The 72,089-nt window shown below is 47.6% G+C and overlaps 1 protein-coding gene and 3 pseudogenes across 2 annotated transcripts; 3 read left to right on the top strand and 1 right to left on the bottom strand.

Moving 5' to 3' along the window:
- Positions 1-26,633: 26,633 nt before the first annotated feature.
- On the top strand, positions 26,634-27,600 carry LOC125546581 (ubiquitin fusion degradation protein 1 B pseudogene; annotated as a pseudogene).
- A 17,277-nt stretch (positions 27,601-44,877) lies between these two features.
- Positions 44,878-45,792, bottom strand: LOC147978303 (uncharacterized; annotated as a pseudogene).
- A 441-nt stretch (positions 45,793-46,233) lies between these two features.
- LOC125547828 (uncharacterized) lies at positions 46,234-48,826 on the top strand (annotated as a pseudogene). The gene is made up of 2 exons (XR_015599570.1): positions 46,234-48,262; positions 48,377-48,826. The product of XR_015599570.1 is annotated as an uncharacterized LOC125547828 (transcript).
- Positions 48,827-51,368: 2,542 nt separating this feature from the next.
- Positions 51,369-57,739, top strand: ARP5 (actin-related protein 5). Its single transcript, XM_048705705.2, has 12 exons — positions 51,369-51,604; positions 51,696-51,766; positions 52,222-52,346; positions 52,712-52,753; positions 53,465-53,567; positions 53,697-53,806; positions 54,465-54,574; positions 54,674-54,764; positions 54,968-55,399; positions 55,566-55,684; positions 56,566-56,893; positions 57,017-57,739. Exons 1-12 carry the CDS (start codon positions 51,504-51,506, stop codon positions 57,512-57,514), a joined length of 2,130 nt encoding a protein of 709 aa, XP_048561662.2. The 5' UTR covers positions 51,369-51,503; the 3' UTR covers positions 57,515-57,739.
- The last annotated feature ends 14,350 nt before the right edge of the window (positions 57,740-72,089 follow it).

The following is a 72,089-nucleotide window of genomic DNA, read 5'->3' as shown; positions in this document are numbered from 1 at the left end:
ATTCTGACTGATTGTATTCCTCTTCAATACCATCCAACAGGCTGTCTAATTTACAGTCCTGCTGGGAATACTTTGCGGCCAATTCTACTTGGCCGTATACTAAGCTTACAGGGATCTCCTTCCCATCGGGCCCCACAGGACCGACCTCAGCCATGTGGTTGGGGTCAGCCTTTGTGTACCGCGTCTTCACCATGGCCCAGGCCTCCCTAGCGCCTTGACGGCAGGCCGATATCTTCCACAATCGGAAGCACCGCCGTGCTGTTGGGGAACGTTGCAGAAAACAAAAATTTTCCTACTCGTTTCACCAAGATCCATCTAGGAGTTCATCTAGCAACGAGTGATTAGATGCATCTACGTACCTTGTAGATCGCGGGCGGAAGCGTTCAAAGAACGGGGATGATGTAGTCGAACACGACGTGATTCAAATCACCGATGATCAAGCACCGAATGGACGGTGCCTCCGCGTTCAACACACGTACGGAACGGATGACGTCTCCTCCTTTCTTGATCCAGCAAGGGGGGAAGAGAGGTTGATGAAGATCCAGCAGCACGACGGCGTGGTGGTGGATGCAGGGCGTCACAGTAGCAGGGCTTTGCCTATACTACGAGAGAGAGACGTAACGGGGAGAGAGGAAGCACCAAAGGCTGAGGTATGAAATCCCTCCTCTCCCCCACTATATATATAGGAGGGCCAAGGGGGGGTGGTGCGCAGCCTAGGAGATCCAATCTCCTAGGTGCGGCGGCCAGGGGAGGGTTTCCCTCCCCCCCAAGGCATCTCGGGGTGCCTTCCACCACTTGGACTCCTCCGTGGTGGAAACCCTAGGCGCATGGGCCTAGTAGGGCTGGTGCCCTTGGCCCATGAAGGCCAAGGCGCACCCCCTACAGCCCATGTGGCCCCCCGGGACAGGTGGCCCCACCCGGTGGGCCCCCGGGACCCCTCCGGTGGTCCCGGTACAATACCGATAACCCCGAAACTTGTCCCGATGGCCGAAACAGCACTTCCTATATATAATTCTTTACCTCCGGACCATTCTCCTCGTGACGTCCGGGATCTCATCCGGGACTCCGAACAACATTCGGGTTACTGCATATTCATATCTTCATAACCCTAGCGTCACCGAACCTTAAGTGTGTAGACCCTACGGGTTCGGGAGACAAGCAGACATGACCGAGACGACTCTCCAGTCAATAACCAACAGCGGGATCTGGATACCCATGATGGCTCCCACATGCTCCACGATGATCTCATCGGATGAACCACGATGTCGAGGATTAATCAACCCCGTATACAATTCCCTTTGTCAATCGGTATGTTACTTGCCCGAGACTCGATCGTCGGTATCCCAATACCTTGTTCAATCTCGTTACCGGCAAGTCACTTTACTCGTACCGTAATGCATGATCCCGTGATCAACCACTTGGTCACCTTGAGCTCATAATGATGATGCATTACCGAGTGGGCCCAGTGATACCTCTCCGTTATCCAGAGTGACAAATCCCAGTCTCGATCCGTGTCAACCCAACAGACACTTTCGGAGATACCTGTAATGCACCTTTATAGTCACCCAGTTACGTTGTGACGTTTGATACACCCAAAGCACTCCTACGGTATCCGGGAGTTACACGATCTCATGGTCAAAGGAAAAGATACTTGACATTGGAAAAGCTCTAGCAAACGAACTACACGATCTTTGTACTATGCTTAGGATTGGGTCTTGTCCATCACATCATTCTCCTAATGATGTGATCCCGTTATCAATGACATCCAATGTCCATAGCCAGGAAACCATGACTATCTGTTGATCAACGAGCTAGTCAACTAGAGGCTTACTAGGGACATATTATGGTCTATGTATTCACACGTGTATTATGATTTCCGGATAATACAGTTATAGCATGAATAAAGACAATTATCATGAACAAAGAAATATAATAATAATGCTTTTATTATTGCCTCTAGGGCATATTTCCAACAGTCTCCCACTTGCACTAGAGTCAATAATCTAGTTACATTGTGATGAATCGAACACCCATGGAATTCTGGTGTTGATCATGTTTTGCCCTAGGGAGAGGTTTAGTCAACGGATCTGCTATATTCAGGTCCGTATGTACTTTACAAATCTCTATGTCTCCATCTTGAACATTTTCACGAATGGAGTTGAAGCGACGCTTGATGTGCCTTGTCTTCTTGTGAAACCTGGGCTCCTTGGCAAGTGCAATAGCTCCAGTGTTGTCACAAAAGAGTTTGATTGGCCCCGACGCATTGGGTATGACTCCTAGGTCGGTGATGAACTCCTTCACCCATATAGCTTCATGTGCTGCCTCCGAGGCTGCCATGTACTCCGCTTCACATGTAGATCCCGCCACGACGCTCTGTTTGCAGCTGCACCAGCTCACTGCTCCACCATTCAACATATACACGTATCCGGTTTGTGACTTAGAGTCATCCAGATCTGTGTCGAAGCTAGCGTCGACGTAACCCTTTACGACGAGCTCTTCGTCACCTCCATAAACGAGAAACATTTCCCTAGTCCTTTTCAGGTACTTCAGGATATTCTTGACCGCTGTCCAGTGTTCCTTGCCGGGATTACTTTGGTACCTTCCTACCAAACTTACGGCAAGGTTTACATCAGGTCTGGTACACAGCATGGCATACATAATAGAACATATGGCTGAGGCATAGGGGATGACACTCATCTCTTCTATCTCTTCTGCCGTGGTCGGACATTGAGCTGAGCTCAATTTCATACCTTGCAAAATAGGCAAGAACCCTTTCTTGGACTGATCCATTTTGAACTTCTTCAAAATCTTATCAAGGTATGTGCTTTGTGAAAGACCAATGAGGCGTCTTGATCTATCTCTGTAGATCTTGATGCCTAATATATAAGCAGCTTCTCCAAGGTCCTTCATTGAAAAACTTTTATTCAAGTAGGCCTTGATGCTGTCCAAGAGTTCTATATCATTTCCCATCAAAAGTATGTCATCTACATATAGTATGAGAAATGCTACAGAGCTCCCACTCACTTTCTTGTAAACGCAGGCTTCTCCATAAGTCTGCGTAAACCCAAACGCTTTGATCATCTCATCAAAGCGAATGTTCCAACTCCGAGATGCTTGCACCAGCCCATAAATCGAGCGTTGGAGCTTGCACACCTTGTTAGCATTCTTAGGATCGACAAAACCTTCCGGCTGCATCATATACAATTCTTCCTTAAGGAAACCATTAAGGAATGCCGTTTTGACGTCCATTTGCCATATTTCATAATCATAGAATGCGGCAATCGCTAACATGATTCGGACGGACTTCAGCTTCGCTACCGGTGAGAAAGTCTCATCGTAGTCAACCCCTTGAACTTGTCGATAACCCTTAGCGACAAGCCTAGCTTTATAGATGGTCACATTACCATCCGCGTCTGTCTTCTTCTTAAAGATCCATTTATTTTCTATGGCTCGCCGTTCAACGGGCAAGTCAGTCAATGTCCATACTTCGTTTTCATACATGGATCCTATCTCGGATTTCATGGCTTCTAGCCATTTGTCGGAATCCGGTCCCGCCATCGCTTCTTCATAGTTCGAAGGTTCACCGTTGTCTAACAACATGATTTCCAAGACAGGGTTGCCGTACCACTCTGGTGCGGAACGTGTCCTTGTGGACCTTCGAATTTCAGTAGGAGCTTGATCAGAAGTATCTCGATCATCATGAATAACTTCCTCTCTAGTCGGTGGAGGCACCTCAGGAACATTTTCTTGAGTTGCGCCATTTACCGGTTCAAGAGGTAATACTTCATCAAGCTCTACTTTCCTCCCACTTACTTCTTTCGAGAGAAACTCTTTCTCTAGAAAGAATCCATTCCTGGCAACAAAGATCTTGCCTTCGGATCTGAGGTAGAAGGTATACCCATAAGTTTCTTTAGGGTATCCTATGAAGATGCATTTTTCCGACTTGGGTTCGAGCTTTTCAGGTTGTAGTTTCTTGACATAAGCATCGCATCCCCAAACTTTTAGAAACGACAGCTTAGGTTTCTTCCCAAACCATAATTCATACGGTGTCGTCTCAACGGATTTCGACGGAGCCCTATTTAAAGTGAATGCGGCAGTCTCTAAAGCATAGCCCCAAAAAGATAACGGTAAATCGGCAAGAGACATCATAGATCGCACCATATCTAATAGAGTGCGATTACGACGTTCGGACACACCGTTACGCTGAGGTGTTCCAGGCGGCGTGAGTTGTGAAACTATTCCACATTTTCTTAAGTGTGTGCCAAATTCGTGACTCAAGTATTCTCCTCCACGATCTGATCGTAGAAACTTGATTTTCCTGTCACGTTGATTCTCAACTTCACTCTGAAATTCCTTGAACTTTTCGAAGGTTTCAGACTTGTGTTTCATTAAGTAGACATACCCATATCTACTTAAGTCATCAGTGAGGGTGAGAACATAACGATAGCCACCGCGAGCCTCAACACTCATTGGACCGCACACATCAGTATGTATGATTTCCAATAAGTTGGTTGCTCGCTCCATTGTTCCTGGGAACGGAGTCTTGGTCATTTTTCCCATGAGGCATGGTTCTCACGTGTCAAATGATTCATAATCAAGAGATTCTAAAAGTCCATCTGCATGGAGCTTCTTCATGCGTTTGACACCTATGTGACCAAGGCGGCAGTGCCACAAGTATGTGGGACTATCATTATCAACTTTACATCTTTTGGTATTCACACTATGAATATGTGTAGTAATACGCTCGAGATTCATTAAGAATAAACCATTGACTATCGGAGCATGACCATAAAACATATCTCTCATATAAATAGAACAACCATTATTCTCGGATTTAAATGAGTAGCCATCTCGTATTAAATGAGATCCTGATACAATGTTCATGCTCAGACATGGCACTAAATAACAATTATTGAGGTTTATAACTAATCCCGTAGGTAAATGTAGAGGTAGCATGCCGACGGCGATCACATCGACCTTGGAACCATTCCCGACGCGCATCGTCACCTCGTCCTTCTCCAGTTTCCGTTTATTCCGCAGCTCCTGTGGTGAGTTACAAATATGAGTAACGGCACCGGTATCAAATACCCAGGAGTTACTACGAGTACTGGTAAGGTACACATCAATCACATGTATATCAAATATACCTTTGGTGTTGCCGGCCTTCTTATCCGCTAAGTATTTAGGGCAGTTCCGCTTCCAGTGACCCTTCCCTTTGCAATAAAAGCACTCTGTCTCAGGCTTGAGTCCATTCTTTGACTTCTTCCCGACAGCTTGCTTGCCGGGCGCAACAACTTCCTTGCCGCCCTTCTTGAAGTTCTTTTTACCCTTGCCCTTCTTGAACTTAGTGGTTTTATTCATCATCAACACTTGATGTTCCTTCTTGACTTCTACCTCTGCTGATTTCAGCATAGCAAATACTTCAGGAATGGTCTTTACCATCCCCTGCATATTGAAGTTCATCACAAAGCTCTTGTAGCTTGGTGGAAGCGACTGGAGGATTCTGTCAATGACCGCGTCATCCGGGAGATTAACTCCCAGCTGAGTCAAGCGGTTATGTAACCCAGACATAGTGAGTATGTGCTCACTGACAGAACTATTTTCCTCCATCTTACAGCTAAAGAACTTATCGGAGACTTCATATCTCTCGATCCGGGCATGAGCTTGAAAAACCATTTTTAGCTCTTCGAACATCTCATATGCTCCATGTCTCTCAAAACGCTTTTGGAGCCCCGGCTCTAAGCTGTAAAGCATGCCGCACTGAACGAGGGAGTAGTCGTCAACACGTGTCTGCCAAGCGTTCATAACGTCTTGGTTCTGTGGGACGGGAGGATCACCTAGCGGTGCTTGTAGGACATAATCTTTCTTGGCAGCTATGAGGATGATCCTCAGGTTCCGGACCCAGTCCGTATAGTTGCTGTCATCGTCTTTCAGCTTGGTTTTCTCTAGGAACGCGTTGAAATTGAATACAACGTTGGCCATTTGATCTACAGGACATATTGTAAAGATTTTAGACTAAGTTCATGATAATCAAGTTCATCTAATCAAATTATTAATGAACTCCCACTCAGATTAGACATCCCTCTAGTCATCTAAGTGTTACACGATCCAAGTCAACTAATCCGTGTCCGATTAACACGTGAGACGGACTAGTCATCGTCGGTGAACATCTCCATGTTGATCGTATCTTCCATACGACTCGTGTTCGACCTTTCGGTCTCTGTGTTCCGAGGCCATGTCTTCACATGCTTAGGCTCGTCAAGTTAACCCTAAGTGTTTTTGCATGTGTAAAACTTCTTACACCCGTTGTATGTGAACGAAAGGATCTATCACACCCGATTAACACGTGGTGCTTCGAAGCGACGAACTGTAGCAACGGTGCACAGTTAGGGGAGAACACTTCTTGAAATTGTTGTAAGGGATCATCTTATTTACTACCGTCGTTTTAAGTAAACAAGATGCAAAACATGATAAACATCACATGCAATCAAATAATAAACGTGACATGATATGGCCAATATCACATAGCTCCTTTGATCTCCATCTTGGGGCTCCATGATCATCCTTGTAGATCGTCATACTCATCGACATATAAGTCGTGATTCCTTGTACAAGAACATGATCAATCTCATACATCACATATATCATTCATCACATCCTTTTGGCCATATCACATCACATAGCATACCCTGCAAAAACAAGTTAGACGTCCTCTAATTGTTGTTTGCATGTTTTACGTGGCTGCTATGGGTTTCTAGCAAGAACGTTTCTTACCTATGCAATGACCACAACGTGATATGCCAATTGCTATTTACCCTTCATAAGGACCCTTTTCATCGAATCCGATCTGACTAAAGTAGGAGAGACAGACACCCGCTAGCCACCTTATGCAACTAGTGCATGTCAGTCGGTGGAACCTGTCTCACGTAAAAGTACGTGTAAGGTCGGTCCGGGCCGCTTCATCCCACGATGCCGCCGAATCAAGATAAGACTAGTAACGGCAAGCATATTGAACAAAATCAACGCCCACAACTACTTTGTGTTCTACTCGTGCAAGAGAACTACGCATAGACCTAGCTCATGATGCCACTGTTGGGGAACGTTGCAGAAAACAAAAATTTTCCTACTCGTTTCACCAAGATCCATCTAGGAGTTCATCTAGCAACGAGTGATTAGATGCATCTACGTACCTTGTAGATCGCGAGCGGAAGCGTTCAAAGAACGGGGATGATGTAGTCGAACACGACGTGATTCAAATCACCGATGATCAAGCACCGAACGGACGGTGCCTCCGCGTTCAACACACGTACGGAACGGATGACGTCTCCTCCTTTCTTGATCCAGCAAGGGGGGAAGAGAGGTTGATGAAGATCCAGCAGCACGACGGCGTGGTGGTGGATGCAGGGCGTCACAGTAGCAGGGCTTTGCCTATACTACGAGAGAGAGACGTAACGGGGAGAGAGGAAGCACCAAAGGCTGAGGTATGAAATCCCTCCTCTCCCCCACTATATATATAGGAGGGCCAAGGGGGGGTGGTGCGCAGCCTAGGAGATCCAATCTCCTAGGTGCGGCGGCCAGGGGAGGGTTTCCCTCCCCCCCAAGGCACCTCGGGGTGCCTTCCACCACTTGGACTCCTCCGTGGTGGAAACCCTAGGCGCATGGGCCTAGTAGGGCTGGTGCCCTTGGCCCATGAAGGCCAAGGCGCACCCCCTACAGCCCATGTGGCCCCCCGGGACAGGTGGCCCCACCCGGTGGGCCCCCGGGACCCCTCCGGTGGTCCCGGTACAATACCGATAACCCCGAAACTTGTCCCGATGGCCGAAACAGCACTTCCTATATATAATTCTTTACCTCCGGACCATTCCGGAACTCCTCGTGACGTCCGGGATCTCATCCGGGACTCCGAACAACATTCGGGTTACTGCATATTCATATCTTCATAACCCTAGCGTCACCGAACCTTAAGTGTGTAGACCCTACGGGTTCGGGAGACAAGCAGACATGACCGAGACGACTCTCCAGTCAATAACCAACAGCGGGATCTGGATACCCATGATGGCTCCCACATGCTCCATGATGATCTCATCGGATGAACCACGATGTCGAGGATTAATCAACCCCGTATACAATTCCCTTTGTCAATCGGTATGTTACTTGCCCGAGACTCGATCGTCGGTATCCCAATACCTTGTTCAATCTCGTTACCGGCAAGTCACTTTACTCGTACCATAATGCATGATCCCGTGATCAACCACTTGGTCACCTTGAGCTCATAATGATGATGCATTACCGAGTGGGCCCAGTGATACCTCTCCGTTATCCATAGTGACAAATCCCAGTCTCGATCCGTGTCAACCCAACAGACACTTTCGGAGATACCTGTAATGCACCTTTATAGTCACCCAGTTACGTTGTGACGTTTGATACACCCAAAGCACTCCTACGGTATCCGGGAGTTACACGATCTCATGGTCAAAGGAAAAGATACTTGACATTGGAAAAGCTCTAGCAAACGAACTACACGATCTTTGTACTATGCTTAGGATTGGGTCTTGTCCATCACATCATTCTCCTAATGATGTGATCCCGTTATCAATGACATCCAATGTCCATAGCCAAGAAACCATGACTATCTGTTGATCAACGAGCTAGTCAACTAGAGGCTTACTAGGGACATATTATGGTCTATGTATTCACACGTGTATTACGATTTCCGGATAATACAGTTATAGCATGAATAAAGACAATTATCACGAACAAAGAAATATAATAATAATGCTTTTATTATTGCCTCTATGGCATATTTCCAACACGTGCTCCCTTTAGCTTCTCTGCAAGCTCTCCAAGACCTTCGGGCACGGAGATGGATGGCCACAGGGCCTGGGCGACGCCTCGCATCGCCTTCCGAAGTCGCTCGAGCAGTTGCGAGAGCTCGGGAAGAAGGTCACCCATAGAACCGGGCATCTCCTCTGCAGGACGACCTGTTAGCACACCTACAGACATTACTCTGTTAGTCGACTTCCCCGCCAAACTTTTTTTTCTCCAAAGGTTCGTTCAAGCACTTACTAAATATGCCACGCCGAAGCCGCTGATTCTCCTTAACGGAGTCTGACAGCTGGGTACGAACATCTTTCAGCTCGACGCCCAGCTTGGTGTTGGCATCTTGGAGATCGTTCTTCTCCCGCCTCACCTTTGTCAGCACCTTCTCACTAGCCTTCAGCTGGCGTAGGAGGTGTTGCCTTTCCGGAATCAATCCGGCGCCATCTGCAATTTCATTTGTCAGATTCGCACCCATTTCGTGCTTCACAAAATACTTATCTTTCGAAGTGTATATTACCAGAGTGGGTCTCCTTGGGCTCCCCTGCCGCGGCTAGTGCGGCCTCAAGTTGGGCTTTGCACTCTTCCAGCTCCTGGGATAGTAGGGAATTCTTTTCTGTAAGAACCTGCATAACATATGATCCTTAAATCAGTTATTCTAACTGTTTCAAGTCTCGGGGGCTACTGGTATATATATATATATATAATTACCAAAATTTTCTTACCCATATGTCTTTTACATATTGCTCCGTGGCTCTGACTAGACCATTTTGAGCGGCACGGAGGTATGCATCTCCCGACTTGAAGGCATCTAATGCCTCTTGGGAGAAACAAGCGTCGCGAAAAATTGTCCGGCGACGCCTGTGGTTCATGGCACTCTCCACCTCAGAGTTGGTGGCAGACAACCTGTCCACACCGTCCGTCGGAGGAGCGTCCGGTGCGCGCCTTGTGTTGCCTCCGCCTCCGGACCAGGCTTTGGAGCCTGGCTGGTGGAGGCGCGATTGGCAGCCTCTCCGAATATAGTCCGGCGAGGTCTCTTTGTCCTGAAGAGAGCACGAGTGTTAATATGCCTTAAAGGTATAACACCTGGGATAAGGAGGCGCGCCATACCTTTGCGCTGACGCCTCGGTCCGGACTGCACCTCTTTTCTGCCCACGGGGCCCTGCAGCCCCTCGTTGGCTTGTCGCCGTAGGTTCGGCCTCCCGTCTCAGAAACCTCCCCTGCAAAGCTCGGTTGTAATCAGGAAACTGAAAACACAAGAGGGCGGACCCCTATTCAGGGTACTGGGACTTCGATCTCAGTTACCTGGGAGGCCGGGATTAGCCCTGGGTAATCGGCCATAATGGCCACCAAGGCGTTGTCGTTGCTCAATTGATGGAACACTCCAGCAATCAGCTCCACAGATACGTCCGGATCCTCTTGAGAGGCCGGGTCGAGGGACCGTCCTGAGTCCTCGGGTTGTGGAGGAGGGCTGTTTATTTCTTTAACAGCCTGACGCAGTTCCTGCGTTGAAGTCGCTAGACTGAATATTTAACGATGGGGATATAAAACGGATGGGCAAGATGCGGCCACTTACCCAGCTTGGAGGATTGTACATAGAAAATCCACCCTTCGGGTCGACGCGGAGAAAATCCTCCTCTTCTCCCTTGTACAAAGCGGACAAGGTCTTTGTTAGAGCCGCAGCCGAATCCGGCCCCTTACGGCCGTAGCGGGTGGCGTCGTCCTCCCCGTTGAAGTCCCACATGGGGTGGCCTCTATACTGAAGCGACTACACCCCTCGCACGATGCATGCGGCCATGACCCCGATCATGGTCAGTCCGGAATGAGCTAACAATCTTATCCGGCCCATCAGCTAAATAATGTCCTTGTCACTTTCCCTCTAAGGGCTCCGTGGATGCCAACTTAGGCGCTTCTTTAGTGGGTGTCGGTGTCAAAACCGGCGGATCTCGGGTAGGGGGTCCCGAACCGTGCGTCTAGGCCGGATGGTAACAGGAGGCAAGGAACACGAAGTTTTACCCAGGTTCGGGCCCTCTCGATGGAGGTAAAACCCTACGTCCCGCTTGATTAATATTGATGATATGGGTAGTACAAGAGTAGATCTACCACGAGATCAGAGAGGCTAAACCCTAGAAGCTAGCCTATGGTATGATTGTTGATGTGTATGTTGTCCTACGGACTAAAACCCTTCGGTTTATATAGACACCGGATAGGGTTAGGGTTACATAGAGTCGGTTACAATGGTAGGAGATCTGAACATCCGTATCGCCAAGCTTGCCTTCCACGCCAAGGAAAGTCCCTTCCGGACACGGGACGGAGTCTTCAATCTTGTATCTTCATAATCCAGGAGTCCGGCTGAAGGTATAGTTCGGCTATCCGAACACCCCCTAATCCAGGACTCCCTCAGTAGCCCCCGAACCAGGCTTCAATGACGACGAGTCCGGCGCGCAAATTGTCTTCGGCATTGCAAGGCGGGTTCCTCCTCCAAATACTTCATAGAAGATTTTGAACACAAAGATAGTGTCCGGCTCTGCAAAATAAGTTTCCACATATTGCCATAGAGAGAATTATATTTACACAAATCTAATCTGCTGACGTATTCCGTAGTGTGACATCACACCAAGGCCAAGCTTTTATTCGAACCGTTTTACTATCCCATCTTAGCATGTTACGCGAGGCGGTTTCCTTGGCACGTCTTGTTAAAGCAGAGATCGTGTGCCCTTATTCCGGGATTCTCATCAATACGGGCGTGGGTAACCCAACCACGCCATAGATTACGACGCTTGGAGATAAGCGAGTTTTACTAGGCTGGTGGGGACACGTAGTTGCGTCCATCCATATAAGGGGATAAGGATCCACCTTTTCACCCACGCCTTCTTCCTCCTTTGCCTATCCATTCTTGCACACTCGAGCTCCAGCGCCCAAGTCCGCACTACCACCTCAACCTTCTCCAGTCATGTCCGGAGCGGGAGGCAAGTGGATGGTCTCCTCCGTCACGGAGGGACACATCAAAAAGCTGAGGAAGGCCGGATATCTGGCTAGCGATATCGCGTAGCGGCTTCCCGAAAGGGGGCAGCTCATCCCCACTCCTAGGCCCCATGAGAGGGTGGTATCCCTCCCCCATCTCCTCTGCGGACTGGGCTTCCCTCTGCATCCATTTGTCCGGGGGCTCATGTTCTACTACGGCCTGGATTTCCACGACCTGGCCCCGAACTTCCTCCTCAACATCTCGGCGTTCATCATCGTGTGCAAGGCATTCCTCCGCATCCGCCCCCATTTCGGCCTATGGCTTAAGACTTTCAACGTCAAGCCGAAGGTGGTGCGCGGCAGCCAGGCGGAGTGCGGCGGTGCCATGGTTGGCAAGATGGCCAACGTCATGTGGCTCGAGGGCTCCTTTGTGGAGACCCTGAAGGGGTGGCAATCATGGTGGTTTTACGTCACCGAGCCGCGCGACGCCGAATGGGTCGCACCCCCTGAGTTTCGATCCGGCCCCCCTATGCGGCTCACGTCCTGGAAGGAGACGGGCCTGTCATGGGGTAACCAAAAGGAGGTGACCGGACTACAAACATGCATCCAATCCCTGGTAAACAAGCAGCTTAGGCTTGTCAACGTAGTCCAGGTTATGCTCATCCGCCTGATCCTCCCGTGTCAATGCTGGGCCTTCAATCTGTGGGAGTTCGACCCGACGCAGCATCAAACTCTAAACAGGCTCTTTGACACGACGTACGAAGATGCCTGGAGGATGCTTTTCAAGGGCGTCGAGGCTCCCGCATCCGCTACCGAGGATCGCGGATTCAGCACACAGCGTCACGCGCTCGCGGTAAGCTGTTTTTTCCTTTTACAGGGTGTCAGTTTTCCATAGTTTGACTCTATGCGGGATCTAAACTCCCTTACCTTTGACAGGATTGGCAGGCGAAGTCTGGACGTATCGACTGTCCGGCGCCTTTGCCCGAAGGCCCAGCGGACGCTCAATTGGCGAAGCTGCTGGTTCTGGCACCCTATGTGGTGCCGGAGAAGAGGGCCAAGAAGAAGGCCACTGGGACTCGAAAGAGTGCCTGACGCCCGGAGGTGTCGGATTCACCATCCGACGAATCCGAGGCGCACTCCTCCCATGAAGACGAGGAGGAGGAAGAAGAGGCCCCTCCCCCTCCAGCGGGGGAAGGGAAGAAAAGGAAGGCCGCCCCAACTGGGGAGGCCGAAGGGTCCAAGAAGGGGAAAACCCTTTCTCCGGACTACTCCACCGACGCCGACGACGACAGAGAGGAGTGGGCGCCCAGGGCCAAGCCCCTGGCGAAATCGTAAGTATCCGGATACCAAAGTAATTCATAGTATTCGTTTATTGCGCAGCTTTCCCTTATGTCGGATGTGTTTATGCAGCCCACCCAAAGACCGGCTCGACGCGTCGCCGAGCGGCTCACTGAACTCGTCGGACATGAACTCACTTCCGACGGCTCCCTCCCCCCGCCCTACGGACGACACCGAAGTGTTGTCCCAACAGGTTCCAATCCGGGAGGAGGTGGTCCTGGAGGCGCCGCAAGGCGACCTCCCGGACTCCAGGAGTAAAGGGGATGAAACCCCCCAAGGCTCCAAGTCCGGCTCTAGGCCGGACACCGCTCCGGAACCTTCAAAGGTTCCAGAGTCCGGCGGGGGACCTCCTTCTAAGAGGAGCAAGTCCACCGTGCTGGCGGCCTCCGTCCAACCGGAGGCGCCGGACAATATGTTGGAGGTGCTCCAAGGCGCCTCCATCGACGAGGAGCACCGCGCTATTATGAGTGCGGTGGTCCAGAAGGTTCAGTCCGCAAAAAACGGACTGACTGAAGCTTGTACTAGCCTTTTGACAGGCTTCGAGGTAAGTAAAGAAAGTGTAAATAATAGTACCGCATAGATAGTAGCCCCTGATGCTCTGTTTGGCGTTTGGGAAGAAAAGCCGAATAGAGGATCAAATAGAATTCGTCGGAGTCTAACAAAAAATGAGTCAATATGCATGTGCAGGCTACCCTACTTGCGTCCGCCGCTCTGACTGCGGAAGTGGACACGCTGAAGCAGGACCTCGAAAGGTCCGAGCAAGAGCTCGAGCGTGCCAAGAAGCAGCTCGAGGACAATGAAGGTAAGAAATACCTTGTTAAATATATATATATATAAAAGGTGCAATTGCGAAAAATGACAGGATTATTGTGGCTATTGTAGGGGCCACGTCTGAGGTGGCGACCCTTAAGCAAGCGTTGGACGAGGCCGAGAAGAATTCGGCCTCGGAGCGCACCGAGTGGGAGAAGTATGAGGCCGAGGTTGGCAAGGTACGGCAAGAGCTTCAGGCTCTCATGGAAAAACATGAGAGTTTGGAGCGTGACTCGAAGACGCAAGCGTCCGAGCTTGCGGTGGCTGTTGAAAATGCCAAATCTGCCAAGGCTGAATCCCAGAAGACCCTCCAGGAGTTGGATGAGGTGAAGAAGATTGCGGTGGGTAAGGCATTCTTTATGCAAAGCAAACACATAAACGTGAGTTACCTGTTACTTACCCGAATCCGGAGCTCTCCAGGAGCGTTCGCAGATCTTCCCCGGAGTGTATCCGATGCCGCCGCATTCTATCGAGCCGAGGAGGGCAGCTCGACGAAGAAGGTGTTCTGGTCTCAGTACGCTGAGGCCGGACACCCCATGCCCCTGAGAGACCAGCTGAAGCAACTGGTCGAGCTCCACAAGGCAGCCGAACAGGCCATGAAGGGCCTCCTAGTTCGGCTATGGCATGGAGAGGCTCTGCCTGGGAGCTATTTCGGGCTGGTGCGGCGGCTGGTGGAGGCCTGTCCGAGGCTTGAATACATCAAGTGCTCCGTCTGCATTGAGGATGCCCGTAGGGCCCTTGCCCGTGCTAAGGTGCACTGGGGCAAGCTGGATGCGGAGAAGCTTGTGAAGGACGGGCCACCGCCGGGGAAAGAGCATCGCAAGCCCAAGAATTATTATAAGGATGTTCTGAAGGGTGCCCGCCTTGTTGCAGATGAATGTACCAAAGATGTATTTTTTGAGTAAAACCCGCTCGTGTTATCCTGTGCGCTGAAAACTTGTTCATATGCGCTAAGCAATGCTGCTTGAATTTAAAATATTACCTTCTGTGCGGCTGTTTATCAATACTGAGAGATGGCGAGTCGTCGGCTTCTGCCCCCTTGCCGCTAGTGCTGGGGTGTTCGGGGGTAAACCTGGGCGCTCTTTTTCCCATATTTGGGTCCTTCGAGGGAGGCGCTCAGCCCAACGAACGAGGCAGTCGGACTATAATGCATGAACACTCTCACTTAGCCATAGAATTCTATAATTTTAAATTTCGGCGAGGCCCCTAGTATTCGGAAAACCGAGTTCGGGGCGCTATCCACGCCTTGTCCGGACAGAGCCGACTCCTCGCCCTAAGCGGCATAAGTCTTTAGGGACTCAAAAAAACCTCTCGAACAGCGACCAGCTCTCGCTTCATCATGACAGTAAGTTTTAGCTTTCTCCACTAAGGTGCTCGGCCCAGCTCAACTGGGGCACAATCGCAGTGGTTCTCCTAGTGCTACCTTAGCCGATATAGCGGAACGTAAGGCACCAAAACATAGGAGCCGGGCAAACCCAACTATTGACCCAAGACATGATTCGGAGCCGATGCATATAGTGCTATAAGTTCGGGGTGCCGCACTTGTGAAAGTGTTTGGACTTCTCACACCATATTGAGGGGTACTAAAGCCCCTGGCGTATTTTGGCCGTACCAACGTGTACGGGTGCAACATGTCGTTAATGAACATATATAAAAAAAGGTAATGCAAAAAATAGACAAAAGCTATGCATTATTTATTAAAATAGCTGCGATCAAAGCAGAACGATACAAGTAATGCGATAAACGAAAAGTTGGACTATTTAACATGTCTGCTCCAGGGGCAAGCTGCGGAATAGTATGCGAAACAGGTATACTGCTCGTGATAGAGTCCACCTGGTATTTCCGTGATGCGGCATGGCTTGTCTGCTTCCCTGGTCCTTGCATCGTTTGTGCGGCAATTGAACTGCCGAACAGGCCTTCCAAAGAGTAGAGTCCTGGAAGTAAGAGAAAGGTAAAAAATCGGCAGCCCATGGTGCGGTTTAAGCCGTGTTTTGGGCGTGCCGGGATGGTGCCCCTCCCCCTATGCCCATGGTATTTCCAGAGCGTAGTTACGGACGCAAAGTATTGGCGTCGCCTTTTTGCGAGGGTTGGGGTTGGGGCCGCATTGCTACGCCTACTTGGAACGTGCCAGGCGGTCTTGTTGTAGGTTACTCCGGGCGCGCTTGACAGTGTCCGGACGTTTAATGGCCGGACTGGAGAACTGCCTGGAGGGGCTGCTTTGTACTTCCGCTGCAAGGGCCGCCGTGTGCTCCTCCATTCGGAGGGAGCGTTCGGTGTTTCCATTGACCGTAATTACTCCACGAGGGCCTGGCATCTTGAGCTTAAGGTATGCGTAGTGCTGTACCGCATTGAATTTGGCAAATGCGGTTCGCCCGAGCAGTGCGTGATAGCCACTGCGAAACGGGACTATGTCGAAGATTAACTCCTCGCTTCGGAAATTATCCGGAGATCGGAAGACCACTTCAAGTGTGACTGAGCCTGTGCAGTTGGCCTCTACACCTGGTATTACGCCTTTAAAGGTCGTTTTGGTGGGCTTAATCCTCGAGGGATCTATGCCCATTTTCCGCACTGTATCCTGGTAAAACAAGTTCAGGCTGCTGCCGCCGTCCATAAGGACTCTAGTGAGATGAAATCTGTCAATAATTGGGTCTAGAACCAATGCGGCGAATCCGCCATGACGGATGCTAGTGGGATGGTCCCTTCGATCAAAGGTGATCGGGCAGGTGGACCATGGGTTGAACTTTGGGGCGACTGGCTCTACCGCGTATACGTCCCTTAACGCACGATTCCGCTCCCTTTTGGGGACATGGGTTGCGTATTGTTGGAAATATGCCCTAGAGGCAATAATAAATTGATTATTATTATATTTCCTTGTTCATGATAATCGTTTATTATCCATGCTAGAATTGTATTGATAGGAAACTCAGATACATGTGTGGATACATAGACAACACCATGTCCCTAGTAAGCCTCTAGTTGACTAGCTCGTTGATCAATAGATGGTTACGGTTTCCTAACCATGGACATTGGATGTCGTTGATAACGGGATCACATCATTAGGAGAATGATGTGATGGACAAGACCCAATCCTAAGCCTAGCACAAGATCATGTAGTTCGTATGCTAAAGCTTTTCTAATGTCAAGTATCATTTCCTTAGACCATGAGATTGTGCAACTCCCGGATACCGTAGGAATGCTTTGGGTGTGCCAAACGTCACAACGTAACTGGGTGGCTATAAAGGTGCACTACGGGTATCTCCGAAAGTGTCTGTTGGGTTGGCACGAATCGAGACTGGGATTTGGCACTCCGTGTGATGGAGAGGTATCTCTGGGCCCACTCGGTAGGACATCATCATAATGTGCACAATGTGATCAAGGAGTTGATCATGGGATGATGTGTTACGGAATGAGTAAAGAGACTTGCCGGTAACGAGATTGAACAAGGTATCGGGATACCGACGATCGAATCTCGGGCAAGTACAATACCGCTAGACAAAGGGAATTGTATACGGGATTGATCGAATCCTCGACATCGTGGTTCATCCGATGAGATCATCATGGAACATGTGGGAACCAACATGGGTATCCAGATCCCGCTGTTGGTTATTGACCGGAGAACGTCTCGGTCATGTCTGCATGGTTCCCGAACCCGTAGGGTTTACACACTTAAGGTTCGATGACGCTAGGGTTATAAAGGAAGTTTGTATGTGGTTACCGAATGTTGTTCGGAGTCTCGGATGAGATCCCGGACGTCACGAGGAGTTCTGGAATGGTCCGGAGGTAAATATTTATATATGGGAAGTCCTGTTTTGGTCACCGGAAAAGTTTCGGGGTTTATCGGTAACGTACTGGGACCACCGGGAGGGTCCCGGGGGTCCACCAAGTGGGGCCACCAGCCCCAGAGGGCTGCATGGGCCAAGTGTGAAGGGGGACCAGCCCCAGGTGGGCTGGTGCGCCCCCCCCCCACAAGGGCCCAAGGCGCAAGGGAGAGGAGAAGAGGGCAAACCCTAGGGCAGATGGGCCCTAAGGCCCACCCTGGTGCGCCTCCCCCTCTCCCCTCCCCTTGGCCGCCCCTAGATGGGATCTAGGGGGCTGCCGCCACCCCTAGGGAGGGAACCCTAGGTGGGGGCGCAGCCCCTCCCCTTCCCCTATATATATTTGAGGTATGGGTTGCCCATAACACAGAAGTTCTTGACCTCTCCTTGGCGCAGCCCTACCTCTCTCCCTCCTCATATCTCGCGGTGCTTGGCGAAGCCATGCTGGATCACCACGCTCCTCCACCACCACCATGCCATTGTGCTGCTGCTGGATGGAGTCTTCCTCAACCTCTCCCTCTCTCCTTGCTGGATCAAGGCATGGGAGACGTCACCGGGCTGTACGTGTGTTGAATGCGGAGGTGCCGTCCGTTCGGCACTAGGATCTCCGGTGATTTGGATCACGACGAGTACGACTCCTTCAACCCCGTTCTCTTGAACGCTTCCGCTTAGCGATCTACAAGGGTATGTAGATGCACTCTCCTTCCCCTCGTTGTTGGTTTCTCCATAGATAGATCTTGGTGACACGTAGGAAAATTTTTGAATTTCTGCTACGTTCCCCAACACGTATATCATGTTCATCATCCGCACTTGTGGGGGAAAACCCTTCTGTCCACTATTGTTCGGCGGCCGGGGCTCCTCGTCGTCATCGCTATGTAGCCCCTTGTCTTCATTGTAGGCGCTTAACTTGCCTGCCTGCTTGAACACCCAACAATCCCTGTTGGTGTGATTGGCCGGCTTTTCGGGGGTGCCATGTATTTGGCACAAGCGGTCGAGTATTCGGTCCAAGCTGGACGGGCCCCTAGGATTCCTTTTGAATGGCTTTTTCCGCTGACCGGATTTAGAGCCTCTGAATCCGGCATTAACTGTCGTATCCTCAGCATTGTCGCCGTTAATGCGGCGCTTCTGCTTGTTGTGACGCGTCCTACCACTAATGTCCCTGGTGTCTGAACTGCCAGGGTTCTTAGTCATATTGTTGCTACGAGCAAGCCAGCTGTCTTCTCCCACGCAAAAGCGGGTCATGAGTGTCGTGAGTGCTGCCATAGATTTCGGCTTTTCCTGTCCGAGGTGCCGGGCCAGCCACTTGTCGCGGATATTGTGCTTGAAGGCTGCTAGGGCCTCAGCGCCCGGACAGTTGACTATTTGATTTTTCTTTGTTAGGAACCGTGTCCAGAATTGTCTGACCGATTCCTCTGGCTGCTAGATTACGTGACTTAGGTCATCGGCGTCTGGGGGTCGCACATAAGTGCCCTGGAAATTGTCGAGGAATGCGGCTTCCAGGTCCTCCCAACAATTGATTGACCCTGTTGGCAAGCTGTTGAGCCAATGCCGAGATGGTCCTTTAAGCTTGAGTGGGAGGTATTTGATGGCGTGAAAATCGTCGCCGCGGGCCATGTGGATATGAAGGAGATAATCCTCGATCCATACCGCAGGGTCTGTTGTGCCATCATATGATTCGATGTTTATGGGTTTGAAACCCTCGGGGATTTGATGATCCATTATTTCGTCTGTAAAGCACAGTGGGTGTGCGGCGCCTCTGTACTGGGCGATATCATGACGTAGCTCCAATGAGCTTTGTCTACTGTGTTCGGCCCTGCCGAATTTGTGGCCGGCGTGATGTTTACCGTCTCGAGCCGTGGGGTGCCCACGCGATCCGTAGATCGAACGTGTTTGCCTTGCCCTGTCCTCCAACATGTCTCGTAAGTCCAGCACATATTCTCGTGCCTTGGTACGGGGTGCGGCTTGAGTAGAGGGCCGGGAGGCCTCTCTGTCGCGGCCACGAGGTGGCCGTTCGGCCGCATCAAGTGCTTCCTCCTCTAATTGGGGTAGCAACCTGCGCTTTGGGTAACTCTTGGAGGGGCATTCGAGTTTATGCTCTTCGGCCGCAAGGACTTCGGTCCATCTGTCAACCAGCAAATCTTGATCAGCTCAGAGTTGTTGTTGTTTTTTCTTGAGGCTTCTTGCCGTGGCCATAAGCCTGCGTTGGAAACGCTTTTGCTCAACGGGATCCTCTGGCACGACGAATTCATCGTCGTCGAGGCTTGCCTCGTCTTCGGAGGGAGGCATATAGTTATCGTCCTCGACCTCTCTGTCTGCCGCTTTCTCATGAGGGCTGGTTTCTCCATCCTCCTGTGCTAAACCTTGCTGGAGGGGGTTTTCTTCGGCACTCTCCGGAGTATTATTATCTCCCGTGCTGGAATCACCGTTTTTGTGTTGGCGGGATTTTGAGCGGCGTCGCTGACGCCGGCGCTTGGGCTGTTTCTTGGAGGGGTCATCCTCCGCTGTTCCATCGCCCTCTCCCTCTTTTGGGGTGTCCACCATGTAAATGTCATATCACGAGGTGGCTTTCTAGGGCCTAGTAGGCGCTGGTTCTTCATCATCTCCTTCATCGGCGTCCATACCGTCGATATCTTCAGAGTCGAAGTCGAGCATGTCGGTTAAGTCGTCGACAGTGGCCACAAAGTGGGTGGTGGGTGGGTTTTGAATTTCTTCATCGTCCGTACCTCAACCTTGCTGACCGTATTCCGGCCAGGGCTCTCCTGATAAAGAGAGAGACTTCAGTGACTTTAGGATATCGCCGAAAGGCGAGTGCTGAAAGATGTCTGCGACAGTGAACTCCATGATCGGCGCCCAATCGGATTCGACTGGCAGGGGCGCGGAGGGTTCGGAGTCCGGAGAGGAGTCCGGATCCTTGGAGTCACGAGCCTCGCAGAGTATGGGGCTGGTGTTCGGCTCAATCTCCGTTTGGATCGCAGCCTCCGAGGTGGCATCCAACCGCCCATCCTCGATCGGCGCGGTCGGCTCCGAACTAAGGGTCGGAGCCGATGCGGGTGCGGCCTCCAGGGCACTGTTCGGCGGCAGAGCTATATCATGCTCGTCGTGACAGTGCGGCGCGCTCGGCAGTGGTTCGAATCCATCGAGGATCAAGTCCCCGCGGATGTCAGCCGTGTAGTTTAAACTTCCAAACCTGACCTGACGGCCAGGGGCGTAGCTTTCGATCTGCTCTAGATGGCCAAGTGAATTGGCCCGTAGTGCGAAGCCGCCAAAGACGAAGATCTGTCCGGGGAGGAAGGTCTCACCCTGGACTACATCGCCATTGATGATCGTAGGAGCCATCGGGCCTGACGGCGACGGCACAGAGGAACTCTCAATGAAAGCACCAATGTCGGTGTCAAAATCGGCGGATCTCGGGTAGGGGGTCCCGAACTGTGCGTCTAGGCCGGATGGTAACAGGAGGCAAGGAAACGAAGTTTTACCCAGGTTCGGGCCCTCTCGATGGAGGTAAAACCCTACATCCTGCTTGATTAATATTGATGATATGGGTAGTACAAGAGTAGATATACCACGAGATCAGAGAGGCTAAACCCTAGAAGCTAGCCTATGGTATGATTGTTGATGTGTATGTTGTCCTACGGACTAAAACCCTCCGGTTTATATAGACACCGGATAGGGTTAGGGTTACATAGAGTCGGTTACAATGGTAGGAGATCTGAACATCCGTATCGCCAAGCTTGCCTTCCACGCCAAGGAAAGTCCCTTCCGGACACGGGACGGAGTCTTCAATCTTGTATCTTCATAATCCAGGAGTCCGGCTGAAGGTATAGTTCAGCTATCCGAACACCCCCTAATCCAGGACTCCCTCAGTGGGGCACTGTCGAACTCAGGGAGGCCGATCCGGACAGGATCCGGCAGCAGGACGTCCTCTATGTAAAACCATTCCGAAGGCCAGTCCTCGGACGCCTTCTTTGGGGTTCCGGATAGATATCCGGTCCCGGCGATGCGCCACACTTCGGCTCCACCCACTTGATATATTGACCCCTTCTTAGAACAGAGCACGAGGCAGAACAGCTCTTTCCACAGCCCGAAATGAGCCTCAACACCCAGAAACAGCTCGCAGAGGGCTACGAAGCCCGCGATATGCAATACGGAGGCAGGCGTAAGATTGTGTAGCTGGAGGCCATAGAACTCCAGGAGCCCCTGGAGAAACAGATGGATTGGAAATCCAAGCCCTCTTATTAAATAAGGGACAAGGCATACCCGCTCTCCTTTGGAGGGATTAGGGTCACTGTCCACTTGCTCTCCGCCATTACAGATGGCAAGACCGGCTCGAACCGGGACCATATAGGCCGGGGGGAGAAATCCCTTGGTCTGGAGCGTCACTAGCTCGCTATGCGGGATGGAGCATCTCTCCCAATATCCAGGCTTAGGGCTGGAAGGGCGAAGGGAGGAGTTGCGACGGCTGGCCATGGTGGAATGGACCTTTGTCGGATGCGCTCTGATGAACACTCGCGAAGGGAAGAAGGTGTGGTATGGATCTAAATCCTCGTCCCCTTAAATGGGCGGCTCATTTACGCGGCTAGGGGTGTGGATGTAAAAACACTCCGACTTTTCATATTCATTTGACACGTGGGAGACGGCCATTATTGGGCTTAGAAGCCAAGGAGCGCGACATTTACAAGAAATCGGACTTTATTTGATAGGTACACGGAATTCGGAAGAGAACCCGCCTTGTAATGCCGAAGACAATCTGTGCGCCGGACTCATCGTCATTGAAGCCTGGTTCGGGGGCTACTGAGGTAGTCCTAGATTAGGGGGTGTTCGGATAGCCGGACTATACCTTCAGCCGGACTCCTGGACTATGAAGATACAAGATTGAAGACTTCATCCCGTGTCCGGAAGGGACTTTCCTTGGCGTGGAAGGCAAGCTTGGCGATACGGATATGCAGATCTCCTACCATTGTAACCGACTTTGTGTAACCCTAACCCTCTCCGGTGTCTATATAAACCGGAGGGTTTTAGTCCATAGGACAACATACAGAACAACAATCATACCATAGGCTAGCTTCTAGGGTTTAGCCTCTCCGATCTCGTGGTAGATCTATTCTTGTACTACCCATATCATCAATATTAATCAAGCAGGACGTAGGGTTTTACCTCCATCGAGAGGGCCCGAACCTGGGTAAAACTTCGTGTCCCTTGCCTCCTGTTACCATCCGGCCTAGACACACAGTTCGGGATCCCCTACCCGAGATCCGCCGGTTTTGACACCGACAGCCCCTCTCTTTGGAGTAGCCCCTGGGGTAGCATGGCTCGCCAAACGCCTCCCCTTTTGAGCGCATAACCGTGCGGTGGGTGAGGCAGAACGAGGGAACTCTTTTGGAGGACATGTCTCCTGATTACTTACATGCGAAGCAGGGAGAAGACCGGGATAGTCGGCGGTGATGGCCACTTCCGTGCCGTCATAGCTCGCCTGGTAAAACACCCCATCCTCGAGCACCACGAATATATCCGGATCCTCTTCAAATACGTGGTCAAGGTCCCGTTTGTGGCCCTCTGGCTGCGGGGCGGGCCTGTGAAGCCCCTCGGAGATCTTTCGCCATTGCTGTTATAAATGGATGGATTAATATTCATTGAAAGTGGCTCAGGGAGTGGAGTGAGTAGAGAAGAGGGGTTGGGACTTACCCAGCTAGGAGGATTGTACATGGAAAATCCATCTCTGTGCTTGATATGAAGAAATTCCTCTTCCTCCCCTTTGAACAGTTCGACCAATATTTTGGCCAATGCGGCGGGGGTGTCCGGACCCTTTCGGCCGCAGCGGGAGGTGTCATCCTCCCCATTGTAGTGCCACATGGGAAGCCCTCTGTATTGGAGTGGCTGAACCCCCCGTACTATGGAAGTCGCCATTACCTCGACTATTGATAATCCGAACTGGGCGAGCGTCTTTATCTTGCTCATGAGTTGACGAATTTCCGCACTATCTTCCTCCTCGAGGCTTCGAGGGCGCCAACTGTGGCATTTCTTCAAAGGAACGCTTGTGAACTCGGGAAGACCCCTCCGAACTGGGTCAGGAAGTGCGACGTCCTCGATATAGAACCATTCAATAGGCCATTCTTCGGATGCTTTCTCCGGAGTGCCGGACAGGTATCCGGTCTCGGTGATGCGCCATACCTCGGCTCTGCCCACTTCAAATATGGATCCCTCGTGGTTACGCGGGACGAGACAGAACAGCTTTCTCCACAATTCAAAATGGGCCTCACAACCCAGGAACAGCTCACAAAGAGCCACGTAACCCACAATGTATAGGATGGAGGTGGGAGTAAAGTTGTGCAGTTGGAGGCCATAATACTCCAGAAGCCCTCGGAGGAACGGATGAATTGGAAATCCGACACCTCTTAGCAGATAAGGGATGAAGCACACTCGCTCCCCTCTAGATGGGTTGGGGAAATTCTTCGCCTGGGCCTCGTCGTTGAAGGAGGTCAACCCTGCCCGAACAGGGACCAGATCCGCGGGGGGAAGGAATCCCTGTGTTTGCAGCTTCACTAGCTGACCATGGGATACGGAACATTTCTCCCAATCGCCTTTTTCTGGGATGCAGGGACGGGAGGAAGAGCTCGGAGCGCAAGCCATGTGGGAATGGTCTTTCCTAGCAAGCTCTAAGGATTTTTTTCGCGTGGTGCTGAATGGATCTGAGATCCAATCTCTTTAAATAGACATTTCTCCTTGCATGGCCGGGGTGTTATGTGTAAAAACACCCTGACCTTTCGCATTCGCTAGACACATGGAAGCTGAAGTTGTTGATGCGCAGAAGCCGAGGGGAATGGCATTAAATGAAAAGCCGAATACATCACTTTGAAGTCATCGGAGGAGGAACCCGCCTTGCAATGCCGAAGACAATCTGCGCGTCGGACACCTCGTAATTGAAGTCTGGTTCGGGGGCTATTGAGGGAGTCCTGGACTAAGGGGTCCTCGCGCGTCCGGCCTGTTAGCCATGGGCCGGCCTGATAGGCTGTGAAGATACAAAGACCGAAGACTCTACCCCTGTCCGGGTGGGACTCTCCTTGGCGTGGAAGGCAAGGCTGGCGACCAAATATGAAGATTCCTTTCTCTATAACCGACCTTATGTACCTCTAGTTCCCTCCGGTGTCTATATAAACCGGAGGGCTAGGTATGTAGAGGGGACAATCATAATCATAGTCATACAGGCTAGACTTCTAGGGTTTTAGCCATTACGATCTCGTGGTAGATCAACTCTTGTAACACTCATATTCATCAAGATCAATGAAGCAGGAAGTAGGGTATTACCTCCATAGAGAGGGCCCGAACCTGGGTAAACATTGTGTCCCAGTCTCCTGTTACCATCGACCTTAGACGCATAGTTCGGGACCCCCTACCCGAGATCCGCCGGTTTTGACACCGGCACCAAGTGCTTGTGATAGTTTGAGAAGAAACATATTTAAGGTGGTAGAAACCCTCTTCGCGGAGCGAGGTGGGACTAAATTTTTTAGTAAAATTAGCAGTAGCGGGTATTATAGGAATGCGCTAGTGCTATGATCTGTAGCAGTAGCGCTCTTCGCGCTGCTGCTAAAACTAGCTTTGCGACGGGGTCGGGGGAATTATAGCAGTAGCGCGGCTTTAAGGGGCCGCGCTACTGCTAATTCTATTTCAGCAGCGTGTTCTGTTGGAGTGCGCTGCTGCTATGTAGCAGCAGCGCCTTATTTTAAAACATGCTGCTAGTAAGATTCTGTGTATAGGCTTTTTCCTAGTAGTGGGCCGTTGGGGAATGGGACGATCTATGTATTGTGTGTCTTGGATGTGAAAATGGGTGCAAACTGGAGGAGATCGGCACGGGCTTGTGAGGTTATAGAGAAGAACGAGAGAGAGAGAGAGAGAGAGAGAGAGAGAGAGAGAGAGAGGGGGGGGGGAGGAGGAGGAAACAGAGTGCGAGCAGTCGAGAGGAAGGAGATGACCGCGTCGGCCTTATCCAGACCTTTTCGGTCAAGGCCTGGCCGAAAAGCTCTTCGGCCGCTGGCTGGCCGAAAAGAGCCCAGTTCGGTCGCGCGTAGGCCGAAGCTACGATTTTCGGCCGGCCCGTCACCGACGCCACCTCTTCGGCCCAGATGAGGCCTGCTTTGGTCAAACCCTGGACGAAAAGCCCTTTTCAGTCTAACCCTGGCCGAATACACCCTCTTCGGCGAACACGAGGCCGACAGGGTCATAGTTTTGATATTTTTACATTGGGTGCTATAGTTTTCAAATTTTCTGTAAAAAAAAAAGATAGTTTTGATGCAGACCACAATCTGCATCCGCTCCTGAACTACCTCCCAAGCTCCACGCCGGTGCTGGAGCAAACACCGTCGCAACGGCGGACCCCGAGGACACAGGTCCACCACGAGGATGCCACCGCCGCCACGCCATCCTTGCTTGAACAGACTGGTTTCTAAATTCATCCCCAACCATAGGATGGATGGCCTCACCAGGGATAGATCCGAAGAATCTTTATTCAGCACTGTCATCATCGCCGCCGAAATCAAGATGAGTAAAAACGATCCACGCGCGTGGATCCGGCAACCCCTTACCACCGACAACCGAAGTTGCCGGTAGAGGGGAGCCGCCGGAGGACGGCGCTAGAAGGTTGGCCTCCTGGCGGCCGCTAGGGTTCTAGCCGCCAGGACGCGAGAGGAAAAACGGGCTTAACCGCGCAATTTTCTGCTTCGTTTTGCCGACCTACACTGGTAGTCGGAAGCCCCGGTTCTACTCGGACCGAACTTCCTAAATAAAAGCGAGCCCCTTCTCCCTCTTCCCGGCCAACAAATCCACGGCTCGACTCGGCGGATTGAGCTATCGATCGAGTTCGTTCTAAAGTTCAGATCGATCTTTAAATCTTTTCTCATGGAGGCAGCGATGGCTGGATCATCGTCGCTGCAGTGGCAGGCGGAGGAGGCGTGGCAGGCGTACCTGCGGCAGCAGCGGTCGCGGATCGGGTGGGCGCAGTACCTCCGGTGCCGGCCCATGGCCCTTCTCGGCAAGGCGGGCGCGGACGACGGCAACCGGGTCGTGATGCCGGCGTCGGCGCTGGACGGGATCAGCTCGGCGCTGGTGGACTACCCGCTCATGTTCCGGGTCCAGAACGCCGCCACCCTCGACGCCACCAACTGCGGCATGCTCGAGTTCGGCGCCGAGGAGGGGTTCGTGTACGTGCCCGCACTCACCATGGTGCGGCTCGGGCGCTGGAGGAGGACGACCTGGTGCTCATGACCAGCACGTCGCTCCCCAAGGCCACCTCCGTCAAGCTGCGGCCGCACACCATGGATTTTCTGGAGCCAAGGACCTCAAGCAGCTGCTCGAGTTCAACGTCAGACTGAACACGCCGTGCGTGACGGTCGGCGACACGATCGCCGTCGCCGAGGGGGACCGGCGGTACCTCCTGGACGTCGTCGAGGCCAAGCCTGCCGACGCCGTGTCCACCCTCGACACCGACTGCGAGGTCGACTTCGCGACGCCGCTCGACTACGTGCAGCCTCCTGCTCCGGTGCCAGCGAAAGTCGCCGCCGCCCCATGCCAAGACTGCGCCCACGGCAGCGAGCGGCGGTTCGTCGGCGTCGGGATAAGGATGGACGGCAAGCCCGCGGAGCATACGCCGGCCCCTGCGCCTGCGCCGGAGGCCGGTTTTTCGGGGGGTAAGGGGAAGAGTGCTAGTGAGCATGTGCTTCGGTTCTTCGGCGGCCGCGGCTCGGTGGCGGTGCCACCTCCCGGCCCCAAGATGGCGAAGAAGAAAGTGGACGGCAAGGAGGACAAGGAGGCCAAATGGTTCACCGGCCAGAAGTATACCCTCTACAAGACGCAAAGCAACGACTGAAACAGTCGGCAGTTGATGTTTTGTTGTTAGTGACACACAAGTTTAAAGTTCGCCCCGGAAAATATGTGGCTTTTTTTTTAATTTTTGACACAATGTATTGTGGCTCTCTACCTAGATGTTGGTGAAAATTTGGCCATCTTTTCAGTATGTACTGATTAAGGGATCTATGTAGTGTCGTCGTCTATGTATTGTTTCACGCATATAAATATTTACGAGTTATAAAAAAATTCAATAAATTTACAGAAAAATTATCAATGTCTATAATATGAAATCAGGATCGCCTATTTTTCTCCTTCTCTGTCAAGGACGTGTTGGCTTTGCCTTGTCTCCCGGTCTGAGTTACTTCCTTCGTCCTATAATGTAAGAACATTTTTTAAGCTAAAGCAGCTTAAAAAATTTCAAAGGCGAATGGAGTATGTTGTCATGTGCTCGTTGGTTGTTGTTAAAAGAGAATTTGACTAATCATGCACGTGCAATATAACAATGCCATATTTTCGTGGAGGCAACAAAAAAGTGCATTGTATTTGTCTCTATTTTTCGGATAGAAGATGGCGATTTCGTGTTGTGGTGCTATTTTGCACGCATACTGGTCAGTGGTACACTATGCTTTACAAAGTGGTGCTAAGGAAAGAAATGCTTTAAAGCTGGCTCAAAGAATCACAAACTTTTTTCTTTATGTAAACAAACAGTTAATCATATGAAAACAAAGATATGCAGAAAAAACATTGTAGGCATATATTAAAAACAGATGAATACCAACCACCCAATTCTCGTCCGAGGAAAAAAATTCAAATGAAAATTTTCAAATTTTGTACATTACTCCCACTCAAACGTAAGTAATTATTTATTGGACATAAGGCTTCTTTGAGAAGAACATAAGGCATCTTTGAGGGAACATGAGAACCTCTCCTCGAAAAAAAGAAGTGAACAGAGGAATCAATAGAAGCTAACCCTTGTAACGACTGAAGCAGTCTGTAGTTGATGGTTTGTTGTTAGTGTCGCAGAAGTTTAAGTTTGCCATGGAAAATATGTGGCTTTTTTCATTTTTGAGACACAAATGTTTTGTGGCTGTCTACCTAGATGTTGGTGAAAATTTTGGCAAAATTTCAGTGTGTCCTGATTAAGGGATCTATATGTAGTGTCATTGTCTATGTATTGTTTCACGCATATAAATATTTACGAGTTAAAATTTTCTATATTTCATTAAATTTACAGAAAAAATTATCAATGTCTACAATACGAAAACAGGATCTGGCTAGGACACATCTTGATTAAGTCTCAGTTGACTGATGTCATCCATATGTGCTCTAGCCTATTTTCCTCCTTCTCCGACGATCTTGGCGTGTTGGCTTTGCCTTGTCTCCGGGTCTGAGTTATGTTGTTGTGTGCTCATCGGTTGTAGTTAAACGGGATTTCGGATGGACTTTGTGCTTGCAATTCCTTGCTCATGAGTTAGTACATGAACTTACTTCCCCATGTGTTGGAGTGCACACCATTTTTATTAACAAACACCCACGTAGAGGCATTATAATGTCTACACCATTTTTAATTCCACGGACATCTTGTGAAGAAGTGTGTAACCTCTTTTCTAAAATTACATGAATACTTTTTAAGAATGCGTGAATATTTATAAATTACATGAACACTTTAAAAAAAGGAATATTTTATAAATACATAAACACTTTTGAAAATGCGAGAATATTTTATTAAAAATTGCATGAACATTTCTAAAAATTGTTCATTGAGTATTGAAAAAAATGTTCATTATGTATTTTGGAAAGAACTTAAACATGTATTTTTTCTAATATACACACAAGAAAATATATTTCTAAAAATGATTATGATTACAAAGGAAAAAGGAACAAATTAACTAGATAAACAATGGAAGAAATAAAAATGATAAAATAGGAGAAGGAAAATAAAAATGGAAAAAAAAGAAAACTGGGGATAAAAAATGAGAAAACAACAAAAAAATATAGGAAACAAATTAACAGTGCAGTACCTGTTGTACCATGTGCAGTTGAAGATTTAGTAGTAGACATGCAACTAGCCGACATCCGTTCCCCCAAGCTGCAGTCGCATTGTCCCCCCTTTCAGGTGTGGGGGTTGGCCTACTATATATGGAACGTTGAACTATTTGTATGCGATGAAGTTCAAAGCTTGTGTTTGCTTTGGTCTGTTATGAAATAAATATATTTTTTTAAATTGTGACTATACATATCTTATTGTCCTTCCTTCCATCAAAAAAGCGCAAATTATGAGCGTAATCTCACCACCTCAAGTCAAAAATGTTACCACAACCCTATCCTTCATTCATTACTCGACCCAAACACTTCGATGGTTGTCCTCAACCATATTTCATCCTTTGAACCAATCAAATCATGGGATAAGCCACCCATCCAACCAAACAGAAAAAGGGTCATCCCTTGCTAGCTGGTTGGAGTACACTCAACTACAGTAGCATGTCCCTTAAACTAAACACATCATGGGGTATTCCGAACAAGAAGGAAAGGCTGACTTGGCTAATCTCCTAGCTTTAAGTTTTGTGTTTTGAAATCAACTCTCCATAAGACATTCTAAGATTTTTATCAATTCTGTTTAATTTTGCATGGCCCAAATACATATCCAAATAAGTTTTGCTATTTCTCATCTAGACCAGAAATAGTTACCTCACATCTACTTCTCCAGCCATCGGAGTAACGTCGGGATTCATATTTTCTTTAACGCGCAGAATGCCAGAGCGAGGCGCGAGCATAGCCGAAGCGATCAGAACAGATTTTTTTGTCGAAAGCATGGTGTTGTGCGAGAGGCCAAGTGGCTCACCATGTGCAACTTTCCATTTTTTTTCTTAGACTTGGCTCTTTTTTTTGCGGAGCACATCTATGTGTATTTTTAGTCTCTTTGTTCTATTTCCCTTTCCATGCGGACCCATTCCTGTATAGTTTATTTTGTCTTTAGACCTATGTAGGTTTTTATCTTTAGTTTATTTTCTTGAAAAGCTTCTTCAAAGCAGAGTCAAGAAGTCATCGAAGTTCAACTGGGACTATAGTTTGTTTTTCATTCTAGTTGCAACTTCACCTTGACTCGCAACTAGGGCTCATAGTTTATAGTTGTCTCAATTGCCAGTCCATCGTCGATTCGCAACCGATATCGTAATTTTGTGTAGTCCCAGTTGCAAGTCCACCATAGAATTGGACCCATTTTTTTAATCCCAGTTGCAAGTTCACCCTCGACTACCAACTCGGTCCCAACATTATTTGTGTCACAGTTGCAAGTTCACCCTTGACTTGCAACTGGGATCCAACCTTTTCTGTCTTAGTTGCAAATCCACCCTTGACTCACAACTCGGGCCTAACCTTATTTTGTCCCAGTTGCAAGTCCATCCTTGACTCGCAATTGGGGCTCGACCTTTTGTTGGTCCCAGTTGGAAGTCCACCCTCAACACGCAACTAAGGCCCAACCTTTTTTTTTATCTTAGTTGCAGGTCTACCGTCAACAGCGTGCAAACCACGGATGACACGGCCCAACAAGCTAGGATACTTTTTTTCTTCATGTTTTTTATTTTCTTTCTTTTACCATTTTTTCTTTTCACCTCTCCTTTTAATTTTTCTAATTTTCAAAAGTTTATTTCATTTTCATTTTTATTATTTTTTCGTAAATTCACAAGTTTTAAAAAATGATCAAAAATTCATAAATTTAATCATTTTTCCAAAATTGTTTGTGTTTATGAAAAATGAAAATTTCAAAATGTATTCATTTTTTCAAAATTTGTTCGCAAGATATAATTTTTTTCATGTTTTTTAAGCAAGTTCAAATGTTTGAAGCACTGTTCACATTTCCAATAAAATTCAAAAAATGTTCAACCTTTTTTAAAAAATGTGGGCTTTTTCAGAAAAAAATTCACGTTTCCCGTAAATGTTTGGAAGTTTGTAAAAATATTTGTCTTGCCTAAAAGGACATTTCTCAATTTTAAAATTATTACATTTTGGCAAAAACATCTCAATTTTAAAATTTGTTCATCTCAATAAAAAAATCATAATTTCAGGAAATGTTCAAAAAATTCTGAATTATTGTATTTACCCCTGAATATCTCTACTCCTAATGTCTCGGTACATAAGTCGTTCGTTTCCCACCCTCCATCGATCTCCCCCCCCCCCCCCCCCCCCCCCGGCGATCTCCCTCCCACCGATTTTTTTCCTCCCTCCGAAAACCAAGACCGGTTTTAATTCATGCATCACCAGAACCAAACCAACCCATCCATCCTTCCATATAAAACACCAATCCTTCCATCCTTCCCTTCTATATACGACGCCAATCAAATAAGTTCAGGATTGTTGAGTGGATTAGAGGCTGGCCCAACAATAAGGAAAGGCCAGGAGAGGTGGCTGGTTTTTCGGGTTTCCGTGTGCGTGCGTTTGCATGATTTGTTTCTTTTTTTACCGTGGAGAAAAGGGTGAAGGGGAGGGGCGAACGATGGAAGGGGTAGCGATCAACGCACGACGTACGAACGAACCACGTAGATATCTTGCCATCCCACCTCTCGATTGTACGACAGGTGGGGTAATGTTCGTCCTCCCATCCCACCTCTGGATCGATAAGCCTCGTATAATCCCACCTCGTTACCCCTTCCACCGATTTTCTTTTGAACCAAACCTCACCGATCTTTTCTGGTTTTTTCTCCATCATGTATCCCACGTCTCAGCCCTCCCGGTACGCTCACCCTGATCGATCATTGACCGACGAGGTATCCTCTTTTTTTTTTTTGCGTGGAGACGAGCTATCCTTTTCCTTCCCACAAATCTCAATAGAATCAAACCTTTCCCAAATCACAACAGAATCAAAGACTTTCATGCCACGGATTCCCTCATGTTCCTTCCCGAACATATCTCAAACGAATAAAATTATCTCAATCAATAGAGTAAAAAAATTCCTTCCAGATCGCTGCTGGTAGTCTTGGTCTCTTGGAACATGAAGGGCACCAGCTTGTGAGCCAACATCTTTTCCATCTCATGCTGCTCCAGCGGTAGATTATCTTAGTATATTGTTCTAAGTTCTAACCCTCCATGTTATCTATGGATTTCTCAAGCATGAGTCGTGCCGCTGATGATGCATCGCAAACATGCAATGGTAGGATACCTCTGATCTCTGTTTTCCCCGTAAATCCCTCTCCTCTCTCTCAATGGTTCGGGTCTCTAATCTCGGCATGATGCACCCGGGCCTGCCATTGCAGACGTAGCCGACATGAGGGCCGCCATCAATCCCGCCGTCGAAACCACCCACCAGACGTGGCCAAGCCATCTGGTCCTCGCCAACGAGTACCGCTCCTCCGGAGCTTGCAAGGTTTTCTCCTCCACACGATCGAGTTGAGGAAGTCATCTTCGATCTCGCCGCTCGGGGTTGTGTGTCCTGATCTCATGAGCGGCAGCAGTTTGATCGACGCAGGAGGTGGCCGTGTTAACTGATGTCACCCACCCGAGGCGGACGACCCTTGCCGCCACCAAGCTCCTCCCGCAGGTGACCCGATGCGGGGGAGTGGTGTTGCCTGCAGTCGGTGGCTTCTCCAAGGGTGAGCGTAAGCGTGGCGAGCCAGCGGCGCCGTGGGCTACGCTCAGCGCCATGGTATGGCTGCAGGGGTGGACATCGTGTGGCATGGCCACGAGGCCAAAGCAAGATCATTAGATCAGGCTGGGCTGCTACTGGTTGCCGTTCCTCGTTGCTCGAAGGTGAAAATCTCATGCTGCCATGTGCTTGTCCTCTCATGTATGAATCATTTGCAGATGCAGGTAATGTGCACATATCTCTATGCCTGTACTCCCTCCGTTCGGAATTACTTGTCGCGGAAATGGATGTATCTAGACGTATCATCCATTTCTGCGACAAGTAATTCTGAACGGAGGGAGTACTTGGCAATTTATGTAGGTGATGATCCAGCGCCATGATGCAAAATTCAGTTTATGTGTTATGTGTCTTCAAAGGATTTGGCAGTTTTGGCACCAGGATTTTTTGGCCAAATGCGTCATTTCAACCATAAGTAGAATACGAACTTGTGAGACAGAGCTGATTGATACGTTTGTGGACCTTTAAAAAATGTAGAACTGAGTAGTTTTCTTCAGTAATTATACCAATTAGCTGCCTACTTACATTTAAGTTCTTTGTGAAATACTGTAATTGTTAGATATAGCTGACTTTGAATAATTATTAGTAGCACGTACACGTCTATCATTACTGATAATGCTAAGTAGGTCCATTGTTTAATGAAAGTTATACGGTTTCGGTATTGTAATAGGTTATTTGTTGACTGATGCTTATCTTGTTCCCTGGTTGATCTCAACATCAAACGTTCTACGCTTCCTTTTTGATAGCCGAGAGGTGTACTATGAAAGGAAGACTTGCTCCAAAGGTTGTAATGCCATTTACTATGTAGATGATTCCGGCAACTTCTCAAACAAGTCAACATTATCATTCACCCTGTAGATGGTTGGAGAACGCACGGAGCGCGAATGACAGCCTCAAACAAATGTAGCAGAGCAAGGTGATGAATTCTCCCATGTTTTGTAATCTGAATCTTCACTAGAATCTCTCGATTGTTCGATCCAGTTTGTTGTTATAGTACAATTATTCCTAAACTGGATCTTTGCTCGAATAGCTTGACCGATCCAGTATGTTGTTATTGTGGTGCCGGTCCCTGGCCCCGACATACTGATCCTCGTAGCTTGTGCCTCCGACACGGCCTCCCTCATCGACGCGACCAAGTTTGGGATGATGCATAAGCATGCAGCATCCCTCGTGAAGGAGAAGCAGGAGCTGCTCCTTCACACCCTCCTCATATAGTTGGGTTGACATTTATCTCACGTTGTTTCAAACATAAATTGATTGTCCATCAAGTAGGAAATTTTGGTTTTCTCTACATGGCATGATATTATTCCCTTTTCTAGGTCTAATTTATGAAGAAACCAGTACAGAGGATCTTCTAGAAAGAAACCCTTTTCTAGGTCTAATTGATGACGAGGCTTTGCTATGCTGTGTGTTTGAATGATTTCTTCAGAGTGTTGTCATTATGAAACTAAATATGTGCGACAATTATTCAGTTGGCGGCTGTGCCCGTGTTTTTCAGGTTTATCTTGAATAATGAACTTTAGCGACTGTTTTTGCACTGTGTGAATTGTTATAAACATGTTAATACCAAGTGTGTCTTGATGAGTAATAAAAAGAAAATTCATCCTTTGCATGAATGGTCGATCTGATATGGTGCTTCCAGTTTGATGCGTTGTTCCTGTGTTTTTGGTTTGGTCTGCTAGAGCAGGAGGAGTTTTCTATAAAAGTGTATTGATCTGTGTGTGTAATTCTGAAAACTGTATTGCCACCATGGTTTCTGTGTGTTGAATTTTAAACTAAACATAAGTTGGTTATCTTTTCTTGTTCGATGGGCCATGGAATTGAATGTTGGGGACATGGTAGTCAGGGGTACAGTTGTGACAAGTGTGTGCCTGTGTGAGGTTGCCCACCCAAAGTTCGAATTTCAAATGACAAGAGCAGGAGAAATAGAGGTTGTTTTTAAATAAACAGCAGCAGAGTCACTCCTCCGCCATTCTTGCCCCATTTGATGCATTCCATCGTCGAGTTTGAAGAGGACTGAAGAGTAGAGGTTAGCACTTAGCAGTTGTGTCGATGGCTCCTATAGTGCTATCTCTGTCGGGGTCTGGTGCTACGAAGTCGGATATAACTTCGAAGCTGAATGTACTTTCTCTTGAGGTAATTCTAATTACTCTGTAAACGTTCCACTAGGTTGGATTTGCATGAACTTTCAATCAGCAAGTTTAGCTCGCGTGTAGGGTTCAACTGATATGAAAGTTCAATTAACCAGACATCAGAGATGTGTGTCTGGTACTCTGGTGTCTTTGACAATGTAAGCATAACGCCCGTGTAGGCAACTGGCCAACTGTGCATTAAGATCGTGTCCATAATCTGTAATTTGGTGGCCCACTACATCAAGCTTGGGCATTAAGATATCTATTAACCTATCCATGTGGAATTAAGACGTCTATTGACCTATCCATGTGTATTACTTCAGATTATCAATTTTGGCACTCCAATTTAGAAAGTTAAGCAGTTGGCAATTATATGTGAAGTTTCAAGCGGAAGTGAGATTAGTAATCAATTTTCTATGAAAGAGAAACACACATAAATAAATAATAGAAAAGCTTAAAAATCCAAAATAAATGAAAACTTTGGTGTTCATAATTTTCTCTTTGTTCATTATATTTTCTTGATTGTTGTATCATGCAATATTAATCAAATATCTACATTTGAGCTACATTTTTTTTATTTTGTCTCAGAACTTTTAAAATCCAAAATACCTCGTAACATTTTGAATGTTATCTCTTTAGGTTATCATATTTAGCTCACGGCTCCAACTTCTCTTGAAGGGAAACTCATGGTTCCAACTTGATATGCCCTCTCTTTCATTTGGTTTATTAGAGCATATAATTTTTAAAATTGTTGACCTAAAAGCAGTTTTAGGTATAGGAGACGGTAATCTTTTGTTTTTGCTCTTCTCTAATGAATACATAAATTTGTACCATGAGTCAGGCATACGCACGAGGGAGGGAATAAGAGAGAAACATCGACATTTTTCATGCTTTGGATGATCATTTCTATTCATAGCTTTCTTTTTTGCTTGGCGACACATGAGTGTGGCTCAGTCGTGGTAGGACTCGGGATCATGAGTGGGTCCAATATAGAACCAGGAGGTATAATACTAAGATGGGAAGGCGGTTGCCGCCCTTGTTTCTTGTTGTTGTCCTGTCACGACAGCATCTATCACTGGCTCACTTAGAACCCGAGTTAGTAGATTTTGTAATAAGAGTGAGGATTGAGAGTAAGTGGGATGGGGGTTGGTCTATTCAGTATTGTTGTTTGAGTGCAATAATTTCCCTACTTTAGAAAATGTGGCAAATTATATTTCACTGGAGATGGTTTCATAGCAAATTGAATGAGCAAATGGTTCATTTTTTTCTATAAGTCGTAGAATATTTTTGTAGGATAGAAGGGTAAATGCATTGGTTGATTGCTTCAAGAGTTAATAACGGATAAGATGTCATATCAGTTGCATGCCCAACAACGAGTATCATATTTATGTTTTGTGGACATGCACGACATTCCACTATATGTTACAACGTGGTAATGTTTCAGAAGACATTGGATCTGCCCTTTAGGCTCAGAGGGGCGGCACGGGCGGCGCATGCCTCCTCCCCCTTGATGGCGGTGGTGGATCGGCACAAACACGTGGGGAGGAGGCAGAGAGCGGGGCGATTGGCGGGGGACTCCTCATTGGCGGTCCGTGGGGAAGTATAGTGTGAATGAGGGAGGGTCCATGATGATGGTGAGGCGGGTGTCATCTTGTTTTAAAGAAGAGGGGTCCAGTGAGAAATGTCCCGCTACGGCGGAAGACCGAGATGGAAGGGAAGGTTCGAGCATGAAAAGGAAAGGGTGCTTCGTAGGGTGGTTTTTTTGGTTGGGGCCGTGTGTTGGGGATCACATCGCGGATAGTCCGCACAACCATATCCCCCCCCCCCCCCCCCCCCCCGTTTGATATCCAAACACGTTTGAACGTATGCGAGAGAAATGAGCTTCGACCTTGAAGATTATCTTAATCATTTATTTGATTCATTTATATGTGTTATAGCCCATAACAACGCACGGGCGTTCTACTAGTAGTCTTTAGTGTTTCGCGGTGACAAGAAGTCACTAACACCCAATAGTTCTAGTGACTAGCTACGGGCGCGCCTTCGTAAACTCCGTAAGAGTTGTTTTTTCAAATAAGCCCCCGGATCTATTATAGAGGATCTCCAACAGTACAAAGCACCCCACATAGAGAGAAAATTACAAACAAGTCCATGAGATGCTCAACAACTCGAAGCTCCAACGCGAGTCGCAGGCGCGCCTCCGCCGTCGCCATCACTACTCCACAACCTTGGCCGGCCAAACCTTGTCTGATCGTGCAGACGGGAAATCGCCGTACTACAGTCTAGGAGGACCAACGCGCCGAAACCGAAGCCGTCGTCGAAGAAGCTTTAAACAAATCTGAAGAAGCCCACGTCCAACACACACTCACTAGCTTGACGGCGACGCCGGAGAGAAAACCACCACCACAAAGTAGAAGCCAGAGAGCACGACACCATTGCAGCAACAGGGAGCCACCAGAGCATGAAAATCATCGACGCCACACATGGCCGGAATCGCAGCGACCACCGACCCCTCTTGCCGGACAAAGCCACCCAGATCTGCCAGAACGACCCTGTCCGGGACACCATATGCCACAGCAGAAGGAAGAGAAACCAGCCCGCTAGGGAAGGATCTGGTACAAATTTATTTATAACCGCTGCCATCGCCACCAAGTATGAGAAGAGCACCGGAGGAAACCCTAAACACCTAGGCTACTGTTGTACAAGCACACACGCCGATTCCGGTGACCCCCTTCCCACCGGCGACCACGAACAGGCCCGACCCATAGACCGGGCAAACGGGCCGCCCGCCCTGGGCCCCGAGGAGACAGGGGCCCCGGCCCAGGTAGTATACCTTCATAGAGCCCCAAAAAAATACACGAAAAACAAAACGTCGAACCGTGCAAGGAAAAGCCCACTAGGCAAACCTCACAAAGGAATTGATTGACAATCAGTCTGTTAGCACGGGACCCCAGACCGGCTATTCCTCTGCTTTGCCAAATCCCAGACTTAGTGCCGCCCCTCCGATGCCTCTCCGATTCTGAAGTCGTGGCCGGCCATTAAAGGATAGCTACGGCGCAAATCATTCCCCAATCAGCTCCCCTTCCTTTCTCAACGCCCTGCCCGTTTCCTAGACTTTTGAGAGACCGGGAAGGTACTTACATGTTCTTCTTTCCTGTAATTTCGTTCTTCAATTCCAACATTCGTTGATTAGTAGCTCTGCGCACGATTCAACGTCGCACATCCGCTACATCTGCATGGATCTTCTTCTGTTCTTCATTGGATCCAAATGTGAGAGTGCTCAGGCAGGAGACTAGGGGAAGGGAGAGATTTTATCCACTTCATCGTGTCGTCTTCTTTGTTCCTGCTAACTACTGCGGCGTACGGATCAAGCCATCTACATCCACATCAATCAAAATCCAGGTGCTTTTGATCCCTTTATTAACCGGTTTTATGCAGCTTGTTCAGTGACATGTCTTCAAGAAATTATTTGTCTAGTAGTGGAATCTCAAAAGGGATCAATTACTGTTAACTTTTTCAAAACTAGAACTCTTCTAGAGTACTCAGTTTGCTTTGCTATGCCTTATGCAGGATAGTTTGGAAGAGGTGAATTATTATTTGGGTGAAGAATTTTTGGAGTAAAGAAACATTGCATATTGGGGGAGGATCCAGAACAACTGTAAGTTATCCAATTAATTTTATATATCATGGTAACACAAATATTTAAGTAGCAACCAGTTTTTACAAGGACATTTGGTGTGCAGAAAAATTGATGTCTGTATTGATAATTAGGAAATTAATCTTTTGTGGAGCTATATTGTTTCATTACTATCCCGATGCACTTCTATTGATCGATAAATAGTGATACTGCCAGTCTAAGAGTACAATGATAATCAATCTATGCTATGTACTGGATATTTACATTAAGTTTGAAAAGAAAAACTGAGCTTTTGTGTTTCAAGAAGGGCCCCTTGTTTTTGTCTTACCCCAGGGCCCCATATATCTGTGGGACAGCCCTGACCACGAAGGTCGACGGGGGAGAGGTGCCGCCAACGGACAGTGCTAGCACACTGGTCGCCGGATGCGAAGTCGCCTCTTTCTCTCATCCCTAAGAGTTCTTGTGTTTGATTCTAAGCGATTGCAGTATTCACAAATCGCGCCACGCTTGCTAATAAGCCAGCCCAGTCGGGGGCTCACTGTGCGGCGCGTGACAGTCAGACACAACACCCGGCAGCTGCTCAACCCAACAAAAAACCTGAAACAAACAAACAGACACAAGACAAACAAAAGAAAAACAAACACTTTGGCACATTTGGTAGCTATCCTGGCTGATAATTGAAGCTTGCAATGGAGAGAAGGATATCCGGGCACCTTACTCTGCTATCCTGGCTGATTGTTTTCAGGTTGCACATGAAATATCAGATTTGAAGTTTCAGCATTGCCCTCGGGAAGCAAACACTTTGGCACATTTGGTAGCTAGACATGCATATGATTCCCAGGTAGTTTTGTTGTGGGTGGATGAACCCCCGAATTTCATTTTACCGCATGTAATCAAAGATGTAAACTTTTTGACTTTGAAATAAAGTGCCAATAGGTTTTCCGGCTTTGCTACATCAACGAAGGATTACGGGGTTTTACAGGCCTTGGCGCCCACCCCCACCAGTTAAAATCAGGGGGTGCCGATTAATTAGGAGGAGGGAGTTATTTAGCCTAAGGACACCGATAACCCCCGAACGTTCGGCGTGGAGGCACCCCAGCCTGAACGAATCGTTCGTGCTGGAAGGGTCGCTGGAACGAGCAAACTCGTTCGGTAGAAAGTACCCCTCCAGCCCGAACGATCCCACATCGCACAACCTTGTCGCTAGCGATTTGGCTCCTCCCCTCCAGCGAACCAGCCCAAAATGGGACAAGCCCAGAAACGTCATTGCCTTCAAGAATTAAAAAAAAACAAAGAATTATAATATTGAAGGCCCAAAACTGCTTCTGTCCTAAAAAAAGTGAACACACGAAAAGGCCTAAAAATGCACTGGATGAAGAAAAACAATGCCTGAAAAAAATCCAGGAACAAAAAGTTGCCATCCTTTAATGAACAAAACTACCATACGATTATGAAAAAAAGGTATATTACAGAAATGATTTGCCATGATGTTCATGCACACTTCATGGCAAATGAGTGTGGAAATTTTGCCATGATATTATGAAAACACACAAAAAACAGAAAAAATGGCCATATAAGATAGAACAAAAAAGATTTGTACAAAAATTGCCATTGTGCATGTATAGAAAAATTGGACCCTGATAACCACCGACCATTCGGTCTGGGGACATCCCAAACCGAACCTTTTGTTCTGTAAATCAGCTCCCTCACGACGAACGTTTTTGTTCGATCGAAAGAGCTCTCCTTCCCAAACGACCTCCCTCCCTCCCCTCCAATGGACCAGCCCAGCCCAGAAACACAATTGCCTTCAAGAATTAAAAACAAATTACAATATTTGTAGGCCCAAAAACTGCCATGTTTTTGTACATATTAATTTGCCATGGCAAGTTTGCCATGTTTTTGAACATATTAAGTTGACATGGCAAGTTTGGCATGTTTTTGAACATCTATAAACTTTGCCATGTTTCTGAAAATCATATCTTGCCATGGTAAATTTTCCATGTTTTCAAATAAAAAGGTGCCACCGCAAATCACATGAATTTTGTCATATAGAGCCTTATACAGTATAAATTTGCTATTGTTTATGAACAAGGACAGAGATAAAATTGCCATGAACTTTGCAAGTATCAACTACACAACATCCTGAACCAACGTATATTTATCTATGGCAAATAAATAGTAAAACTTGCCATGGCAATAAAAGTTCAATATTGCCATAGCGATTTAGGTAAATTTGCCATGTTAATAAAAGTCCAAGAAATAGTAAAACTTGCCATGGCAATAAAAGTTAAAATTGCCATCGGGACTTAGGTGAATTTGCCATGTTAATAAAGGTAAAGTTGCCATGGAAAATAAATAGTAAAACTTGCCATGGCAATCAAGTGTTAAAATTGCCATGGGGATGTAGGTAATTTTGCCATGTTAATGAAGGTGAAATAATTAGTAAAACTTGCCATGGCAATATTTGCCATTTTGTGTTATTTTCGACAATTTAAAGAATTGCCGCGGAAATTTAAAAAATCAAAAGCTGCCATGGCAAGAAAGCAATGAACTCGCCATGATTCGAGAACTAAATTTGCCATGATTCGATAACTATGTTTGCCATCTTACAGGAATCAAGTTTGGTATGATGCATAAACTAAATTTTGCCACGATCAATCAAATATTTTTTTAATGTTTACATGGCAAAAAGTATAAGATTAGTTGCCATGGTTGAAAACAGTAAATTTGCGCTATGATCCAAAATCGAAAGTTGCCATGGCAAGAAAGCAATGATTTTTCCGAGAACTGAATTTACCATCATTTGATAACTATATTTCCCATCTTCCAGGAAATTTAAAAAAATTGTACAGTGAGGCGGCAAATTTAAGAAAAAATGTATCATACAGTACATGTTTAGTTCTGAATCATTCTGTCTAAATGAAAAGCAGCTTTGATTACTCCATATCCCTTTTCAGTTTAATTAGCTGATGTTGTTCAACGAAGATGACCACAAACTCTAAAAATCCCTTTCCCCACTACAGATTCAGCGCACATAGCCTGATCAATCCGGCCACAAATCATTTATTTTCTTCTCGAAACTCATAGCCTATCACCACCACAACAAAATCTAGGGACACAAAAATACCATTCTGTCCTGGAAGACTAGTATGTATCTCTGTTTTGTTCAGATCACACAAAACAAATGATTCAGTCAGTAGAGTGGCAAGACTTGAAAAATTGTTACAAGAACAAATTTTTAACTTGCCATCATACCAATACTAACTAATGTCTAGCAATTGCCACGACTATAAACCATTTTACTATCATTTTTGTACATTTTTTGTTTTTTTATTGTTGTAATATAGCATAATGTACAAAATCCTAGGATTGTTAACTTTACATTTCACTGCCAAACTATGCAAATTTGCCATGGATTTTGATTCAAATTGGTTATATTTCAAAAATGCAAGGCAAACAATTTCTAAATCTTGCCATCTGATATTTGCCATTGAAATATAGAACGTGTTGCCAACATTTTGCCATGAACTTGATCGAAAGCCCTTAACTCCACACTCTACCAGAACCAGATGAGCTTCTCACACGCTCAGTAGATGTGCGAGCTTGTAATCTCCGTGGTCAAGAGCTATGCACAATTCGTATGAAAACAATTGAGAAACATGGCATACCTCAGGACACCATCTCTTCGTTGACAGCCGGCTCGGGCGCCATTGGTAGTAGACATGGCATGGCTAGTCCAGCGAGCCGCCCCGTCCTTGCGCAGTTCAAACTCGTGAACGCCAAGTTGGAGCTCCGTGGTGGCCACCAGGAAGTGCGCGGCCAGCGCCGACGGAAGCAGTGCCACCACGCAGCGTAGGTCTCCGGCTGCATCTCGACACCTGCCGCATCTAAGAGCATCTCCAACAGCCGCGCTAAGCGCCGCGCGCAAAAAACCTGTTTATCGCGCGTGCTGCGGCTGGTTTTACGCGCCCGCCTGCGCTGGTTTCAACAGCCGCGCTATAATGCAGCGCGCACGCCGCTCCAGCAGAGCGCAAAAATACAGCGCGCGCGACTCGCCGGGCATTTTGCATATATGATATTTTGAACAAAAATGAACATGTGAAATTTGACACAAACAAGTTGATGAATAAAAGTTCATGCCCACAAGTTCAAAATCATGCCCACAAGTTCATCCAACCAAGTTCAAATGCAAACTAAAGTTCAAGACATGAAAGACACATCAATCTTCATCTTCTTCGTCTTCGTCTTCGTCCTCATCTTCCGAAGACAACTCTTCCGCCTCCGAAGATGAATCTTCCTCCCTCTCCTCATCACGCATCGCATCACGCACCGCATCATGTGAAGCTCCGACGGTGTTGGCAAGATCTTCAACGGCATCTTCATGGGAATGTGTGTGAGAAGACACATCGAAAGACATTGCACCCATGGCGGCCGGAGGTGCACCCATGCCTCCCATGAGAGAAGCAAAACTCATGCCTCCCATGGCGGCCATAGCGTCGGAGGGTGCTCCAAAGCCACCCATGCCTCCCATGGCGGCCGGAGGTGCACCCATGCCTCCCATGGCGGCCGGAGGTGCACCCATGCCTCCCATGGCTCCGAAGCCACCCATGCCTCCCATGGCGCCGAGGCCACCGCCACCCATGGCGCCGAGGCCACCGCCACCCATTGCACGAACCAAGGCTCTTTTTTGGATCAAGACTTCTTGTTGGGCAAGATTGACATACTCTTTTTGCGCCGCATTGAGGTTAGATGTGTCCAAGAAGAACAAGTGCTTCTCCCATTCCAACAACTTAGCTCGCTCCTCGTTGCTCACTTTCCTCTCCTCCAAAGCCACTTTTCTCTCCTCGGCCGCCACCCTTCTCTCCTCGGCCGCTAACCTCCTCTCCTTGGCCACGGCATCTTGGTTCCTTGCCATTTTCCTCACCTCATTGGCTTCGACCCTTGCCTTCACAATAGCTTCCATAGCATTTTTGAGCTCATCATCTCCTTTCCTCTTCTTCTTTTCGGTTTTGTCTTTTTTGCACCCATCCGGTCGTTTTGGCTTCGAGTATGAAACCGAGTTGGGTGTGGGGCTTCTCTTGCCGTCATCACTTGATGCATCATCCTTCTCCTCATCATCATTCATCTCAATTGCTCGCTTCCGTTTGTTGCTCAAATGCAAATCCTCCAAACCATCAGGCTTCTTCCATTTCTCATCATCCTTTAACACTTCATAGCAATAAGGCAAGGTAAAGACCCTGCCTTTCTTGATCTTCCCCTTCTTGGTTGTCTTTGTCTCTTCTTTGAACAAGTTTTGTGCAATGTTGTACTACAAGAAAAACAAAACAAGTTAGCACTTCGGTCACCAAAAACAAGTATGATGAACATATATGAGATGCCACTTACTCGATCATCCTCATTTGTGCCACTTGGGTTAATCTTGTCAATTGCCTTTTGTACGGACGCCCACTTTTGACAATCCGAGTTGATTGTCGACCATCGGGACCGAAGTGATCTCTCGGAGCGGTCAATTCCACTTAAGTTGTGAGCATCAAAGTGTTCTTTCATTCGCCCCCAATACGCGTCTCTACTTTGATCACCTTTAATGGATGGATCCCTCGACACTTGCAAATAAGTATGGCATAGTAACTTGTCATCGTTGGTTGAGTAATTGCCCGCTCTTCCTTTCGGCGCCTCGACAATTCCTTCACCCTCCTCGTCCACCTCAAACTCATGGTCTTCGAAATGGATGTCATTGGTTTGAGACCAATGCGAATTGTTAAACCCAACATCCATAGTGGACATGTATGCATCATCGTTGAGACTACAAAGTTTTTTGAACAATGCAAATAAGCTATCTATATGTGATGATGATGCATTGAAAAAATAAGAAGAAAAGAAAAGTTGGAAATTTTTTCACCTTGGGGGCATTTCGTCGAACACGTGGTGCGCGTCGGCGGCCGGCTCAACGAGTGAGCTCGCCGGCGCTTCGGTAGACGCCGCGGCCGTCGAACGCCCTGCAAGCTTCTTTCCCCTCGCCTTCGTGGTGCCGGAGCCGTCCGCCACCTTGTTTTTCTTCGCGGATGTTTTGCCCTTCTTCGTCCGCGCCGCATTGGGGACCTTCTTCGACGGTGCGGCGGCGGCACGGGACGGCGCCGGCGCGACGCCACCCGGCGCCGTGGTCATCCGCGGCGGCAAGAAGAGGCTGCGCGCGAGGCCGACGCTCGGCGGAGCTCCGGCGGTGGCGACGCCAGCGCTTCCCGCGCTAGGGTTTCCGACGGCGGCGGCGGCGGGGGGGTCGCGGCTGTACAGCGGGGTGAGCGGGGCGCCGGTGTGCGCGTCCATGGGTGGGTGGCAGGGCGCCGGCGCCGGCGGGCGCGGGACGTAGGACGAGGAGAGGAGAGAGTGCGGCGCGAGCGCTCGAGTATGCCGCGCGCTGTAGCTGGCGCCCGAAATACGCCGCGCGGGTAAGTGTTTTCAACCGCGCGCCCAACCCGTTATAGCGCGCGCGCCGTTTTTGCGCGCCCGCTGGAGCGACCCGCCGCGTTGCGCGCGCGCTAAAACGGCCTAATTTACGGCGCGGCGCTAGTTTAGCGCGGCTGTTGGAGATGCTCTAAATGCGGCAATCTCCAGCGCAGCTCCTTCGTCGCGCCTCCTCTCCGTCGCCCCCGCCGCACCTAAGCGCGGCCGTCTCCATCACAGCTCATTCGCCGGGCCTCCTCTCTGCCGCCACCGCTGCAACCGGCGGATCCTCCCCACGCTAGCGGTCGGGCTCTCCATCCGGGATCCGTCGGAGCACAACCAAGGGGCCTCCTCAGCCTCCTCCCCCATGGCCGCAAGCCGCAACGCCTCGAGGACGGCGCAGCCCGCCTTGTCTCCGCCGCGGGACACCCCCGATGTTGGGTACGGTGGAGCTGCTAGACGGCGTTCTTCCAGCTCCTCGTCTCCGTCGCCCCCTGGCTCCTTTCTGATGTCGCCTGCCTCGTCGCCGGCGCAAGACAGTTCTCCACGAGGCGAGTGTGTGGGATGCGAGTGAGCGGTGGAGAAGGGACTGGGAGAGGATAAGATAGCGACAGGCGTTCGGGACGAGTCGTTGTTCTACCGAACGAAAAAGAACGTGACGTGGCTGATATCCACGCTATAAGATTTGTGCTAGAAATCAAACGGCTCAGGAGGCGTTCGGGCCAAAACGCCAGAATGCGGTGCGTTCGGTACTTATTGATTCCGTAGCCTAATTAGAAAATGACAAGTCAGCTCATCCGTAAAGGTCCGTTGGTTTTGCCCTTGTGTCTAGCATTTTTGTAGGTTTTCCCGTCAAAAAAAAAACAAACAAAAGAGGCCACAAGCAGTATCTCACATCTAGTAGTAGATGAGATATAGTCAGGACCTATCCAAATACTGAATCAGATCCGCGCGCCATGAGATTTCTCGAAGCACAGCGATCCAGGATGAACCGAAGTCGTAGAGCAATCAGATTCGAACTCCCAAACCGTGCCATATACCCTTGGCCTGCCGCGCCGACCTCATCGCCACAATCTCCAGAACCACCATGACGTCGCCCTCCACCGTCCCGTTCCGCACCTCCGACCTGATCGGCCCACCACCACACGTCGCCACCGACGCCGCCGCCTCACCCGACTGGACATTGCTCAACAGGATGGCTCGGCTGTCGGACCACCGGAACGCGTCCACCGCCGAGTGCCACACGCCGGAGGGCCAGCCCGTGGCGGTGTCCTTCTGGCCGGCGGACCCGCCGGGCCTCTCCCACCTCACCGTCCATTGCCCCGGCCTCGACGCCTCCGACTTCTATGACAACACCCCGCCCGTCGTCCTCTGCGCCGAGGGGCCCCTCGTGCTCCTCCGCCTCGCCCTCAACTTCCCCGAGTGGAGGTCTCCCCACCTCTTCGTCTACTCCGCCGCCGGGAACGGGGATAAGAGGCCGTCGCTGCACCTGCTTCCGTGCCCGGACCCCGAGGTCGACGACATTGGCGGCCACCCTTCGGTGCAGGACTTCGAGGGCAAGGCCCAGCAGCTCGGTCTCCTGCCCTGCGGCGACGGCGGGGGCTACGCCGTGGCCTTGCTCCACCACAAGCCGGACGAATCCCACGGGCGGACCCGGCAGTACTACGTGTTCGTCTTCTCGTCGGAGAAGAACGCGTGGACGCGACGCAAGGCGGCGCCGCTCCACCTGTCCAAGTCCGACCAGGCGCTGTTCGACCGTCACGGCTATGGCAGCTCCAAGCAGGTCGCCGTGGGAAGGAGCTCGGTGGCTGGGTCGACCTCGTGTGCGGCATCCTCCTTGCCCGCAACCTGTTCGACAAGCGTCCCGTCGTCAAATTCATCCCGTTCCCGGCGTCGAGGGCCCACCGACGAGTACAACAACCCTTACTGCTCCCCGGAGTACTTCTGCGACGTCGTCTGCTCCGGCGACCTGATCAAGTTCGTCGAGATCGACTTCGCCGTCCCCAACTTGAGGACCAAGGGCAAGGGCTGGAGAGCCACCACGTGGTGCAGGAGGGTGTGTTGGGACAACTGGCGCAGGCGATGCACCGTCGACGTCGACCACGTCTCAGTCGACCAGAGCTACTCCGCTCTGCTGCCGGAGCTGCTGGACGAGGAGACCCATGAGCTGGAGCTGAGGAACCTGGAGTTCCTCATCCCTACGCTGGGTGTGCACGGCGACGACCTTCTTTACATGTTGGCCAGGGGTGGTGGTGGAACTGGCGACAGCACGGCCTGGATCATCGCCGTTGACATGAGGCGTTGGTCCCGGTTTCTACCGAGATGGGCTACACCGTCACGGTGTACTACTTCCCGTGCGCCTTCCCCAAGTACCTCGACGGCGACATCATCATGGCACTAGGTACATAATTTCTCCACACGTGATTGACTTACTACCCGGCGATAAGAACTAGTACAAGCAGTCCAATGAGTTTGTTTTCCATTTTGTGGTTGATCAGGTGCAAGCATGGAGGCTGAAACAGCTGCTGATAATACTGCCGACAAAGATAGTAGCACTAGTAATCAAAACTTCTCCGATGAAGAAGATGGTGAGTACTACATGCACGGTAAACTTGTTTTTACTAGCATAGTGCTTTTAGCAAATTGATTGGTCGCACCGGATCATTCGATCTTCTCTCCCGGGCTGTTGGTCCAGCAAGATTCGTCCTAATTCAGCTCCTGTTGGAATCAGGAGATCGGTTCTCAGATTATTGGTGCGCCGAGTCCCTTGAGGGGTATGCCTTGCCCTTCTTTGGAGAAGGAGGGCAAGTCTTTTCTGATGAAGAGGGGAGTGACCAAGGTAACCTGCTTTACTAGCATAGTGCTTTTGCGAATACATCTCAACCATTTGATCTTCCCTTCCCGGCCGTCGGCCCGGCAAGATCCGTTTTAACTGAGCTCTTGTTGGAATCAGGAAATGGCATCGGAACTTGGTGCGCCCAGTCCTACTACGGCGAAGCCCGCTATGGCTACTGTGAAGAAGACGAAGAAGGAGGAGGAGGAGACATGGGCAATCCAATGGACAATGCTGATGTATTTGGAGAATTGCCGCAATACGTATCTGATCCCGACCTCGACCCTCGAGCGAACCGGCGGAAGGAGAAGAAGAAGATGAGGAGGAGAAAGAAGAAGGATAACAGGAGGAGGAGCAAGAAGCAGGAGCAGGAGCAGGAGCAGAAGCATCATCCCCTGCTGCAGCTTGTGCAGTTTCTGGATGACCGGCCGGAGTTGCACCCGATCTGTTTTGCTGCCTGCGTACTGATAGCGATCATTGTAAGAGAATTTTGGGGTACCAACCCGTGGCAGGCTGGTTGAGCAGAGCTATGTTTTGTGCATGATTGACGAAAGCTCAAGCTTTTTTGTAATGCAGCTTTTGCCAGAAATTGCTTGTGGCTCCTAGGCAACATGGAGCCTGAATTTTGAAAAATCAGATTTTTGTAGTTTCAAAGAATTTTGAAACAACACACATGTGAATATGGATGTATAATGCATATTTTAGTTTCATGACGAAATGCGTTTTTATGTGAGCTGCACGAAAGCATCATACATTTCTAGCACATGCACTATTCACTATCAAATTACAGTTTCTCTAGTCCATAAAAAATGAATACGTAGTATACACCCATATGTATGGGTATATTGTTTCAAGCGTTAAAAAAAAGTGTATATTGTTTCAACATTTTTTGAACATAAAAAATTGTATTCTACTCTCTCAAGGCTTTTGGTGACGAAACGGTGACTCATATCTTTTTTGCTGATTTTTTTTGTTGTGACCGGAAAAACATTTATGTTGTGCAATTCCCTGCTTGGCATGTAATTAAACCATTAGATCAAAAATTACGTGTACGAAAAGTGAACCTCGTTATTCAAATAACACTACATACATCAAGTTTGATGTTGAGCTTTTCATGAGTAAAAGATGCATAGCTCTGTTGAAAATTCAAACTATACCTGTAATCTCAGTGTTTGTTTGGGAATCCTAAATGTCAAAATAGCTTGTGTTTCACTAACCCGTGGTTGGTGATGTCACCAGAAAGATACTAAGACGACATAGTTGTTTATATAAGGAACATGGAGGAACATAGGGATAAGAATTAAAAAAAGAACTCATGTTCATAAATTGCAATGAAAGTGGGTAGTTTTGGGAAAATGTATGTCTATTCATAAATTAAGTGGATAATTTTTTAAAGATCAATGACATAGGACTTAGATGTGCAATACTTATGACACATCTAGATGTGCTTTAGCAAAACTGTTTTTTAAAGTTCTTAAACACAAAGGGATTGGCAGAATTCACCCCGATGCCAAAAAAATCCTTAGCGGGCTCAGTCAAAAGATAGAATTTGGTGTTAACAACTTCATTGCATGGTTTAAAATTTGAAATCTTGGCTCGGTAACGCTAGGAAAAAGTGCATATGAAAAAGCTTGATTTTGCACATGAGGCACGGGGTTGTTCTTTTTTAATTCACACCCATGTCCAGAAACTCTGGCTGCCACCACTCTCCACTAGTTAGGCCACAGTCCCTCCTCCTCCACTTCCTCTTCGACGATGGAAGGGGTGGAGACCCGGATTTGCATTGTTGATTTGTAGTTAGGCCTTTTAGGATTATAGTTCTATTCCTCAAGGATGATGTCATGCATATCAGGACTAAGGTTTCTTCGACTCCTGGTCCCTCATCAATGGCATAGAGGAGGGTGGAGGATCATCTCGTTGCCGCCCTTCTAGAGTAGTGGATCTAGTCGTGTCTTCATGTTATGTAGGGGATCTTCGAAGGTGTATTTCGGTTGAGTGGATAGCGCCCCTTCGTGTCTTGGTCCTCTGACTCCTTCTCTAACCGGCGACATTCGACCATTTTTCGACGTGGTCGTGGAGCTTGTGAATTTATGTCTCCACGGATTAGTCTGGCCAGATATAGGGTGGTCGTCCATGCCTCTTCATCATCTTTTTCTCTAGGACGATGATCTGTTTCCCAGATCATTGTCCCTCACACCTTGTGGCTCCGACCGGCTACTTCTCGCTTCGTCAAACACGTTTCCCTAGCTCCATTGGTATTTCGGAGGCCCAGATGCGGCATCGAGCTTCGTCACGACATCAATTTTTCAATGAATATTGTGTAATTTTTAATATCTTTAAAGACGACCTTGTAAGAGTCGGTTGACTTTGACATACATCATTTGGCATTTTCAGAAGAAAGAAAAGGAATGATTTGTTTCGTTAGAGAGAGCATATACTTTAGGTGGCTGGAAAACCGATTCACATCATCAGTCACATTCAATCATGTCCGTCATATCTGCATCCAACAGCTCAAGGTCGTCTTCCTCCTCCCACAATTTTTCTTTACACAAGATCCAATCCAGCAGTCCTCACGCAAACGCCATCTAACCCAACTCTAACCGCAGGCCTCCACCACTCACGGGCCTAATCACCCCCCCCCCTTGACCCCCACCGCCCCGGCAACCCCCTAAGCCCCGCTCTGATGAACAGCTCCGGCGACCCTCCCTCCTCCTGACACACCTGGTTAAGTTTGGGACTCGCTCCCGCCGGCTATCGCCGACTCCCGCTCGTACACGGCTCGGCCTCGCCGTAGCCGGCGCTCGACATGTCCTTTTCGGCCTCAGGGGCGGAGCCAGGGGGACGAGCAGGGGCCTGCCCCCCCCCCCCCCCCCCCCCAACGATCAACAATTTTAATAGAAGCAACTAGTAATTATCAACAAGATTCGATCAATATACGTACTCGGCCCCTCCTATACTCGAATCCTGGCTCCGCGACTGTTCGGCCTCGCGCTGCGCTTCGCCAAAAGTGGCCGACACCACAAAAAAATTCAGGCACGTGACGTTTACAAAGCCGTTAGTCAAAACGTCTCATAAGTTCAGAACGAATAATTACGTGAGAGTAGAGGGGGTTTTCCGTGAATAACCCTTTTGCCTCTCTGCTTCCACAGCACAGCGCGAGCTCGCGGAGAGGACGACGCAGCCCAAGTTACCAAACCCCCAATCCCCTCCGCCTCCGGCGACACCCCTCCCGCCGCCGCCCGGCGAGATGTCGTCGCTCTGCCGCGCGCCGCGGGAGACCGACTTCGCGCGCTTCCCGGACTCCGCCCCCATCGTCATCGACAACGGCGCCTCCACCTTCCGCATCGGGTAGAAGCCCCCTCTCCCCTCCGCCGCCGCCCCCGGAACTCCCCGAAACCCTAACCCTAACGCGCCGCCTGGTTTGCTCCGTTGCGTGCAGGTGGGCTGGCGAGGCGGAGCCGCGCGTCTCCTTCCGTAACATCGTGCAGAGGCCCCGCCACCGCAGCTCAGGTACGTGACGCGCGGGACGCTTAGAAATCTCGGCCTATGCGGTTGCCTGATGCGAATGCGTTTGGATTTTGCGTCGTTGTGGTTCGTTTGTGCAATGGCGCTCGCGGGTTCAGAAGTTCGTCGTGGCATTCCGTTGGTGATTGGGTGCTGTTCATGCGACTTGGTTTTGTCGTGATGCACCGAAATTGGGCGTATCCTTTTAGATTGATGATATACGTTTAGTGTTTTTTAATGGTACTTTGGTTTACTTACTGTCAGTGATTCTGAAAGCGTTTTTCAAGTCAGATGTCTGTAGAAATATTTTTGCAGTTGTGCGACTGCGCTGCAATGTTCATGGTTTTCTGAATGTACAAAATGGGCATCACTTTATTTTGAATGTCAGTTGATGGACTTGTAAGAGGATTGGAGCGAATTCTCATATTTTAACTGATTGCAGTTTCTTTCTGATTCAACAGGTGAAACTGTGACAGTTGTAGGAGACACTGATCCAGCTCTAATGAAGTACTTTGACTGCACACGGACATCAATTCGCTCAGCGTTCGATGATGATGTCGTCTATCAGTTTGAGTACATGGAATATGTGGGTCACTCCTACATCATTATCTTCCTGTTTTTTTATTTGTCAGCGAGATCAGCAAATGGTTTATTATGTGTTTTTAGGCTTCAAATGGATGAACTGGGCAGTCAATGTGGCCTGTCATCTTTGCATTTTTTAGGAATCTGCAACCCTTAGGGCTTGACTATATGCTTGATACTGATCATACTGTAAAGAGTTCCTATGAGCGTAAAAATATCAGAAAGATGCATATTCAATGCTTAAGGAAAAATTCAATGTGTGCCCCTTGTGATTTTGAGTTGATAAAGAACTTCAAAATGTACTTTTGTAACAGACAAGTCACTGTACTTATTTAACCTTTTTGATCTGGTATTATTTGCATGTTGCAGATTCTCGATTATGCTTTTGACCGATTAGGTGCCACATCAGAGGTAAATTTACCTGTGTCAACACATGTCTCTTGAATAATTTCCTTTAGTCTTATTTTTCTTTTCTTCCTTGGTTTGGTGGCTTGTCTTTTACTTTGCACCTGATAAATAAGTAACTTTTACGTAGTTAGTCCTGTTGAATAAGAAAAGAAGAACCAGGGGTTGGTTATGCATGTCAATTTACAATTCTAGTTACCAGTGTAGTATGAGTAGTGGGGACTAGGGAGTAGGAAATATTTTTCTAGTGAGTGGAAGTCAAACAACGTCTTAAGGGCTTTGGGAAAGAACTTTAGTCTTAGCCTCTGAGCATAAGCAAGGTGAACAGAAACAGTGAAGTATGCAACTCAATTTTCGGTAAATGACAAGCATGGACGATTATCTCATTTCACCAGTTTTTCCACTTAGCAATGAATGCTAAGGAATAACGCAGGAAGAGTTGGTATTCCGAAGCTAGTAGTTTGCTATTCTCATGCAATGAATCTGTAAAGTGAAAACTGAAAACCCTACACATCAGTTCATTTAGTCTCATAGTTCTAAATCTGATAGTTATTGACTTGAAAGATGAGTAACTTATATTTTACGTGTATCTTTAAACTTCACAACTTAGTTTTTTCTCTATAAACAATTATTTCACAACTTAAAGTTTTTTCATATAAACAAATAATTGTTTCATACTGTTGAAATCTAACTATTATTTGTTTTAATACCGGTCAGGTGGGCCATCCCATTCTTATGACAGAGTGTGAGTGCAATCCATCCTTTTCTCGAGCACGAATGTCTGAACTTCTTTTCGAGACATATGGTGTGCCATCCGTTGGTAATGTCTTTTGTGATCTTTATGTGCTTTTGTTATGACTTATGAACCGCATCTGTTAGTATAGTAGTGCAGTAGCACAGTCGATAGAAGCATAAGTACTAATGTTTTCTCTTACTATTTGCATTTCAGCTTTCGGTATTGATGATGTATTTAGCTACAAGTACAATCAGAAGCTTGGAAACTGTGGAGAAGATGGGTTGGCTATTTCGTGTGAATTTGGAACATGCCACGTTGTTCCAGTAAGTTTCTTTCTTCAAGATACGGCTTTCTCCAACTGTGTGCAACATACAAGTCATTTCATATGTCTCCTTTTGTCAGATACCATGAAATGAGTACAATTACATCTGTTTAGGAGGAAATTCCATTGACTGTGTTTGAATTTTAAGTTTCTAACTGGATAAACAGGGACATTTTATAGTAGATCATATGTTGAATAAAATGAATAAAAAGAAACAGATGCTACCGTAGATTATGTGTTGCTGTCCAGGCATGCTCTGTCCCCTTTTCTGCTCCCAGCTCCACAACTTCAGTCAAAAAGATGCCTTCACCTATTGGGTTACTGTGGAGAGCTTGAGTGAACAATATTATTCTGTCACTCTCTCCATGAGGATCTTCTTATATACTCCTCCATGTTAGGCACCATACTTTGATGCAGTAATCATCACAGTGAGATTCTGTTCCTTGCCCCCCCCCCCCCCCCCCCCCCTGAAATACTAACAAAATGAATGCACAACAAATTCTTTGTTTGGACGGAATGTGCTGTATATTAGTTTGGCTTGTTGACTGTTTCAGAGACCATGTTCAAGAAAAAGTCTCAGCACTTGTGTTTATCTATCTGTATATTTCAAATTAAGTTGTTGACCTATGGACTAAAAGCCATGTTGGATCTGTTTTCAGTTCTTAAAAGGGCAGCCTGTGCTGGGGGCATGCTGCCGAACAAATGTTGGTGGATCTCATATTACTGATTTCCTGAGGCAGCTCCTCTCTCTTAAATATCCCTATCACGTGTATGTATGAGCACATTTTTCCGAAGTACTTTGTATTATTTGTTTTCCCTAATACATACCATTTGCATGTCTAACAGTAATCATTTTACATTTGCATAGGGCAAACTTTACATGGGAAAAGGCTGAAGAGCTGAAGAAGGAACATTGTTATATAGCTGCTGATTATATGTCAGAGTTGCAGATATTCAAAGTAAGATATTTGTATCTATTTCTTTGTTCGCTTGTCAATTTTCAGAATTATCAAATTCCTATTTCCGATCTGTTTTTCGTATAGAAAGGACATTCTTTCTACTCCAGTTGCTTATCATTTTCTTAGAATTTCTTTCTAGAAGTATGTTTATAGCAATTATATACATTCTTGCAACACCATGAATTGATCACTTCAGTTTGCAGAATAACAAGGAAGAAGCTGAAGAGAAGACTAGGTACTGGCAGCTACCATGGGTACCCCCACCCAGAGATGAACCGCCATCTGAGGAAGAGCTAGCGAGGAAGGCGGCTTATAAGGAAAAGGCTGGTCAACGTTTGCGAGACATGGCTGCTGCAAAGAGGTCTCAGAAGATAGCAGATCTGGAAGAAAAACTCTCTGGCCTGGAGGATTTGATGGATCACCTTGATGGAGCTGATGAATCGCAAACAACGTCTATTCTGGGTAGATCTGGATACCTTTCCCAGCAGGAAATTAAGTCTGATATTCTGAAAGCAACACAGTCTCTAAGAAAAGCGAAGGGGGAGTCCAATGGCAATGAGGAGAACGCAGATGCTTCAGGAGCTGATAAGTACCCACTTGTATCTGTCCCTGATGACATGTTGACACCAGAGCAGGTATGTGTTTAGTTAAGCTATCGTCTGTGACTTGTTATGTAGTCAACAATGAGATTCCATTAATGTGCTTTTGGGATCATCTTGCACCTTCTTAATGTTAGGATAAACGTAATCTCCCATGGTTAACATTGCTCTGTGTCTGTGTTCCATTTTTGCTCTTATCCAGTTAAAGGAAAAGAAGAAACAGATACTACTTAAAACCACGACAGAGGGCAAGCTGCGCGCCAAGCAGAGGCGTGCCGAGGAGGCAGCATTGAGGGAGAAGCAAGAAGAAGAGAGGCGCACGTAAGTGGCAACATTCTCAGTCTGCAATTTATTACTCCCTCTGTTCACAAATACAAGATGTTCTGGATATTCCAATATGGACTAAATGCGGACTGAAATGAGTGAACAAACACACTAAAATGTGTCTATACATCCGAGTCAGAAAAAAGTTAGAACATCTTATATTTGTGAATGGAAGGAGTATATGGTAAAGTCCTCCTGTATGAAGTCACATGCCATTGTGTCTTGTTGATGAAATAGTTACTACCTTAAAGCCATTTGACATTTTTTTGTTCTTTCGAGATGTTCCATGTTCATCAAATTTTAAACTGTAGGAGGAAAGTACATTTCTGTATTTTGTAACACATTTTTTTTACCAATTTTAAAGGAAAAGCTAGTGTTTATCATAATAGCAAACTAGTAACCACATTTAAAAAAAAGACTAAGGGAGAAGAAAGCCCCTAACTTTTCATCTAACTACTAGGTGGGAGACTCAAACCCAGGTGGGGTGAGTCGAACCATGTCATTTTTCTCTAGGAGAGCTCCCCCTAGCAACCACATACCGCTGAGCTCAGAACTGCATTCGCCTAATGCATTAGAAGTTTCTTAAAGCCTTTGTTTCTATAAGAGAACATCACTAGAAAGGCAGAATCTGGGAAGTGGGTGCTGCTATTCACTATGTACTGTCAGTTTTACTTGACAATATGTGGTGTCTTGTGTTAAAGATGCTCTTCCTCCAAATTGGTATGACTTTTCTGCAACCTGTCTTAGAGATCAAAGTTATGGGCTGATAGGTTCTACAACCTGGTTGATACGGATAGGGTACTCCCTAAGCTGTTGTAGTTGTGCTTGAGGTTTTCTATTGTTTCTTCTGTAATATGTTGTCACTCTTAACTACACAGGGAGAACCCAGAGTTATACTTTGATGAGCTCCGTGCCCGATATTTAGAACTTTCTGAGAAAGTCGATCAGAGGAAGCGACAAAAGGTTAACGGCAACAATAATTCATCTGGTGCCGTAGGCCGTGGCGAGCGTCTAAATGCCGCCCAGAAAGAAAGAATGCGGCTGCTCACCACTGCTGCATTTGACCGAGGGAAAGGCGAGGACACTTTTGGAATGAGAGATGAAGATTGGTTGGTCTACAAAAAGATGAGCAAAGAGAATGAGGAAGATGATGATGGGAAAGATGACGATGAATCAGAACTTGCTCGAATCGCATCAAAAATCCAGGTAAGGCCCCACTCTCAAGCTTTCCTCTTCATGATGTCCATTTTCTCATATTTACGTTTCTTTGGTGAAGTAAAAAACACTAAAACTAATTGTATCATAATAACACGACGCTTCCCCGTGCAGGAGGTGGACCCTACATTTGTGAACAAACATGACGCTGTTGAACCAGCTCCAGACCCTCATAAAGTCCGGCCTCTCACCGCAGACGATTTCAAAATCGCCATTGGGATCGAGCGGTTCCGCTGCCCCGAAGTACTATTCCAGCCCGGCATGATAGGAGTCGACCAGGCTGGCATCGATGAGATGGTCAGCATCTCCCTCAGGAGGCTACTGGAGGACGAGTCCGTCAAGGAGCGCCTCTGCCAGTCCATCCTCGTCACAGGTGGCAGCTCCCTGTTCCCCGGGATGATCCCTCGGCTCGAATCCGGGATCCGGCAGTTCCGGCCCTACCTCGCGCCGCTGAAGCTTGTGAGAGCTGCTGACCCCATCCTGGACGCGTGGCGGGGCGCTGCCGCCTTTGCGGCTTCCAGCAACTTTGGGAAGCAGACCTTCACCTTGGCGGATTACAGAGAGCACGGCGAGAGCCTGTTCCATCGCCACAATATTGTCTACACGTTGTAGCAGCGTTCTGCTGGTGTGTTCTCCGCTAACGTATAGAAAAACTGAAAAACTGATGCGTCTTGCTTGTGAACAAAAGTAGTTTTGCTTGTGATCCTGCATCTTGTGAAGATGACATACTTTTAAGTCGGCTTAGAAACTTTGATACTGATAACTATTGTTTATTAGACAGTATCTTAATCGATATCCTTAGTCTATGCACTTTATCAAAAGAAATGCATACTCTAATTGTTGTGCTGCCTATAAAGGTTTGGAGCCAGTCCTGAATGATGTGTTTTCCTTTTTGGTTTTGTACCAACGTAATGCTCGTGTTATGGTTGCTATATACTGTGCTGCTGCCCTCCCCAGTAACTTCTAGTCATATATTATTAAATAACGACACACATATTTTCGCCTGATTTTTAAATATGAGGTTCAATTCCAACATATTATATTCTTAAATCCATCGAAAGCTCTATTTAAGTTCAGTCTTTTTCCACTGTTTCAAGAAAATATATTATACATTAAATTGGAAAAATATTTGATCATGCCTACATACAATTTTAATTTTTAATATGCAAAACTACAAATCAATTTTCCTAAGTATGACATAAATATAGTTTTAAGGGGTTTTGCATATGAGAAAAGACTACACGTGAAGTTAAAACGAACCCATTACAATGTTTGAATTACTTTAATCTCAATTCAATTAAAATTTGGATTTCAAAACAACTACTATGTTACTACTGTCTCCAAGTAAAATACTTGGAGGCATATTCATAAATAATGGTACACAAAATTTGAAGTTTAACTTGAACATAATAACTTAATGCATTCTAAAAAATCCTTCAAAAGCTCAATTTAAATTAAATTCCTGTACTCTCCCCACTGTTCCAAATAGTATTAGACTCTTTTTATTAATATGTTTACTTTAAACTTTGAAAACTGCAATTTACCTTTTTTGTATAATAACATAAATATAGGTTTAGATGTTCTACGTATGAGAAATGACTAGACATGAAGCTCAAATTAATCCACTAAGAATTTATGAATTACCTTTAATCAAAATTTAATTTCACAATTGTAACTAAAACAACTTAAAAAAGAAAAAATACAGAATAACTTGCATTATAGTTTACATTTTTTTTGGAGTAACCTTGATTGGATTTAAATTGAGGGAGAACTAGTACCATTTAGGATTTCCAAAAGAATTTCTATTAATAATGTTTGAATATCTTGAGATGTGACATCCTTGAAGCATATGACTCAACAATCACAATGGACCACATGTGGGACGACTTTGTTAGAAACTTAGAATACATCTTCAATGTTAAATGGGTTAAAAAGATCTAACAAACAAAACCCAAGCACTTTTTAAGGGTCTTCAGTATCTCTAATCAAATAAATGCACTCCATACTTCTTAAATCACATAGCTCAAGAAATTTTTTCTCAAGTATAGTTGTTGTTGTCACAAGGATAAATAAATACAAAAGAAGTAGAATTCACTCTAACAACAACAATAACAACAACACACTACCATTAGCAAGAACAACAACAATAACAACTCTAATGAATGCAATTTGTTCTCGAGGTCAACTTTCTAAGAAGGAGCCTTTTGTTCTAGATTTTTTTTTCACAACTACATTATTTTCCAGTAGAACAATCAGTTGTTTGAGACGGAAGAAGAGGTATTCCGGTGGAAGAGAAATAAGAGAACATATTCATTTTCCTCTGTTCAAAATGATATGACTACGTGGGGTTCGGTTATTCTAGTGGCTCTATTTTTAATAAGTATATTTTTCATTTCAATTGAAAAGTGGCATGGTGCTCGCCCCTTGTTGGATTTATTCTAGGATTTGACGGCTTTATTATTTCAGCGGTAAGCGACATAACCGTCGGCAGTGAGACATCTATGATGACTTTGTCAGTCTCGAGAACTACTGGCTCAGTCGATCGAAGATGCTCATGGGGTAAAGTATATGTGAGTGCATTATTACGGGTGTGTCTCTTCTGCGTTTCGCATAAAAGTTCATGTTGAAAGTTTACGTATTTGACCTCCCAGACTTGTCAAAAGTTTGCATATATCCCCGCAAAAAAGATTTAAGAGGTATTTGTTTTACTTCAATTGAAAGTTTACGTATCTGACCTCCCAGACTTGTCAAAAGGCCAGCGGGCAGCCCCTCCAATCCTCCTCCCCCCGCCAGCGGGCAGCCGCAGCTGGTCCAACAACTACGGCCCCATCGATCCACCCCTCTACCCGAGGCCGCACCACCGCCCACCAACTCGAACAAGCCCATGTTGAAAATCACGGGAATCTTTTCCCCATATTCTGCCGTAGCTATTTGGGTCCGTTTGAATTTCTGATAGACCTCGGTATCTCTGGATCCATGGTCGTTTCGTGTTGGAAATGATCTTCCCTTTAACCGTGGTAGAGTCAATCAACTGGTTAGTAGGAGTTCATGCTAGATTGGGCTAATGGTGATCAAAGTAGCTGATGATTAGGGGTCAAAGTGTCACTACTTGTTTGGTTTCTATGTCGGTTTAGGTTTGTATTAGAAAGGTTTGGCATACAAGTTTAGTCTATTTATTCCTTGTTGTTCCATTTTGTCTTTCCTTCCACTTGTTGTTTCATTTCTCATTTTCATCCTCCGTTTCTTTTTCTTCCACTTTTATTTGTCATTTATTACTTATTTATGTTTCATATTTGTCTTATTATTTTTATTTACAATTTTTTATTAAAGAGAATACATGGGCAGTTCTCAGAGACATTATTTCACGTTGATGAATATATTCAAACACATGGATGAACGCATTGGCTGAAGAACTTGAATATTTTGTTTCATAGTCATTAAGTATTGTTTCGAGTAACAAAAAAGGGTGGACTGTTTTTTTGCAGGATCTATACAATTGATTGTGTGGTACATATCACTACATGAAGGAAGATGGTTTTGACACTAACATCTATCCAAAACATAAATAAATAATTGTTTTTTTTTTGCCAAATGGCCAGCCCATTTAGCCCTGCCCCCCTCTTCATGGGCCAGCTCAGGTGTGGTCAGGTCCAAACACACTTGTTGCACTAGTTAATCTTCTTGTTGTCAGTAGTGTTAGTATGCTTGGGCTGAGAGGATGGAGAGAACTCAAACTGGGCTGAGCGCGCGTCCCATCTCGTTCCCTTCTCTTGTCCAGGAGCCCGATCGAGAGAGGAGTCGTGCAGGAAGGAGCCGAGTATATAAGGAAGCATTTTAGGGTTGGCGTGCAGTCCCTTTCCGACCCATCTCCCAGCCGTCCGTCCTCCCTGCCTCGTCTTGTTTCTATCCAAAAAAACAAACTCCAAAGGCGCTGCTGCATCTGGCCTTCTCCACCGCACAGCGCACCGCCACCGCCGGCCGCGGACATCACACCCGCCGGCGGCCGCTGCTCTCTCCGCCCCTGCGTTTGGCTGCTCTCATCCTCCTTTTGCCGAGGGCAGCCTCGGCGGCCGGTGAACGATGCGCTGCCCCCTGCGCATGGATGCTCTCATCGGCCTACAGCCGAGGGCACTCCCGCCGGCCGGTGACCGGCGCGCTGATCTGCCGGCGGCCGACAACGACGCCGGGCGATCGACCTGCTGCTCAGATCCGCTGGTTGCCAACCGCATCGCATGCAGTCCCGTCGCGCCGGCGACGGCTACTGTGCCGTGCGTTTGACCTGGGCGTCCGGCGAGAGCCTCCTTCCCGTCGCCGGTGGCCGGCGGCCGGCAGCAGGTTGGCCCGCCGCTCCGCTCTGCTCTCAAATTTATTACTGGTACCTGCATGCTCTGTTGCTTCCACGGGCAGGCATTTTAGTGCGCACCCACCAGCTAGCTCTAGCAGAGGCAGCTGAGCCAGTCAGTAGTACAAGAATAGTAGGAGGAGTGAGAGTGACCGGTGGTGTCACGTCTGACGCGACGCTTTTTACCTCCTCGGTCTCCTTTTTCTCTCTTTCTTTTTGTGTACGTATATAAAAGCCAAGCAGGTACGGAGTAGTAAAAATATTTACGTCACGTAAACAAAAAACACGCGTCGACAGGTGTCGACATGCAGATGGACGGACCGGCTGCGACTAACCCTAAACTTAACCCCGAGACCGACTCCTCCTCCTTTTCCTTCCTGAGATGAGACGAGATGAGAAACATATCAGATCTGGAGGCACCTCTCGTCCCCTACCCGCGGGTGCGAACCCTAGCCCTCCACGCCGTCCGGCCGGCCGGCCGGATCCTTGGTCTGCCGCCGGCGCCGGCCACGTCCGGTCCTCCCCCGGACGCCGTGCGTCCTTGCCTCACTCCCTCCCTCCCTCTGCTCTCCACGAACGCGCCGGCCCTTTCGTCCATCCATCCTTGCAACTGGCCACGCGCCGCATCTCTTTCTCCGGCCGGCCTTGCCTCGCCTCGCCTCGCCTCGTTGATTATCCAATCCTACTGTTCTACTGTTCTACTGTTGTCTAACAGAAGCATACTACAACATGTTAAAATCTACAGAAAGTTCTACAGAAAGAACTAACTAAAAATAATTGAAAACAACAATTAAAGGACTAAAACAACTATATAAGCAAAACAATACTGTTTTAATTAAAATCCTATTTTAAATTATTCTAAAAATAACCAAATAAATCTTACTGTGACAACAATCTAACATGTGACTAGGAGCAAAAAGAATTAAATTAAAAACTATTTTAAGCTCAAATTATTCACAATCTAGGGTTTGAAGCAAATTTGAACAAATTCTGATTTAAATTTGAATTTGATAACTAATGGCACAAGCAGAAACTAGACAAAATTTTGAATCTAATGCAAAAAGAATTACTCAAAAACATCGAATATCCTAAAAGATTTAAGCAATTTAAAACAGAAACTATAAACAAAAAACAAATGGAAAAACAAAAAATAAATTTCAGAACCCCTTTAGTTCAGGTTGGTGGCTCCACCAATTGGGACTAAAGCCTCAACACCTTTTGTCCCGGTTGGTGCCTCCAACCGGGACTAAAGGTCCCATTTGAACTGGGACTAATGCATGCACGACGCCCTATCTATCATGGCATTTCCATAGCCATTCTGAGATACATTGCCATGCAACTTTTCACCGTTCCATTTATTATGACACGCTTCATCATTATCATATTGCTTTGCATGATCATGTAGTTGACATCGTATTTTGTGGCAAAGCCACCATTCATAATTTTTTAATACATGTCACTCTTGATTCATCGCATATCCCGGTATACCGTCGGAGGCATTCACATAGAGTCATATTTTGTTCTAAGTATTGAGTTGTAAATAATAAAAGTGTGGTGATCATCATTATTAGAGCATTGTCCCATGTGAGGAAAGGATGATGGAGACTATGATTCCCCCACAAGTCGGGATGATATTCTGGACTAAAAAAAGAGGCCAAAGAAAAAAAAGAAGGCCCAAAAAAAGGAAAAAATGAAAAAAGAGAGAAAAAGAGAGAAGGGACAATGTTACTATCCTTTTCCACACTTGTGCTTCAAAATAGCACTGTGATCTTCATGCTAGAGAGTCTCCTATGTTGTCACTTTCATATACTAGTGGGAATTTTTCATTATAGAACTTGGCTTGTATATTCCATTGATGGGCTTCCTCAAAATGCCCTAGGTCTTCGTGAGCAAGCAAGTTGGATGCACACCCACTTAGTTTCTTTTGTTGAGCTTTCATATATTTATAGCTCTAGTGCATTCGTTGCATGGCAATCCCTACTCCTCTCATCGACATCAATTGATGGGCATCTCCATAGCCTATTGATTAGCCACGTCAATGTGAGACTTTCTACCTTTTTTGTCTTCTCTCATAACCCCCATCATTATACTTTACTCCACCCATAGTGCTATATCCATGGCTTGCGCTCATGTATTGAGTAAGAGTTGAAAAGGCTGAAGCGCGTTAAAAAGTATGAACCAATTGCTCGGTTTGTCATCGGGGTTATGCATGATGAGAACGTTCGTGTGACAATATTGAAACATAGCCTAACTATATTGAAAGGATCGATATGGTTGACTAGAGGGGGGGGGGGGTGAATAGGCAACTAACAATTTTTAACTTTTCTTTACCAAATTAAACTTTGCATCAAAGTAGGTTGTCTAGATGTGCAACTAGGTGAGCAACCTATATGATGCAATAACAACAAGCAAACAAGCAAGCAAGAGAAGTAACACTAAAGAGCTTGCACAAGTAAAGGTAAGAAATAACTAAGAGTGGATTAGGTGAAGACGAGGATGTGTTACCGAAGTTCCTTCCTTTTGAGGGGAAGTACGTCTCCGTTAGAGCGGTGTGGAGGCACAATGCTCCCTAAGAAGCCACTAGGGTCACTGTATTCTCCTCACGCCCTCACACAATGCGAGATGCCGTGATTCCACTATTGGTGCCCTTGAAGGCGGCAACCGGACCTTTACAAACAAGGTTGGGGCAATCTCCACAACTTAATCGGAGGCTCCTAACAATACCATGAAGCTTCACCACAATGGACTATGGCTCCGTGGTGACCTCAACCATCTAGGGTGCTTAAACACCCAATAGTGACAAGATCCGCTAGGGATGAGTGGGGGAATCGAAAATCCCTTGGTGGAAGTGTAGATCGGGGCCTTCTCAACCACTCCCGAGCAAATCAACAAGTTTGATTGGATAGAGAGATAGATCGGGCAAAAATGGAGCTTGGAGCATTAATGGAGCTTGAGCATTAATGGAGCTTGAGGGGGAAGAGGTGAGTCAACGGGGAAGAAGGGGATCCCCTTTTATAGTGGGGGCAACAATCCAACTGTTGCCCCACCAACCAGCCCCGCACAGGGCGGTAGTACCGCTAAGGGGGGTGGTACTACCGCTGAGCCAGCGGTACTGCCGCTCCAGCTAGCGGTACGGCCGCGCAGAGGAGAGCAGCAGGGATCTGGACGCAGAGCGGTACTACCGCGGTGGTAAGGGCGGTACTACCGCTCCGAAACGGTACTACCGCCTCTACGGCCGCAACTAGTGCCGCAAAACCCGACACAAGAAAAGGAGCCCTCGAGTCAAGGCGGTAGGAGCCAGACAGACCAGCGGTAGTACAGCCGTAGAGTCACCGACGGTACTACCGCTGCGGAACGGTACTGCTGCTTGTGATCCTTCGGCGGTACTACCGCTGGGTAGTGCGGTACTACCGCTGGGACACAGACAAGAGAGAGAGGATCTCTCTGTCGAGGCTGAGGACGAGGCGGTGGTGCCAGGCAGGCCAGCGGTAGTACTGCTGTGGAGTCACCGGCGGTACTACCGCTGCGGAGCGGTACTGCCGCGTGTGACTCCTCAACGGTACTACCGCTGGGTTGCACGGTACTACCGCTGGAACCCAGACATGACACAAAAGAGAAGAGATCTCTCCAACGAAGTGGAAGAGCTCTGAGAGTGAGAAGCTGATGTGTACGTGTTGATTCCACCCAAGCAATACCGTGCCCTCTATGCAACTAGACCACTAAAAGAGAAACGAAAGAGCTACACCGTCTTGAATGACACTCCGAAGGGAAGAAATCGTCTCATGCCAAGGATGAATCTGTGAAATACTCAAAGCACACGATTAGTCCGCAAACATGTTGTCATTAATCACCAAAACTACATCGAGAGAGATATGCCTCAACAATCTCCCCCTTTTTGGTGGATTGATGACAACTAGGGATTTGCACAAGGAAAAGATATAAAAGTAAGAGAACTAAGAACTACAAAATATAGACGGGCTCCCCCTGAGTGTGTGCACCTAGTAAGTGGAGCCTTTGGAATGCAAGACACACACATCCGGATCAACACTCCCCCTATATTTTATAGTCCAACAATTCTAAGCACATGATATATGAGAGAAGAGTATAAAACAGGACAAACATGCAACTCATAATATACTCCAGTACTGAATAGACATAAGTAATAAGATAGCGATAGGGAGCATATGTCTCACACCATATGTCTAGAACTTAGGTCTCACAGGCACCAAACCAAACCAAACAAAGACAACGAGAGAACACACAAGAAAACACAAAGACGACACAAAGATACACTCACAGCACGGCAACAACACAAATCCCTAAACTCTCTCCCCCTTTGGCATCGAGACACCAAAAGGGCAAAAAGAGCGATGCTACGACTCCAGGTGATGGCAAGCTGAACATCACATCTCAGCGTGATCGTCTGCATCTCCGTCGTTGGTCGGAAACTGCTCGGCGTCGGAGTCGGTCCAAGGGCAATGCTGGTGAATCCATTCCTCCTCTTCAGTGATCTGTCCCTCAGAACCACTGGCAACTGTCGCTCCCAGGTGACGCATGAGCTCCTTGTGGCGCACCCTGGCATGCTTCTCCGCCACATGAGTCATGTACTGACCATGAGACTCCATGCAGAAAAGCTTCTTCATCTTGCATTTAAGCTTCTTTGCACACGAAGGTTCTGCACTAGAGGGCCCAAAGTCCTCCTCGTGATCATCAGTGGCAGCCCCACCCTCGGTCTCCATGGCAGCAGCAGCAGCAGCAGACGGACCCCCGGGTTTAGGCGCTGGGGTGCCCCAATTGTCTTTCTTCCTCAGACGCTTGATCTCATGAGAAACCAAGTCTCCAGTTTCCAGCATCACTCTGGGATAGACCCGTGCCCAGGCCCTCTCAATGAGCCTCATGATGAATGGACCATATATCGGGCACTTGCGCTCAGAAACGGCAGAGAGAAGTTCAGACAACATAACATGAGAAATATCCAGGCTCTCTCCAGTGTTTGCTTCCTTCTCATGCTGACAGAAAAGAAGCATGTCCATGAGATATGAGTGGACCATATCCAGATTCCCGATGCGAGGGAAGAGAGTCTCACGGAAGACACGATGAAGAATGTCCAGATACGTAGACAGCTCATAGGTTTCCTTCTTAGTCACTGGGTGAACCTTCACAGTGCAGTAGGGCCAAAGGGCTTACTTGTGAGTGGATGTAGTATTGCGGTGAGGGTGGAAACCTACTGAAGTCTCAAGCCCGCGATCTTCCACATCAAGTAACTCCATGAAGGCCTTCCACTTGACGGAAAGCAACTTGCCATTGGTCATCCAAGTCAGAGTCCTGTCGGCATCCGTTCCAAGATGAATGGTAGCAAAGAATTGAGCCACCATATCTGCATCGAAATCCTTGTTGAACTGCATGATCCTAAGAATGTTCAGCTGAGTGCACATCTGAAGGGCTTCGCCAAAGTACTCAGGGTCCTTCTCTATGGCATCAGTGTCGATGGAGCGAACATCAACATAGAGATTCTTCTTGGCCTTGATCACATCAAAATAGATGGCAAACTGAAAGCGGTTCCAGAACGGGCGGTTGACCAAAGTGGGATCTTGGTCCACCTCATAAGGATTGCGGCGACGCTTTTCCCAAAACTCCTTGGCAGTCATCTTAGTCACAGTCTTTCCCTTTGGCTTGTTGGCGGATCTCTTCGAGTGCTGAGGTGGTGGAGGAGCACTTGCGGATGCACCTGCTGGTGGCGGTTGAGTGCTAGAGGAACCACCTGCTGGCTCAGAGGTGCGGTAGCGCTTTGACGTTGCACGCCTGGGGTTGACACGACGAGCTTGATGCTCAGGATGTTCATCACCTGGAACCAAACACAAGAACACGCAGAAAAACCAGAAAGAACGAGCATAAGCCAACAAACACAACAAAAGGATCAAGGTAAGGCAGGAACATGATGGAACTTGGCAGGCAACGGTAGTACCGTGACATGCCCGCGGCAGTACTGCCCAAGCGGTAGTACCGTTCCAAAGAGGGCGGTAGTACCGCTCGAGGTCAAGCGGTAGTACCGCTCCAACGAGAGCGGTAGTACCGCTCGAGGCGGGGAGACAACAATTTCCTACTACCATGGTCAGATCCGGCACTACCGGCCTGCCAAATTCAAAAATATTCCTACCAAACTCTAATCTAGATAGTCTAGTTGCCTTCTCCAACCTACTCAAGCCTAGATTTAGCCAAAAATCTAGAGATGCAACAACCATTGCCCCTAAGAAACAAGATCTGAAAACGAGACAAAATGAGAGAAGGAATGGGGGCAATACCGGCATCCATGGCAAGAGAACGAGGTGGGGATCGACTCCACCGAAGGAAATGGAGAGGGACGCCCCGGAGACGAAGATCTGCCGGAGCCCTCCCGCGGCGAGGCGAGGCTGGAGAGAGGAAGAGGAAAGAGGGGGCACAACGAATGGGTATGGGGGAGAAGAAACCTCCCCTGCCCCGATATAACCCCCTGGTCCCATCCCTCAACGGTAGTACCGCGCTGGGGGTGGTAGTACCGCTTATAAGCGGTAGTACCGCGCACCACCAGCAGTAGTACCGCCCAGCACGCCATGGCAACCAAACAACATGGCTTAGCTCAAAGGAAAAACAAAAAGGCAAGAAGAGAGAGCACACCAGCAAACAGGCAAGACACACCTCTTCAAGAGAGGGCGGTGGCCGAGGCCACCTATGTTTGAGTCAAGAGGTATGGCGCCGCGAAGATTTTAACTTTGGGCCCATGACCAAAACTCGTCTTTGAAACACAAGTACAATCAACAATGGCTAAAGTGAAAGACTTGATCAATTTATGCATAATGGGGGGAGGGAGAGTTCATTGAGAGAACAACACTCCCCCTATGTCCATGCCTACACCTAAACTAGACAACAAATTGAGCGTGGTGGGGTGTGCAAGGGTTCAAGCCACATTGCTCGAATCAATGATATTTAGCTCATGCCTTAACTCGTGAAATCTTGCTTCATCCAAGGGCTTTGTGAAAATATCTGCAAGGTTATCATGAGTGTTGACATAGTTGAGCTCGATCTCTCCTCGCCTAATGTGATCCCGGATGAAGTGATACCGAATCTCAATATGCTTCGTCTTGAAGTGTTGCACTGGGTTGAGAGAGATCTTGATGGCACTTTCATTGTCACACCAAAGAGGCACTTTGTCACAAGTGACACCGTAATCCTTTAAAGTTTGCCTCATCCATAGGAGTTGTGCACAACAACTACCGGCCGCTACATATTCCTCTTCGGTGGACGAGAGAGACACACAACTTTGCTTTTTGGAAGACCAACTTACCAAAGAGCAACCAAGGAATTGGCACCCTTCGGAAGTGGACTTCCTATCCACTTTGTCTCCCGCCCAATTGGAATCCGAGTACCCTACAAGCTTGAAGTTTGATCCTCTTGGGTACCATAAGCCAAAGTTTGGGGTATGAGCCAAATATCGAAAGATTCGTTTGACCGCCACATAGTGACTTTCCTTAGGTGCGGCTTGAAACCGTGCACAAATTCCCACACTCAACATGATATCCTGTCTAGATGCACAAAGGTAAAGCAAGGATCCAATCATGGAGCGATATACCTTTTGATCCACCACTTTACACCATTGGGATCTATGTCAAGTTGGCACTTGGTGGGCATTGGAGTGGAAGCCGGCTTGACGTCACTTAGCTTGAATCTCTTGAGCATGTCTTGAGTGTATTTGGCTTGGTTGATGAAGGTTCCTTCTCTTCTTTGCTTCACTTCGAACCCTAGAAAGAACTTCAACTGTCCCATGGAAGACATCTCGAACTTTGAGGTCATGAGAGCGGCAAATTCCTCATTGAAAGCTTTGTTAGGTGAACCAAAGATAATATCATCAACATATAATTGGCACACAAACAACTCCCCTTTGACCTTCTTAGTAAAAAGAGTGGGGTCGATTAGCCCAACTTCAAAACCACGGTCTTTTAACAACTCGGTAAGGTGGTCATACCACACACGTGGTGCTTGTTTAAGGCCATAGAGTGCTTTATCGAGTTGATACACATGATCGGGAAAGTAGGGATCCTCGAACCCGGGGGGTTGCTTGACATAAACCAATTCATTAATAGGACCATTAAGAAAAGCACTCTTCACATCCATTTGTTGTAACTTAAAGTCATGATGAGAAGCATATGCAATCAACATGCGAATGGATTCAAGACGAGCAACGGGAGCAAAGGTTTCACCGTAGTCGATACCCTCGACTTGGGAGTAGCCTTGTGCTACCAAACGAGCCTTATTGCGAATGATAATCCCATGGGCATCTTGCTTGTTCTTAAATATCCACTTGGTTCCAATGACATTGTGGTTCCCCGTCGGTCTTGGCACCAATCTCCACACTTTGTTGCGCTCGAAGTTGTTGAGTTCTTCATGCATGGCATTGAGCCAATCCAGATCTTCTAGCGCCTCATAGACCTTGTGGGGTTCGACACAAGAGACAAACGCGTGATGCTCGCAATAGTTTGCTAATTGTCTACGAGTGCCTACCCCCTTTCTTAAGCTTCCAAGCACATTCATCATGAGATGATCCTTGGTGGAGAGCTTGGAAGCAACCTTGGCGGCACGACGCTCCAAATCCTCCTCGGGGGTGAGACAAGGAGTGGTCACTTGATCATCTTGAGCGTCATCTTGAGCTTGTTCTTGTTCTTGAACTTGCTCAGAGGACAGAACTTGACCTTGGGCATCACTTGATGTGTCAACACCGTCTTGAGCATGATCTTGCCCTTGGTCATGTTCTTGAGGACGTGGGCCTTCATGTTGTTCTTCGAAAGCGTGTGGGCCTTGGGTTGGTGATGGCTCCACTTGAGTGGAGCATTGTCCTTCTCCTTCGGCCACAAGGGGTTCCTCAATGGGTAGGATAAAGCAAACACCCATTCTTCTTATGACTTGAGGAGGAATTTCATCACCTACATCACAAGTGCCACTTTGCTCCACTTGGGAGCTGTTATTCTCATCAAACTCCACGTTACATGTCTCCTCAATAAGTCCCGTGGATTTATTGAGGACACGGTAAGCATGAGAGTTTGTAGCATAACCAACAAATATGCCCTCATAAGCTCTAGCCTCAAATTTAGACAACTGAACACCTTTCTTGAGAATGAAACACTTACACCCGAACACCCGAAAGTACTTGAGGTTGGGCTTGTTACCGGTGAGTATCTCATATGGAGTCTTGTTCAAGCCCTTGCGGAGGTAGAGCCGATTGGATGTGTGACACGCGGTGTTGATGGCTTCGGCCCAAAAGTTGTACGGAGACTTGAACTCCGCCATCATGGTCCTTGCCGCATCCATCAACGTCCGGTTCTTCCTCTCCGCAACACCATTTTGTTGAGGGGTGTAAGGTGTGGAATATTGATGCTTGATCCCCTCATCACTAAGAAACTCATCCAAGGTGTAGTTCTTGAACTCGGTGCCGTTGTCACTTCTTATTGTCAAGATCTTTGCATTGTGTTGATGTTGTGCTTCATTTGCAAAGTCAATGACGGTATGTTGGGTCTCGCTCTTCCTCTTGAAGAAATACACCCACGTGTATCTTGAGTAGTCATCCACAATCACCAAGCAATACTTCCTACCTCCAAGACTATCGAAGGATGGAGGCCCAAAGAGATCCATGTGAAGGAGATCCAAAGGCCTCTCTGAGTAAATGATAGTCGTGGGAGGGTGAGCCTTCTCATGTAGCTTTCCTTCGATACAAGCATTGCAAGCACGATCTTTAGCAAAACTAACATTCGTTAGTCCACGGACATGGTCCCCCTTGAGAAGACTTTGCAAAGATCTCATATTGACATGGGCTAGACGGTGATGCCAAAGCCATCCCACATCAACTTTAGCCATTAGGCATGTCGCAGTCTTAGTGGGTCGCTCCGAAAAGTTAATCACATATAGACCGTTCTCGACATGCCCAACAAAGGCTACTTTAAGAGTCTTGCTCCACAAGAGGGCCACGGTATCGATATCAAAGAAAGTGGCAAATCCCATGATTGCAAGTTGATGAACGGAAAGTAAATTGTATACAAGGGACTCAACAAGCATGACCTTCTCGATCGTGAGATCATGAGAGATGACCACCTTGCCAAGTCCCAATACCTTAGAGGATGAGGCGTCACCCCACTCGACATTGGTGGGCATAGATGGAATCTTGTGCATGTCCACCACCAAGTCCTTGCTTCCGGTCATATGATTTGTAGCTCCGCTATCGAGCAACCATGATCCCCCACCGGAAGCAAACACCTACAAGAGATTAATGCTTGGTTTTAGGTACCATTTTGTAATGGGTCCTTTGATGTTAGTAACAAGGGTCTTTGGAACCTGTTGGGGATATTACTGCTGGGCGTAAACCGGCCTATCTGGGCCGGGTCAACTTCATCAGTAGCACCAGAAGTGATAGAGCCCAAGAGGGCAGATGAGGGCCTAAGGCCCATAGCCGGTTCAAGACTTGTAGCGGTAAACCGGTATTTGTATATAAACTTGTATTGTAAGTTAGGAATAAAGAGAGACCAACCCGGATACGAATATCGACCGGTGTTGGGACTCTGTGAACCGACGGGTGTCACCCATGTATATAAGGGGACGACCCCGCGGCGGTTCGAGGACAGAGACAACAACTCGAGACATAGGTGAAGCTTGTTTGCTCCCTAGTCATCGAAACCCCATCAATTCCATCACAACTAGACATAGGCTTTTACCTTCATCGAAGGGGCCGAACTAGTATAAAAACTCTCTTGCGTCCTTGTGTCCGCTTTAACCCCTTCAAGCTAACCCGTCGCGATGGCTCCACGACTAACTCCTTTTTCTAGG

This window comes from Triticum urartu, chromosome 3A (genome assembly GCF_056163025.1).
Source record: "Triticum urartu cultivar PI428250 chromosome 3A, HENAU_Tu73, whole genome shotgun sequence".
NCBI lineage: Eukaryota > Viridiplantae > Streptophyta > Magnoliopsida > Poales > Poaceae > Triticum > Triticum urartu.
Note: the sequence above shows the minus strand (reverse complement) of the source record. Positions and strands in the feature narration are given on the sequence as shown.

Coding starts and splice junctions, on each gene's coding strand:
- ARP5 (XM_048705705.2), top strand. CDS start 51,504: ATGTCGTCGCTCTGCCGCGCGCCGCGGGAGACCGACTTCGCGCGCTTC. Junction 52,347..52,711: donor AGTTTGAGTACATGGAATAT/GTGGGTCACTCC, acceptor TGCATGTTGCAG/ATTCTCGATTATGCTTTTGA. Junction 53,807..54,464: donor GAACATGCCACGTTGTTCCA/GTAAGTTTCTTT, acceptor ATCTGTTTTCAG/TTCTTAAAAGGGCAGCCTGT.